Here is a 72,089-nt window from a genome sequence, read left to right as displayed (position 1 = left end):
ATTTTATAGCTAGATCTGGTTTTATTACATTCTGAATTGGACGTTGAAAATGAGCTTATCTCAGCCAGCAGAGAGGTCAAATCACAGTAATGCAAACTCAGTCAGAGACATAGATTTTCACTTGCAACTTGCTTTAACATGTTTAACAGTGCATGAAATGTTGTCTAAAACAAAAAAGAATGATGCATTTTATAGATGGATCTGGTTTTATTACATTCTGAATTGGACGTTGAAAATGAGCTTATCTCAGCCAGCAGAGAGGTCAAATCACAGTAATGCAAACTCAGTCAGAGACATAGATTTTCACTTGCAACTTGCTTTAACATGTTTAACAGTGCATGAAATGTTGTCTACAACAAAAAAGAATGATTCATTTTATAGCTGGATCAAGTTTTATTACATTCTGAATTGGACGTTGAAAATGAGCTTATCTCAGCCAGCAGAGAGGTCAAATCACAGTAATGCAAACTCAGTCAGAGACATAGATTTTCACTTGCAACTTGCTTTAACATGTTTAACAGTGCATGAAATGTTGTCTAAAACAAAAAAGAATGATGCATTTTATAGCTGGATCAAGTTTTATTACATTCTGAATTGGACGTTGAAAATGAGCTTATCTCAGCCAGCAGAGAGGTCAAATCACAGTAATGCAAACTCAGTCAGAGACATAGATTTTCACTTGCAACTTGCTTTAACATGTTTAACAGTGCATGAAATGTTGTCTAAAACAAAAAAGAATGATGCATTTTATGGCTGGATCTGGTTTTATTACATTCTGAATTGGACGTTGAAAATGAGCTTATCTCAGCCAGCAGAGAGGTCAAATCACAGTAATGCAAACTCAGTCAGAGACATAGATTTTCACTTGCAACTTGCTTTAACATGTTTAACAGTGCATGAAATGTTGTCTAAAACAAAAAAGAATGATGCATTTTATGGCTGGATCTGGTTTTATTACATTCTGAATTGGACGTTGAAAATGAGCTTATCTCAGCCAGCAGAGAGGTCAAATCACAGTAATGCAAACTCAGTCAGAGACATAGATTTTCACTTGCAACTTGCTTTAACATGTTTAACAGTGCATGAAATGTTGTCTGAAACAAAAAAGAATGATGCATTTTATAGCTGGATCTGGTTTTATTACATTCTGAATTGGACATTGAAAATGAGCTTATCTCAGCCAGCAGAGAGGTCAAATCACAGTAATGCAAACTCAGTCAGAGACATAGATTTTCACTTGCAACTTGCTTTAACATGTTTAACAGTGCATGAAATGTTGTCTAAAACAAAAAAGAATGATGCATTTTATGGCTGGATCTGGTTTTATTACATTCTGAATTGGACGTTGAAAATGAGCTTATCTCAGCCAGCAGAGAGGTCAAATCACAGTAATGCAAACTCAGTCAGAGACATAGATTTTCACTTGCAACTTGCTTTAACATGTTTAACAGTGCATGAAATGTTGTCTGAAACAAAAAAGAATGATGCATTTTATAGCTGGATCAGAATTTATTACATTCTGAATTGGACGTTGAAAATGAGCTTATCTCAGCCAGCAGAGAGGTCAAATCACAGTAATGCAAACTCAGTCAGAGACATAGATTTTCACTTGCAACTTGCTTTAACATGTTTAACAGTGCATGAAATGTTGTCTAAAACAAAAAAGAATGATGCATTTTATGGCTGGATCTGGTTTTATTACATTCTGAATTGGACGTTGAAAATGAGCTTATCTCAGCCAGCAGAGAGGTCAAATCACAGTAATGCAAACTCAGTCAGAGACATAGATTTTCACTTGCAACTTGCTTTAACATGTTTAACAGTGCATGAAATGTTGTCTAAAACAAAAAAGAATGATGCATTTTATAGCTGGATCAGGTTTTATTACATTCTGAATTGGACGTTGAAAATGAGCTTATCTCAGCCAGCAGATAGGTCAAATCACAGTAATGCAAACTCAGTCAGAGACATAGATTTTCACTTGCAACTTGCTTTAACATGTTTAACAGTGCATGAAATGTTGTCTAAAACAAAAAAGAATGATGCATTTTATGGCTGGATCTGGTTTTATTACATTCTGAATTGGACGTTGAAAATGAGCTTATCTCAGCCAGCAGAGAGGTCAAATCACAGTAATGCAAACTCAGTCAGAGACATAGATTTTCACTTGCAACTTGCTTTAACATGTTTAACAGTGCATGAAATGTTGTCTAAAACAAAAAAGAATGATGCATTTTATAGCTGGATCTGGTTTTATTACATTCTGAATTGGACGTTGAAAATGAGCTTATCTCAGCCAGCAGAGAGGTCAAATCACAGTAATGCAAACTCAGTCAGAGACATAGATTTTCACTTGCAACTTGCTTTAACATGTTTAACAGTGCATGAAATGTTGTCTAAAACAAAAAAGAATGATGCATTTTATAGCTGGATCAGGTTTTATTACATTCTGAATTGGACGTTGAAAATGAGCTTATCTCAGCCAGCAGAGAGGTCAAATCACAGTAATGCAAACTCAGTCAGAGACATAGATTTTCACTTGCAACTTGCTTTAACATGTTTAACAGTGCATGAAATGTTGTCTAAAACAAAAAAGAATGATGCATTTTATGGCTGGATCTGGTTTTATTACATTCTGAATTGGACGTTGAAAATGAGCTTATCTCAGCCAGCAGAGAGGTCAAATCACAGTAATGCAAACTCAGTCAGAGACATAGATTTTCACTTGCAACTTGCTTTAACATGTTTAACAGTGCATGAAATGTTGTCTAAAACAAAAAAGAATGATGCATTTTATGGCTGGATCTGGTTTTATTACATTCTGAATTGGACGTTGAAAATGAGCTTATCTCAGCCAGCAGAGAGGTCAAATCACAGTAATGCAAACTCAGTCAGAGACATAGATTTTCACTTGCAACTTGCTTTAACATGTTTAACAGTGCATGAAATGTTGTCTAAAACAAAAAAGAATGATGCATTTTATAGCTGGATCTGGTTTTATTACATTCTGAATTGGACGTTGAAAATGAGCTTATCTCAGCCAGCAGAGAGGTCAAATCACAGTAATGCAAACTCAGTCAGAGACATAGATTTTCACTTGCAACTTGCTTTAACATGTTTAACAGTGCATGAAATGTTGTCTGAAAACAAAAAAGAATGATGCATTTTATAGCTGGATCTGGTTTTATTACATTCTGAATTGGACGTTGAAAATGAGCTTATCTCAGCCAGCAGAGAGGTCAAATCACAGTAATGCAAACTCAGTCAGAGACATAGATTTTCACTTGCAACTTGCTTTAACATGTTTAACAGTGCATGAAATGTTGTCTGAAACAAAAAAGAATGATGCATTTTATGGCTGGATCTGGTTTTATTACATTCTGAATTGGACGTTGAAAATGAGCTTATCTCAGCCAGCAGAGAGGTCAAATCACAGTAATGCAAACTCAGTCAGAGACATAGATTTTCACTTGCAACTTGCTTTAACATGTTTAACAGTGCATGAAATGTTGTCTAAAACAAAAAAGAATGATGCATTTTATAGCTGGATCAAGTTTTGTTACATTCTGAATTGGACGTTGAAAATGAGCTTATCTCAGCCAGCAGAGAGGTCAAATCACAGTAATGCAAACTCAGTCAGAGACATAGATTTTCACTTGCAACTTGCTTTAACATGTTTAACAGTGCATGAAATGTTGTCTAAAACAAAAAAGAATGATGCATTTTATAGCTGGATCAGAATTTATTACATTCTGAATTGGACGTTGAAAATGAGCTTATCTCAGCCAGCAGAGAGGTCAAATCACAGTAATGCAAACTCAGTCAGAGACATAGATTTTCACTTGCAACTTGCTTTAACATGTTTAACAGTGCATGAAATGTTGTCTAAAACAAAAAAGAATGATGCATTTTATGGCTGGATCTGGTTTTATTACATTCTGAATTGGACGTTGAAAATGAGCTTATCTCAGCCAGCAGAGAGGTCAAATCACAGTAATGCAAACTCAGTCAGAGACATAGATTTTCACTTGCAACTTGCTTTAACATGTTTAACAGTGCATGAAATGTTGTCTAAAACAAAAAAGAATGATGCATTTTATAGCTGGATCAGGTTTTATTACATTCTGAATTGGACGTTGAAAATGAGCTTATCTCAGCCAGCAGATAGGTCAAATCACAGTAATGCAAACTCAGTCAGAGACATAGATTTTCACTTGCAACTTGCTTTAACATGTTTAACAGTGCATGAAATGTTGTCTAAAACAAAAAAGAATGATGCATTTTATGGCTGGATCTGGTTTTATTACATTCTGAATTGGACGTTGAAAATGAGCTTATCTCAGCCAGCAGAGAGGTCAAATCACAGTAATGCAAACTCAGTCAGAGACATAGATTTTCACTTGCAACTTGCTTTAACATGTTTAACAGTGCATGAAATGTTGTCTAAAACAAAAAAGAATGATGCATTTTATGGCTGGATCTGGTTTTATTACATTCTGAATTGGACGTTGAAAATGAGCTTATCTCAGCCAGCAGAGAGGTCAAATCACAGTAATGCAAACTCAGTCAGAGACATAGATTTTCACTTGCAACTTGCTTTAACATGTTTAACAGTGCATGAAATGTTGTCTAAAACAAAAAAGAATGATGCATTTTATGGCTGGATCTGGTTTTATTACATTCTGAATTGGACGTTGAAAATGAGCTTATCTCAGCCAGCAGAGAGGTCAAATCACAGTAATGCAAACTCAGTCAGAGACATAGATTTTCACTTGCAACTTGCTTTAACATGTTTAACAGTGCATGAAATGTTGTCTAAAACAAAAAAGAATGATGCATTTTATAGCTGGATCAGAATTTATTACATTCTGAATTGGACGTTGAAAATGAGCTTATCTCAGCCAGCAGAGAGGTCAAATCACAGTAATGCAAACTCAGTCAGAGACATAGATTTTGACTTGCAACTTGCTTTAACATGTTTAACAGTGCATGAAATGTTGTCTAAAACAAAAAAGAATGATGCATTTTATGGCTGGATCTGGTTTTATTACATTCTGAATTGGACGTTGAAAATGAGCTCATCTCAGCCAGCAGAGAGGTCAAATCACAGTAATGCAAACTCAGTCAGAGACATAGATTTTCACTTGCAACTTGCTTTAACATGTTTAACAGTGCATGAAATATTGTCTAAAACAAAAAAGAATGATGCATTTTATAGCTGGATCAGGTTTTATTATATTCTGAATTGGACGTTGAAAATGAACTTATCTCAGCCAGCAGAGAGGTCAAATCACAGTAATGCAAACTCAGTCAGAGACATAGATTTTCACTTGCAACTTGCTTTAACATGTTTAACAGTGCATGAAATGTTGTCTAAAACAAAAAAGAATGATGCATTTTATAGCTGGATCAGGTTTTATTACATTCTGAATTGGACGTTGAAAATGAGCTTATCTCAGCCAGCAGATAGGTCAAATCACAGTAATGCAAACTCAGTCAGAGACATAGATTTTCACTTGCAACTTGCTTTAACATGTTTAACAGTGCATGAAATGTTGTCTAAAACAAAAAAGAATGATGCATTTTATGGCTGGATCTGGTTTTATTACATTCTGAATTGGACGTTGAAAATGAGCTTATCTCAGCCAGCAGAGAGGTCAAATCACAGTAATGCAAACTCAGTCAGAGACATAGATTTTCACTTGCAACTTGCTTTAACATGTTTAACAGTGCATGAAATGTTGTCTAAAACAAAAAAGAATGATGCATTTTATAGCTGGATCTGGTTTTATTACATTCTGAATTGGACGTTGAAAATGAGCTTATCACAGCCAGCAGAGAGGTCAAATCACAGTAATGCAAACTCAGTCAGAGACATAGATTTTCACTTGCAACTTGCTTTAACATGTTTAACAGTGCATGAAATGTTGTCTGAAACAAAAAAGAATGATGCATTTTATAGCTGGATCTGGTTTTATTACATTCTGAATTGGACGTTGAAAATGAGCTTATCTCAGCCAGCAGAGAGGTCAAATCACAGTAATGCAAACTCAGTCAGAGACATAGATTTTCACTTGCAACTTGCTTTAACATGTTTAACAGTGCATGAAATGTTGTCTAAAACAAAAAAGAATGATGCATTTTATGGCTGGATCTGGTTTTATTACATTCTGAATTGGACGTTGAAAATGAGCTTATCTCAGCCAGCAGAGAGGTCAAATCACAGTAATGCAAACTCAGTCAGAGACATAGATTTTCACTTGCAACTTGCTTTAACATGTTTAACAGTGCATGAAATGTTATCTAAAACAAAAAAGAATGATGCATTTTATGGCTGGATCTGGTTTTATTACTTTCTGAATTGGACGTTGAAAATGAGCTAATCTCAGCCAGCAGAGAGGTCAAATCACAGTAATGCAAACTCAGTCAGAGACATAAATTTTCACTTGCAACTTGCTTTAACATGTTTAACAGTGCATTAAATGTTGTCTAAAACAAAAAAGAATGATGCATTTGATGGCTGGATCTGGTTTTATTACATTCTGAATTGGACGTTGAAAATGAGCTTATCTCAGCCAGCAGATAGGTCAAATCACAGTAATGCAAACTCAGTCAGAGACATAGATTTTCACTTGCAACTTGCTTTAACATGTTTAACAGTGCATGAAATGTTGTCTAAAACAAAAAAGAATGATGCATTTTATGGCTGGATCTGGTTTTATTACATTCTGAATTGGACGTTGAAAATGAGCTTATCTCAGCCAGCAGAGAGGTCAAATTACAGTAATGCAAACTCAGTCAGAGACATAGATTTTCACTTGCAACTTGCTTTAACATGTTTAACAGTGCATGAAATGTTGTCTAAAACAAAAAAGAATGATGCATTTTATGGCTGGATCTGGTTTTATTACATTCTGAATTGGACGTTGAAAATGAGCTTATCTCAGCCAGCAGAGAGGTCAAATCACAGTAATGCAAACTCAGTCAGAGACATAGATTTTCACTTGCAACTTGCTTTAACATGTTTAACAGTGCATGAAATGTTGTCTAAAACAAAAAAGAATGATGCAATTTATAGCTGGATCAGAATTTATTACATTCTGAATTGGACGTTGAAAATGAGCTTATCTCAGCCAGCAGAGAGGTCAAATCACAGTAATGCAAACTCAGTCAGAGACATAGATTTTGACTTGCAACTTGCTTTAACATGTTTAACAGTGCATGAAATGTTGTCTAAAACAAAAAAGAATGATGCATTTTATGGCTGGATCTGGTTTTATTACATTCTGAATTGGACGTTGAAAATGAGCTTATCTCAGCCAGCAGAGAGGTCAAATCACAGTAATGCAAACTCAGTCAGAGACATAGATTTTTACTTGCAACTTGCTTTAACATGTTTAACAGTGCATGAAATGTTGTCTAAAACAAAAAAGAATGATGCATTTTATGGCTGGATCTGGTTTTATTACATTCTGAATTGGACGTTGAAAATGAGCTTATCTCAGCCAGCAGAGAGGTCAAATCACAGTAATGCAAACTCAGTCAGAGACATAGATTTTCACTTGCAACTTGCTTTAACATGTTTAACAGTGCATGAAATGTTGTCTAAAACAAAAAAGAATGATGCATTTTATAGCTGGATCTGGTTTTATTATATTCTGAATTGGACGTTGAAAATGAGCTTATCTCAGCCAGCAGAGAGGTCAAATCACAGTAATGCAAACTCAGTCAGAGACATAGATTTTCACTTGCAACTTGCTTTAACATGTTTAACAGTGCATTAAATGTTGTCTAAAACAAAAAAGAATTATGCATTTTATGGCTGGATCTGGTTTTATTACATTCTGAATTGGACGTTGAAAATGAGCTTATCTCAGCCAGCAGAGAGGTCAAATCACAGTAATGCAAACTCAGTCAGAGACATAGATTTTCACTTGCAACTTGCTTTAACATGTTTAACAGTGCATGAAATGTTGTCTAAAACAAAAAAGAATGATGCATTTTATAGCTGGATCTGGTTTTATTACATTCTGAATTGGACGTTGAAAATGAGCTTATCTCAGCCAGCAGAGAGGTCAAATCACAGTAATGCAAACTCAGTCAGAGACATAGATTTTCACTTGCAACTTGCTTTAACATGTTTAACAGTGCATGAAATGTTGTCTAAAACAAAAAAGAATGATGCATTTTATGGCTGGATCTGGTTTTATTACATTCTGAATTGGACGTTGAAAATGAGCTTATCTCAGCCAGCAGAGAGGTCAAATCACAGTAATGCAAACTCAGTCAGAGACATAGATTTTCACTTGCAACTTGCTTTAACATGTTTAACAGTGCATGAAATGTTGTCTAAAACAAAAAAGAATGATGCATTTTATGGTTGGATCAGGTTTTATTACATTCTGAATTGGATGTTGAAAATGAGCTTATCTCAGCCAGCAGAGAGGTCAAATCACAGTAATGCAAACTCAGTCAGAGACATAGATTTTCACTTGCAACTTGCTTTAACATGTTTAACAGTGCATGAAATGTTGTCTAAAACAAAAAAGAATGATGCATTTTATAGCTGGATCAGGTTTTATTACATTCTGAATTGGACGTTGAAAATGAGCTTATCTCAGCCAGCAGAGAGGTCAAATCACAGTAATGCAAACTCAGTCAGAGACATAGATTTTCACTTGCAACTTGCTTTAACATGTTTAACAGTGCATGAAATGTTGTCTAAAACAAAAAAGAATGATGCATTTTATGGCTGGATCTGGTTTTATTACATTCTGAATTGGACGTTGAAAATGAGCTTATCTCAGCCAGCAGAGAGGTCAAATCACAGTAATGCAAACTCAGTCAGAGACATAGATTTTCACTTGCAACTTGCTTTAACATGTTTAACAGTGCATGAAATGTTGTCTAAAACAAAAAAGAATGATGCATTTTATGGTTGGATCTGGTTTTATTACATTCTGAATTGGACGTTGAAAATGAGCTTATCTCAGCCAGCAGAGAGGTCAAATCACAGTAATGCAAACTCAGTCAGAGACATAGATTTTCACTTGCAACTTGCTTTAACATGTTTAACAGTGCATGAAATGTTGTCTAAAACAAAAAAGAATGATGCATTTTATAGCTGGATCAGGTTTTATTACATTCTGAATTGAACGTTGAAAATGAGCTTATCTCAGCCAGCAGAGAGGTCAAATCACAGTAATGCAAACTCAGTCAGAGACATAGATTTTCACTTGCAACTCGCTTTAACATGTTTAACAGTGCATGAAATGTTGTCTAAAACAAAAAAGAATGATGCATTTTATGGCTGGATCTGGTTTTATTACATTCTGAATTGGACGTTGAAAATGAGCTTATCTCAGCCAGCAGAGAGGTCAAATCACAGTAATGCAAACTCAGTCAGAGACATAGATTTTCACTTGCAACTTGCTTTAACATGTTTAACAGTGCATGAAATATTGTCTAAAACAAAAAAGAATGATGCATTTTATAGCTGGATCAGGTTTTATTATATTCTGAATTGGACGTTGAAAATGAGCTTATCTCAGCCAGCAGAGAGGTCAAATCACAGTAATGCAAACTCAGTCAGAGACATAGATTTTCACTTGCAACTTGCTTTAACATGTTTAACAGTGCATGAAATGTTGTCTAAAACAAAAAAGAATGATGCATTTTATAGCTGGATCAGGTTTTATTACATTCTGAATTGGACGTTGAAAATGAGCTTATCTCAGCCAGCAGATAGGTCAAATCACAGTAATGCAAACTCAGTCAGAGACATAGATTTTCACTTGCAACTTGCTTTAACATGTTTAACAGTGAATGAAATGTTGTCTAAAACAAAAAAGAATGATGCATTTTATGGCTGGATCTGGTTTTATTACATTCTGAATTGGACGTTGAAAATGAGCTTATCTCAGCCAGCAGAGAGGTCAAATCACAGTAATGCAAACTCAGTCAGAGACATAGATTTTCACTTGCAACTTGCTTTAACATGTTTAACAGTGCATGAAATGTTGTCTAAAACAAAAAAGAATGATGCATTTTATGGCTGGATCTGGTTTTATTACATTCTGAATTGGACGTTGAAAATGAGCTTATCTCAGCCAGCAGAGAGGTCAAATCACAGTAATGCAAACTCAGTCAGAGACATAGAATTTCACTTGCAACTTGCTTTAACATGTTTAACAGTGCATGAAATGTTGTCTAAAACAAAAAAGAATGATGCATTTTATAGCTGGATCTGGTTTTATTACATTCTGAATTGGACGTTGAAAATGAGCTTATCACAGCCAGCAGAGAGGTCAAATCACAGTAATGCAAACTCAGTCAGAGACATAGATTTTCACTTGCAACTTGCTTTAACATGTTTAACAGTGCATGAAATGTTGTCTGAAACAAAAAAGAATGATGCATTTTATAGCTGGATCTGGTTTTATTACATTCTGAATTGGACGTTGAAAATGACCTTATCTCAGCCAGCAGAGAGGTCAAATCACAGTAATGCAAACTCAGTCAGAGACATAGATTTTCACTTGCAACTTGCTTTAACATGTTTAACAGTGCATGAAATGTTGTCTAAAACAAAAAAGAATGATGCATTTTATGGCTGGATCTGGTTTTATTACATTCTGAATTGGACGTTGAAAATGAGCTTATCTCAGCCAGCAGAGAGGTCAAATCACAGTAATGCAAACTCAGTCAGAGACATAGATTTTCACTTGCAACTTGCTTTAACATGTTTAACAGTGCATGAAATGTTGTCTAAAACAAAAAAGAATGATGCATTTTATAGCTGGATCAAGTTTTGTAACATTCTTAATTAGACGTTGAAAATGAGCTTATCTCAGCCAGCAGAGAGGTCAAATCACAGTAATGCAAACTCAGTCAGAGACATAGATTTTCACTTGCAACTTGCTTTAACATGTTTAACAGTGCATGAAATGTTGTCTAAAACAAAAAAGAATGATGCATTTTATAGCTGGATCAGAATTTATTACATTCTGAATTGGACGTTGAAAATGAGCTTATCTCAGCCAGCAGAGAGGTCAAATCACAGTAATGCAAACTCAGTCAGAGACATAGATTTTCACTTGCAACTTGCTTTAACATGTTTAACAGTGCATGAAATGTTGTCTAAAACAAAAAAGAATGATGCATTTTATGGCTGGATCTGGTTTTATTACATTCTGAATTGGACGTTGAAAATGAGCTTATCTCAGCCAGCAGAGAGGTCAAATCACAGTAATGCAAACTCAGTCAGAGACATAGATTTTCACTTGCAACTTGCTTTAACATGTTTAACAGTGCATGAAATGTTGTCTAAAACAAAAAAGAATGATGCATTTTATAGCTGGATCAGGTTTTATTACATTCTGAATTGGACGTTGAAAATGAGCTTATCTCAGCCAGCAGATAGGTCAAATCACAGTAATGCAAACTCAGTCAGAGACATAGATTTTCACTTGCAACTTGCTTTAACATGTTTAACAGTGCATGAAATGTTGTCTAAAACAAAAAAGAATGATGCATTTTATGGCTGGATCTGGTTTTATTACATTCTGAATTGGACGTTGAAAATGAGCTTATCTCAGCCAGCAGAGAGGTCAAATCACAGTAATGCAAACTCAGTCAGAGACATAGATTTTCACTTGCAACTTGCTTTAACATGTTTAACAGTGCATGAAATGTTGTCTAAAACAAAAAAGAATGATGCATTTTATGGCTGGATCTGGTTTTATTACATTCTGAATTGGACGTTGAAAATGAGCTTATCTCAGCCAGCAGAGAGGTCAAATCACAGTAATGCAAACTCAGTCAGAGACATAGATTTTCACTTGCAACTTGCTTTAACATGTTTAACAGTGCATGAAATGTTGTCTAAAACAAAAAAGAATGATGCATTTTATGGCTGGATCTGGTTTTATTACATTCTGAATTGGACGTTGAAAATGAGCTTATCTCAGCCAGCAGAGAGGTCAAATCACAGTAATGCAAACTCAGTCAGAGACATAGATTTTCACTTGCAACTTGCTTTAACATGTTTAACAGTGCATGAAATGTTGTCTAAAACAAAAAAGAATGATGCATTTTATAGCTGGATCAGAATTTATTACATTCTGAATTGGACGTTGAAAATGAGCTTATCTCAGCCAGCAGAGAGGTCAAATCACAGTAATGCAAACTCAGTCAGAGACATAGATTTTGACTTGCAACTTGCTTTAACATGTTTAACAGTGCATGAAATGTTGTCTAAAACAAAAAAGAATGATGCATTTTATGGCTGGATCTGGTTTTATTACATTCTGAATTGGACGTTGAAAATGAGCTCATCTCAGCCAGCAGAGAGGTCAAATCACAGTAATGCAAACTCAGTCAGAGACATAGATTTTCACTTGCAACTTGCTTTAACATGTTTAACAGTGCATGAAATATTGTCTAAAACTAAAAAGAATGATGCATTTTATAGCTGGATCAGGTTTTATTATATTCTGAATTGGACGTTGAAAATGAACTTATCTCAGCCAGCAGAGAGGTCAAATCACAGTAATGCAAACTCAGTCAGAGACATAGATTTTCACTTGCAACTTGCTTTAACATGTTTAACAGTGCATGAAATGTTGTCTAAAACAAAAAAGAATGATGCATTTTATAGCTGGATCAGGTTTTATTACATTCTGAATTGGACGTTGAAAATGAGCTTATCTCAGCCAGCAGATAGGTCAAATCACAGTAATGCAAACTCAGTCAGAGACATAGATTTTCACTTGCAACTTGCTTTAACATGTTTAACAGTGCATGAAATGTTGTCTAAAACAAAAAAGAATGATGCATTTTATGGCTGGATCTGGTTTTATTACATTCTGAATTGGACGTTGAAAATGAGCTTATCTCAGCCAGCAGAGAGGTCAAATCACAGTAATGCAAACTCAGTCAGAGACATAGATTTTCACTTGCAACTTGCTTTAACATGTTTAACAGTGCATGAAATGTTGTCTAAAACAAAAAAGAATGATGCATTTTATAGCTGGATCTGGTTTTATTACATTCTGAATTGGACGTTGAAAATGAGCTTATCACAGCCAGCAGAGAGGTCAAATCACAGTAATGCAAACTCAGTCAGAGACATAGATTTTCACTTGCAACTTGCTTTAACATGTTTAACAGTGCATGAAATGTTGTCTGAAACAAAAAAGAATGATGCATTTTATAGCTGGATCTGGTTTTATTACATTCTGAATTGGACGTTGAAAATGAGCTTATCTCAGCCAGCAGAGAGGTCAAATCACAGTAATGCAAACTCAGTCAGAGACATAGATTTTCACTTGCAACTTGCTTTAACATGTTTAACAGTGCATGAAATGTTGTCTAAAACAAAAAAGAATGATGCATTTTATGGCTGGATCTGGTTTTATTACATTCTGAATTGGACGTTGAAAATGAGCTTATCTCAGCCAGCAGAGAGGTCAAATCACAGTAATGCAAACTCAGTCAGAGACATAGATTTTCACTTGCAACTTGCTTTAACATGTTTAACAGTGCATGAAATGTTATCTAAAACAAAAAAGAATGATGCATTTTATGGCTGGATCTGGTTTTATTACTTTCTGAATTGGACGTTGAAAATGAGCTAATCTCAGCCAGCAGAGAGGTCAAATCACAGTAATGCAAACTCAGTCAGAGACATAAATTTTCACTTGCAACTTGCTTTAACATGTTTAACAGTGCATTAAATGTTGTCTAAAACAAAAAAGAATGATGCATTTGATGGCTGGATCTGGTTTTATTACATTCTGAATTGGACGTTGAAAATGAGCTTATCTCAGCCAGCAGATAGGTCAAATCACAGTAATGCAAACTCAGTCAGAGACATAGATTTTCACTTGCAACTTGCTTTAACATGTTTAACAGTGCATGAAATGTTGTCTAAAACAAAAAAGAATGATGCATTTTATGGCTGGATCTGGTTTTATTACATTCTGAATTGGACGTTGAAAATGAGCTTATCTCAGCCAGCAGAGAGGTCAAATTACAGTAATGCAAACTCAGTCAGAGACATAGATTTTCACTTGCAACTTGCTTTAACATGTTTAACAGTGCATGAAATGTTGTCTAAAACAAAAAAGAATGATGCATTTTATGGCTGGATCTGGTTTTATTACATTCTGAATTGGACGTTGAAAATGAGCTTATCTCAGCCAGCAGAGAGGTCAAATCACAGTAATGCAAACTCAGTCAGAGACATAGATTTTCACTTGCAACTTGCTTTAACATGTTTAACAGTGCATGAAATGTTGTCTAAAACAAAAAAGAATGATGCAATTTATAGCTGGATCAGAATTTATTACATTCTGAATTGGACGTTGAAAATGAGCTTATCTCAGCCAGCAGAGAGGTCAAATCACAGTAATGCAAACTCAGTCAGAGACATAGATTTTGACTTGCAACTTGCTTTAACATGTTTAACAGTGCATGAAATGTTGTCTAAAACAAAAAAGAATGATGCATTTTATGGCTGGATCTGGTTTTATTACATTCTGAATTGGACGTTGAAAATGAGCTTATCTCAGCCAGCAGAGAGGTCAAATCACAGTAATGCAAACTCAGTCAGAGACATAGATTTTTACTTGCAACTTGCTTTAACATGTTTAACAGTGCATGAAATGTTGTCTGAAACAAAAAAGAATGATGCATTATATAGCTGGATTTGGTGTTATTACTTTCTGAATTGGACGTTGAAAATGAGCTAATCTCAGCCAGCAGAGAGGTCAAATCACAGTAATGCAAACTCAGTCAGAGACATAAATTTTCACTTGCAACTTGCTTTAACATGTTTAACAGTGCATTAAATGTTGTCTAAAACAAAAAAGAATGATGCATTTGATGGCTGGATCTGGTTTTATTACATTCTGAATTGGACGTTGAAAATGAGCTTATCTCAGCCAGCAGATAGGTCAAATCACAGTAATGCAAACTCAGTCAGAGACATAGATTTTCACTTGCAACTTGCTTTAACATGTTTAACAGTGCATGAAATGTTGTCTAAAACAAAAAAGAATGATGCATTTTATGGCTGGATCTGGTTTTATTACATTCTGAATTGGACGTTGAAAATGAGCTTATCTCAGCCAGCAGAGAGGTCAAATTACAGTAATGCAAACTCAGTCAGAGACATAGATTTTCACTTGCAACTTGCTTTAACATGTTTAACAGTGCATGAAATGTTGTCTAAAACAAAAAAGAATGATGCATTTTATGGCTGGATCTGGTTTTATTACATTCTGAATTGGACGTTGAAAATGAGCTTATCTCAGCCAGCAGAGAGGTCAAATCACAGTAATGCAAACTCAGTCAGAGACATAGATTTTCACTTGCAACTTGCTTTAACATGTTTAACAGTGCATGAAATGTTGTCTAAAACAAAAAAGAATGATGCAATTTATAGCTGGATCAGAATTTATTACATTCTGAATTGGACGTTGAAAATGAGCTTATCTCAGCCAGCAGAGAGGTCAAATCACAGTAATGCAAACTCAGTCAGAGACATAGATTTTGACTTGCAACTTGCTTTAACATGTTTAACAGTGCATGAAATGTTGTCTAAAACAAAAAAGAATGATGCATTTTATGGCTGGATCTGGTTTTATTACATTCTGAATTGGACGTTGAAAATGAGCTTATCTCAGCCAGCAGAGAGGTCAAATCACAGTAATGCAAACTCAGTCAGAGACATAGATTTTTACTTGCAACTTGCTTTAACATGTTTAACAGTGCATGAAATGTTGTCTAAAACAAAAAAGAATGATGCATTTTATGGCTGGATCTGGTTTTATTACATTCTGAATTGGACGTTGAAAATGAGCTTATCTCAGCCAGCAGAGAGGTCAAATCACAGTAATGCAAACTCAGTCAGAGACATAGATTTTCACTTGCAACTTGCTTTAACATGTTTAACAGTGCATGAAATGTTGTCTAAAACAAAAAAGAATGATGCATTTTATAGCTGGATCTGGTTTTATTATATTCTGAATTGGACGTTGAAAATGAGCTTATCTCAGCCAGCAGAGAGGTCAAATCACAGTAATGCAAACTCAGTCAGAGACATAGATTTTCACTTGCAACTTGCTTTAACATGTTTAACAGTGCATTAAATGTTGTCTAAAACAAAAAAGAATGATGCATTTTATGGCTGGATCTGGTTTTATTACATTCTGAATTGGACGTTGAAAATGAGCTTATCTCAGCCAGCAGAGAGGTCAAATCACAGTAATGCAAACTCAGTCAGAGACATAGATTTTCACTTGCAACTTGCTTTAACATGTTTAACAGTGCATGAAATGTTGTCTAAAACAAAAAAGAATGATGCATTTTATAGCTGGATCTGGTTTTATTACATTCTGAATTTGACGTTGAAAATGAGCTTATCTCAGCCAGCAGAGAGGTCAAATCACAGTAATGCAAACTCAGTCAGAGACATAGATTTTCACTTGCAACTTGCTTTAACATGTTTAACAGTGCATGAAATGTTGTCTAAAACAAAAAAGAATGATGCATTTTATGGCTGGATCTGGTTTTATTACATTCTGAATTGGACGTTGAAAATGAGCTTATCTCAGCCAGCAGAGAGGTCAAATCACAGTAATGCAAACTCAGTCAGAGACATAGATTTTCACTTGCAACTTGCTTTAACATGTTTAACAGTGCATGAAATGTTGTCTAAAACAAAAAAGAATGATGCATTTTATAGCTGGATCAGGTTTTATTACATTCTGAATTGGACGTTGAAAATGAGCTTATCTCAGCCAGCAGAGAGGTCAAATCACAGTAATGCAAACTCAGTCAGAGACATAGATTTTCACTTGCAACTTGCTTTAACATGTTTAACAGTGCATGAAATGTTGTCTAAAACAAAAAAGAATGATGCATTTTATGGCTGGATCTGGTTTTATTACATTCTGAATTGGACGTTGAAAATGAGCTTATCTCAGCCAGCAGAGAGGTCAAATCACAGTAATGCAAACTCAGTCAGAGACATAGATTTTCACTTGCAACTTGCTTTAACATGTTTAACAGTGCATGAAATGTTGTCTAAAACAAAAAAGAATGATGCATTTTATAGCTGGATCAGGTTTTATTACATTCTGAATTGAACGTTGAAAATGAGCTTATCTCAGCCAGCAGAGAGGTCAAATCACAGTAATGCAAACTCAGTCAGAGACATAGATTTTCACTTGCAACTCGCTTTAACATGTTTAACAGTGCATGAAATGTTGTCTAAAACAAAAAAGAATGATGCATTTTATGGCTGGATCTGGTTTTATTACATTCTGAATTGGACGTTGAAAATGAGCTTATCTCAGCCAGCAGAGAGGTCAAATCACAGTAATGCAAACTCAGTCAGAGACATAGATTTTCACTTGCAACTTGCTTTAACATGTTTAACAGTGCATGAAATGTTGTCTAAAACAAAAAAGAATGATGCATTTTATGGCTGGATCTGGTTTTATTACATTCTGAATTGGACGTTGAAAATGAGCTTATCTCAGCCAGCAGAGAGGTCAAATCACAGTAATGCAAACTCAGTCAGAGACATAGATTTTCACTTGCAACTTGCTTTAACATGTTTAACAGTGCATGAAATGTTGTCTAAAACAAAAAAGAATGATGCATTTTATGGCTGGATCTGGTTTTATTACATTCTGAATTGGACGTTGAAAATGAGCTTATCTCAGCCAGCAGAGAGGTCAAATCACAGTAATGCAAACTCAGTCAGAGACATAGATTTTCACTTGCAACTTGCTTTAACATGTTTAACAGTGCATGAAATGTTGTCTAAAACAAAAAAGAATGATGCATTTTATAGCTGGATCTGGTTTTATTACATTCTGAATTGGACGTTGAAAATGAGCTTATCTCAGCCAGCAGAGAGGTCAAATCACAGTAATGCAAACTCAGTCAGAGACATAGATTTTCACTTGCAACTTGCTTTAACATGTTTAACAGTGCATGAAATGTTGTCTGAAACAAAAAAGAATGATGCATTATATAGCTGGATTTGGTGTTATTACATTCTGAATTGGACGTTGAAAATGAGCTTATCTCAGCCAGCAGAGAGGTCAAATCACAGTAATGCAAACTCAGTCAGAGACATAGATTTTCACTTGCTACTTGCTTTAACATGTTTAACAGTGCATGAAATGTTGTCTAAAACAAAAAAGAATGATGCATTTTATGGCTGGATCTGGTTTTATTACATTCTGAATTGGACGTTGAAAATGAGCTTATCTCAGCCAGCAGAGAGGTCAAATCACAGTAATGCAAACTCAGTCAGAGACATAGATTTTCACTTGCAACTTGCTTTAACATGTTTAACAGTGCATAAAATGTTGTCTGAAACAAAAAAGAATGATGCATTATATAGCTGGATTTGGTGTTATTACATTCTGAATTGGACGTTGAAAATGAGCTTATCTCAGCCAGCAGAGAGGTCAAATCACAGTAATGCAAACTCAGTCAGAGACATAGATTTTCACTTGCAACTTGCTTTAACATGTTTAACAGTGCATAAAATGTTGTCTAAAACAAAAAAGAATGATGCATTTTATGGCTGGATCTGGTTTTATTACATTCTGAATTGGACGTTGAAAATGAGCTTATCTCAGCCAGCAGAGAGGTCAAATCACAGTAATGCAAACTCAGTCAGAGACATAGATTTTCACTTGCAACTTGCTTTAACATGTTTAACAGTGCATGAAATGTTGTCTAAAACAAAAAAGAATGATGCATTTTATAGATGGATCTGGTTTTATTACATTCTGAATTGGACGTTGAAAATGAGCTTATCTCAGCCAGCAGAGAGGTCAAATCACAGTAATGCAAACTCAGTCAGAGACATAGATTTTCACTTGCAACTTGCTTTAACATGTTTAACAGTGCATGAAATGTTGTCTACAACAAAAAAGAATGATTCATTTTATAGCTGGATCAAGTTTTATTACATTCTGAATTGGACGTTGAAAATGAGCTTATCTCAGCCAGCAGAGAGGTCAAATCACAGTAATGCAAACTCAGTCAGAGACATAGATTTTCACTTGCAACTTGCTTTAACATGTTTAACAGTGCATGAAATGTTGTCTAAAACAAAAAAGAATGATGCATTTTATGGCTGGATCTGGTTTTATTACATTCTGAATTGGACGTTGAAAATGAGCTTATCTCAGCCAGCAGAGAGGTCAAATCACAGTAATGCAAACTCAGTCAGAGACAGATTTTCACTTGCAACTTGCTTTAACATGTTTAACAGTGCATGAAATGTTGTCTAAAACAAAAAAGAATGATGCATTTTATAGCTGGATCAGGTTTTATTACATTCTGAATTGGACGTTGAAAATGAGCTTATCTCAGCCAGCAGAGAGGTCAAATCACAGTAATGCAAACTCAGTCAGAGACATAGATTTTCACTTGCAACTTGCTTTAACATGTTTAACAGTGCATGAAATGTTGTCTGAAACAAAAAAGAATGATGCATTTTATAGCTGGATCACGTTTTATTACATTCTGAATTGGACGTTGAAAATGAGCTTATCTCAGCCAGCAGAGAGGTCAAATCACAGTAATGCAAACTCAGTCAGAGACATGGATTTTCACTTGCAACTTGCTTTAACATGTTTAACAGTGCATGAAATGTTGTCTAAAACAAAAAAGAATGATGCATTTTATGGCTGGATCTGGTTTTATTACATTCTGAATTGGACGTTGAAAATGAGCTTATCTCAGCCAGCAGAGAGGTCAAATCACAGTAATGCAAACTCAGTCAGAGACATAGATTTTCACTTGCAACTTGCTTTAACATGTTTAACAGTGCATGAAATGTTGTCTAAAACAAAAAAGAATGATGCATTTTATGGCTGGATCTGGTTTTATTACATTCTGAATTGGACGTTGAAAATGAGCTTATCTCAGCCAGCAGAGAGGTCAAATCACAGTAATGCAAACTCAGTCAGAGACATAGATTTTCACTTGCAACTTGCTTTAACATGTTTAACAGTGCATGAAATGTTGTCTAAAACAAAAAAGAATGATGCATTTTATAGCTGGATCTGGTTTTATTACATTCTGAATTGGACGTTGAAAATGAGCTTATCTCAGCCAGCAGAGAGGTCAAATCACAGTAATGCAAACTCAGTCAGAGACATAGATTTTCACTTGCAACTTGCTTTAACATGTTTAACAGTGCATGAAATGTTGTCTGAAACAAAAAAGAATGATGCATTATATAGCTGGATTTGGTGTTATTACATTCTGAATTGGACGTTGAAAATGAGCTTATCTCAGCCAGCAGAGAGGTCAAATCACAGTAATGCAAACTCAGTCAGAGACATAGATTTTCACTTGCAACTTGCTTTAACATGTTTAACAGTGCATGAAATGTTGTCTAAAACAAAAAAGAATGATGCATTTTATGGCTGGATCTGGTTTTATTACATTCTGAATTGGACGTTGAAAATGAGCTTATCTCAGCCAGCAGAGAGGTCAAATCACAGTAATGCAAACTCAGTCAGAGACATAGATTTTCACTTGCAACTTGCTTTAACATGTTTAACAGTGCATGAAATGTTGTCTGAAACAAAAAAGAATGATGCATTATATAGCTGGATTTGGTGTTATTACATTCTGAATTGGACGTTGAAAATGAGCTTATCTCAGCCAGCAGAGAGGTCAAATCACAGTAATGCAAACTCAGTCAGAGACATAGATTTTCACTTGCAACTTGCTTTAACATGTTTAACAGTGCATGAAATGTTGTCTAAAACAAAAAAGAATGATGCATTTTATGGCTGGATCTGGTTTTATTACATTCTGAATTGGACGTTGAAAATGAGCTTATCTCAGCCAGCAGAGAGGTCAAATCACAGTAATGCAAACTCAGTCAGAGACATAGATTTTCACTTGCAACTTGCTTTAACATGTTTAACAGTGCATGAAATGTTGTCTAAAACAAAAAAGAATGATGCATTTTATAGATGGATCTGGTTTTATTACATTCTGAATTGGACGTTGAAAATGAGCTTATCTCAGCCAGCAGAGAGGTCAAATCACAGTAATGCAAACTCAGTCAGAGACATAGATTTTCACTTGCAACTTGCTTTAACATGTTTAACAGTGCATGAAATGTTGTCTACAACAAAAAAGAATGATTCATTTTATAGCTGGATCACGTTTTATTACATTCTGAATTGGACGTTGAAAATGAGCTTATCTCAGCCAGCAGAGAGGTCAAATCACAGTAATGCAAACTCAGTCAGAGACATAGATTTTCACTTGCAACTTGCTTTAACATGTTTAACAGTGCATGAAATGTTGTCTAAAACAAAAAAGAATGATGCATTTTATAGCTGGATCTGGTTTTATTACATTCTGAATTGGACGTTGAAAATGAGCTTATCTCAGCCAGCAGAGAGGTCAAATCACAGTAATGCAAACTCAGTCAGAGACATAGATTTTCACTTGCAACTTGCTTTAACATGTTTAACAGTGCATGAAATGTTGTCTGAAACAAAAAAGAATGATGCATTATATAGCTGGATTTGGTGTTATTACATTCTGAATTGGACGTTGAAAATGAGCTTATCTCAGCCAGCAGAGAGGTCAAATCACAGTAATGCAAACTCAGTCAGAGACATAGATTTTCACTTGCTACTTGCTTTAACATGTTTAACAGTGCATGAAATGTTGTCTAAAACAAAAAAGAATGATGCATTTTATGGCTGGATCTGGTTTTATTACATTCTGAATTGGACGTTGAAAATGAGCTTATCTCAGCCAGCAGAGAGGTCAAATCACAGTAATGCAAACTCAGTCAGAGACATAGATTTTCACTTGCAACTTGCTTTAACATGTTTAACAGTGCATAAAATGTTGTCTGAAACAAAAAAGAATGATGCATTATATAGCTGGATTTGGTGTTATTACATTCTGAATTGGACGTTGAAAATGAGCTTATCTCAGCCAGCAGAGAGGTCAAATCACAGTAATGCAAACTCAGTCAGAGACATAGATTTTCACTTGCAACTTGCTTTAACATGTTTAACAGTGCATGAAATGTTGTCTAAAACAAAAAAGAATGATGCATTTTATGGCTGGATCTGGTTTTATTACATTCTGAATTGGACGTTGAAAATGAGCTTATCTCAGCCAGCAGAGAGGTCAAATCACAGTAATGCAAACTCAGTCAGAGACATAGATTTTCACTTGCAACTTGCTTTAACATGTTTAACAGTGCATGAAATGTTGTCTAAAACAAAAAAGAATGATGCATTTTATAGATGGATCTGGTTTTATTACATTCTGAATTGGACGTTGAAAATGAGCTTATCTCAGCCAGCAGAGAGGTCAAATCACAGTAATGCAAACTCAGTCAGAGACATAGATTTTCACTTGCAACTTGCTTTAACATGTTTAACAGTGCATGAAATGTTGTCTACAACAAAAAAGAATGATTCATTTTATAGCTGGATCAAGTTTTATTACATTCTGAATTGGACGTTGAAAATGAGCTTATCTCAGCCAGCAGAGAGGTCAAATCACAGTAATGCAAACTCAGTCAGAGACATAGATTTTCACTTGCAACTTGCTTTAACATGTTTAACAGTGCATGAAATGTTGTCTAAAACAAAAAAGAATGATGCATTTTATGGCTGGATCTGGTTTTATTACATTCTGAATTGGACGTTGAAAATGAGCTTATCTCAGCCAGCAGAGAGGTCAAATCACAGTAATGCAAACTCAGTCAGAGACAGATTTTCACTTGCAACTTGCTTTAACATGTTTAACAGTGCATGAAATGTTGTCTAAAACAAAAAAGAATGATGCATTTTATAGCTGGATCAGGTTTTATTACATTCTGAATTGGACGTTGAAAATGAGCTTATCTCAGCCAGCAGAGAGGTCAAATCACAGTAATGCAAACTCAGTCAGAGACATAGATTTTCACTTGCAACTTGCTTTAACATGTTTAACAGTGCATGAAATGTTGTCTGAAACAAAAAAGAATGATGCATTTTATAGCTGGATCACGTTTTATTACATTCTGAATTGGACGTTGAAAATGAGCTTATCTCAGCCAGCAGAGAGGTCAAATCACAGTAATGCAAACTCAGTCAGAGACATAGATTTTCACTTGCAACTTGCTTTAACATGTTTAACAGTGCATGAAATGTTGTCTAAAACAAAAAAGAATGATGCATTTTATGGCTGGATCTGGTTTTATTACATTCTGAATTGGACGTTGAAAATGAGCTTATCTCAGCCAGCAGAGAGGTCAAATCACAGTAATGCAAACTCAGTCAGAGACATAGATTTTCACTTGCAACTTGCTTTAACATGTTTAACAGTGCATGAAATGTTGTCTAAAACAAAAAAGAATGATGCATTTTATGGCTGGATCTGGTTTTATTACATTCTTAATTGGACGTTGAAAATGAGCTTATCTCAGCCAGCAGAGAGGTCAAATCACAGTAATGCAAACTCAGTCAGAGACATAGATTTTCACTTGCAACTTGCTTTAACATGTTTAACAGTGCATGAAATGTTGTCTAAAACAAAAAAGAATGATGCATTTTATGGCTGGATCTGGTTTTATTACATTCTGAATTGGACGTTGAAAATGAGCTTATCTCAGCCAGCAGAGAGGTCAAATCACAGTAATGCAAACTCAGTCAGAGACATAGATTTTCACTTGCAACTTGCTTTAACATGTTTAACAGTGCATGAAATGTTGTCTAAAACAAAAAAGAATGATGCATTTAATAGCTGGATCAGATTTTATTACATTCTGAATTGGACGTTGAAAATGAGCTTATCTCAGCCAGCAGAGAGGTCAAATCACAGTAATGCAAACTCAGTCAGAGACATAGATTTTCACTTGCAACTTGCTTTAACATGTTTAACAGTGCATGAAATGTTGTCTAAAACAAAAAAGAATGATGCATTTTATAGATGGATCTGGTTTTATTACATTCTGAATTGGACGTTGAAAATGAGCTTATCTCAGCCAGCAGAGAGGTCAAATCACAGTAATGCAAACTCAGTCAGAGACATAGATTTTCACTTGCAACTTGCTTTAACATGTTTAACAGTGCATGAAATGTTGTCTAAAACAAAAAAGAATGATGCATTTTATAGCTGGATCTGGTTTTATTACATTCTGAATTGGACGTTGAAAATGAGCTTATCTCAGCCAGCAGAGAGGTCAAATCACAGTAATGCAAACTCAGTCAGAGACATAGATTTTCACTTGCAACTTGCTTTAACATGTTTAACAGTGCATGAAATGTTGTCTGAAACAAAAAAGAATGATGCATTATATAGCTGGATTTGGTGTTATTACATTCTGAATTGGACGTTGAAAATGAGCTTATCTCAGCCAGCAGAGAGGTCAAATCACAGTAATGCAAACTCAGTCAGAGACATAGATTTTCACTTGCTACTTGCTTTAACATGTTTAACAGTGCATGAAATGTTGTCTAAAACAAAAAAGAATGATGCATTTTATGGCTGGATCTGGTTTTATTACATTCTGAATTGGACGTTGAAAATGAGCTTATCTCAGCCAGCAGAGAGGTCAAATCACAGTAATGCAAACTCAGTCAGAGACATAGATTTTCACTTGCAACTTGCTTTAACATGTTTAACAGTGCATAAAATGTTGTCTGAAACAAAAAAGAATGATGCATTATATAGCTGGATTTGGTGTTATTACATTCTGAATTGGACGTTGAAAATGAGCTTATCTCAGCCAGCAGAGAGGTCAAATCACAGTAATGCAAACTCAGTCAGAGACATAGATTTTCACTTGCAACTTGCTTTAACATGTTTAACAGTGCATGAAATGTTGTCTAAAACAAAAAAGAATGATGCATTTTATGGCTGGATCTGGTTTTATTACATTCTGAATTGGACGTTGAAAATGAGCTTATCTCAGCCAGCAGAGAGGTCAAATCACAGTAATGCAAACTCAGTCAGAGACATAGATTTTCACTTGCAACTTGCTTTAACATGTTTAACAGTGCATGAAATGTTGTCTAAAACAAAAAAGAATGATGCATTTTATAGATGGATCTGGTTTTATTACATTCTGAATTGGACGTTGAAAATGAGCTTATCTCAGCCAGCAGAGAGGTCAAATCACAGTAATGCAAACTCAGTCAGAGACATAGATTTTCACTTGCAACTTGCTTTAACATGTTTAACAGTGCATGAAATGTTGTCTACAACAAAAAAGAATGATTCATTTTATAGCTGGATCAAGTTTTATTACATTCTGAATTGGACGTTGAAAATGAGCTTATCTCAGCCAGCAGAGAGGTCAAATCACAGTAATGCAAACTCAGTCAGAGACATAGATTTTCACTTGCAACTTGCTTTAACATGTTTAACAGTGCATGAAATGTTGTCTAAAACAAAAAAGAATGATGCATTTTATGGCTGGATCTGGTTTTATTACATTCTGAATTGGACGTTGAAAATGAGCTTATCTCAGCCAGCAGAGAGGTCAAATCACAGTAATGCAAACTCAGTCAGAGACAGATTTTCACTTGCAACTTGCTTTAACATGTTTAACAGTGCATGAAATGTTGTCTAAAACAAAAAAGAATGATGCATTTTATAGCTGGATCAGGTTTTATTACATTCTGAATTGGACGTTGAAAATGAGCTTATCTCAGCCAGCAGAGAGGTCAAATCACAGTAATGCAAACTCAGTCAGAGACATAGATTTTCACTTGCAACTTGCTTTAACATGTTTAACAGTGCATGAAATGTTGTCTGAAACAAAAAAGAATGATGCATTTTATAGCTGGATCACGTTTTATTACATTCTGAATTGGACGTTGAAAATGAGCTTATCTCAGCCAGCAGAGAGGTCAAATCACAGTAATGCAAACTCAGTCAGAGACATAGATTTTCACTTGCAACTTGCTTTAACATGTTTAACAGTGCATGAAATGTTGTCTAAAACAAAAAAGAATGATGCATTTTATGGCTGGATCTGGTTTTATTACATTCTGAATTGGACGTTGAAAATGAGCTTATCTCAGCCAGCAGAGAGGTCAAATCACAGTAATGCAAACTCAGTCAGAGACATAGATTTTCACTTGCAACTTGCTTTAACATGTTTAACAGTGCATGAAATGTTGTCTAAAACAAAAAAGAATGATGCATTTTATGGCTGGATCTGGTTTTATTACATTCTTAATTGGACGTTGAAAATGAGCTTATCTCAGCCAGCAGAAAGGTCAAATCACAGTAATGCAAACTCAGTCAGAGACATAGATTTTCACTTGCAACTTGCTTTAACATGTTTAACAGTGCATGAAATGTTGTCTAAAACAAAAAAGAATGATGCATTTTATGGCTGGATCTGGTTTTATTACATTCTGAATTGGACGTTGAAAATGAGCTTATCTCAGCCAGCAGAGAGGTCAAATCACAGTAATGCAAACTCAGTCAGAGACATAGATTTTCACTTGCAACTTGCTTTAACATGTTTAACAGTGCATGAAATGTTGTCTAAAACAAAAAAGAATGATGCATTTAATAGCTGGATCAGATTTTATTACATTCTGAATTGGACGTTGAAAATGAGCTTATCTCAGCCAGCAGAGAGGTCAAATCACAGTAATGCAAACTCAGTCAGAGACATAGATTTTCACTTGCAACTTGCTTTAACATGTTTAACAGTGCATGAAATGTTGTCTAAAACAAAAAAGAATGATGCATTTTATAGATGGATCTGGTTTTATTACATTCTGAATTGGACGTTGAAAATGAGCTTATCTCAGCCAGCAGAGAGGTCAAATCACAGTAATGCAAACTCAGTCAGAGACATAGATTTTCACTTGCAACTTGCTTTAACATGTTTAACAGTGCATGAAATGTTGTCTAAAACAAAAAAGAATGATGCATTTTATAGATGGATCTGGTTTTATTACATTCTGAATTGGACGTTGAAAATGAGCTTATCTCAGCCAGCAGAGAGGTCAAATCACAGTAATGCAAACTCAGTCATAGACATAGATTTTCACTTGCAACTTGCTTTAACATGTTTAACAGTGCATGAAATGTTGTCTAAAACAAAAAAAGAATGATGCATTTTATAGCTGGATCTGGTTTTATTACATTCTGAATTGGACGTTGAAAATGAGCTTATCTCAGCCAGCAGAGAGGTCAAATCACAGTAATGCAAACTCAGTCAGAGACATAGATTTTCACTTGCAACTTGCTTTAACATGTTTAACAGTGCATGAAATGTTGTCTATAACAAAAAAGAATGATGCATTTTATGGCTGGATCTGGTTTTATTACATTCTGAATTGGACGTTGAAAATGAGCTTATCTCAGCCAGCAGAGAGGTCAAATCACAGTAATGCAAACTCAGTCAGAGACATAGATTTTCACTTGCAACTTGCTTTAACATGTTTAACAGTGTATGAAATGTTGTCTAAAACAAAAAAGAATGATGCATTTTATGGCTGGATCTGGTTTTATTACATTCTGATATGAACGTTGAAAATGAGCTTATCTCAGCCAGCACAGAGGTCAAATCACAGTAATGCAAACTCAGTCAGAGACATAGATTTTCACTTGCAACTTGCTTTAACATGTTTAACAGTGCATGAAATGTTGTCTAAAACAAAAAAGAATGATGCATTTTATAGCTGGATCAGGTTTTATTACATTCTGAATTGGACGTTGAAAATGAGCTTATCTCAGCCAGCAGAGAGGTCAAATCACAGTAATGCAAACTCAGTCAGAGACATAGATTTTCACTTGCAACTTGCTTTAACATGTTTAACAGTGCATGAAATGTTGTCTAAAACAAAAAAGAATGATGCATTTTATGGCTGGATCTGGTTTTATTACATTCTGAATTGGACGTTGAAAATGAGCTTATCTCAGCCAGCAGAGAGGTCAAATCACAGTAATGCAAACTCAGTCAGAGACATAGATTTTCACTTGCAACTTGCTTTAACATGTTTAACAGTGTATGAAATGTTGTCTAAAACAAAAAAGAATGATGCATTTTATGGCTGGATCTGGTTTTATTACATTCTGATATGAACGTTGAAAATGAGCTTATCTCAGCCAGCACAGAGGTCAAATCACAGTAATGCAAACTCAGTCAGAGACATAGATTTTCACTTGCAACTTGCTTTAACATGTTTAACAGTGCATGAAATGTTGTCTAAAACAAAAAAGAATGATGCATTTTATAGCTGGATCAGATTTTATTACATTCTGAATTGGACGTTGAAAATGAGCTTATCTCAGCCAGCAGAGAGGTCAAATCACAGTAATGCAAACTCAGTCAGAGACATAGATTTTCACTTGCAACTTGCTTTAACATGTTTAACAGTGCATGAAATGTTGTCTAAAACAAAAAAGAATGATGCATTTTATGGCTGGATCTGGTTTTATTACATTCTGATATGAACGTTGAAAATGAGCTTATCTCAGCCAGCACAGAGGTCAAATCACAGTAATGCAAACTCAGTCAGAGACATAGATTTTCACTTGCAACTTGCTTTAACATGTTTAACAGTGCATGAAATGTTGTCTAAAACAAAAAAGAATGATGCATTTTATAGCTGGATCAGGTTTTATTACATTCTGAATTGGACGTTGAAAATGAGCTTATCTCAGCCAGCAGAGAGGTCAAATCACAGTAATGCAAACTCAGTCAGAGACATAGATTTTCACTTGCAACTTGCTTTAACATGTTTAACAGTGCATGAAATGTTGTCTGAAACAAAAAAGAATGATGCATTATATAGCTGGATTTGGTGTTATTACATTCTGAATTGGACGTTGAAAATGAGCTTATCTCAGCCAGCAGAGAGGTCAAATCACAGTAATGCAAACTCAGTCAGAGACATAGATTTTCACTTGCAACTTGCTTTAACATGTTTAACAGTGCATGAAATGTTGTCTAAAACAAAAAAGGATGATGCATTTTATGGCTGGATCAAGTTTTATTACATTCTGAATTGGACGTTGAAAATGAGCTTATCTCAGCCAGCAGAGAGGTCAAATCACAGTAATGCAAACTCAGTCAGAGACATAGATTTTCACTTGCAACTTGCTTTAACATGTTTAACAGTGCATGAAATGTTGTCTGAAACAAAAAAGAATGATGCATTATATAGCTGGATTTGGTGTTATTACATTCTGAATTGGACGTTGAAAATGAGCTTATCTCAGCCAGCAGAGAGGTCAAATCACAGTAATGCAAACTCAGTCAGAGACATAGATTTTCACTTGCAACTTGCTTTAACATGTTTAACAGTGCATGAAATGTTGTCTAAAACAAAAAAGAATGATGCATTTTATGGCTGGATCTGGTTTTATTACATTCTGAATTGGACGTTGAAAATGAGCTTATCTCAGCCAGCAGAGAGGTCAAATCACAGTAATGCAAACTCAGTCAGAGACATAGATTTTCACTTGCAACTTGCTTTAACATGTTTAACAGTGCATGAAATGTTGTCTACAACAAAAAAGAATGATTCATTTTATAGCTGGATCAAGTTTTATTACATTCTGAATTGGACGTTGAAAATGAGCTTATCTCAGCCAGCAGAGAGGTCAAATCACAGTAATGCAAACTCAGTCAGAGACATAGATTTTCACTTGCAACTTGCTTTAACATGTTTAACAGTGCATGAAATGTTGTCTATAACAAAAAAGAATGATGCATTTTATGGCTGGATCTGGTTTTATTACATTCTGAATTGGACGTTGAAAATGAGCTTATCTCAGCCAGCAGAGAGGTCAAATCACAGTAATGCAAACTCAGTCAGAGACATAGATTTTCACTTGCAATTTGCTTTAACATGTTTAACAGTGTATGAAATGTTGTCTAAAACAAAAAAGAATGATGCATTTTATGGCTGGATCTGGTTTTATTACATTCTGATATGAACGTTGAAAATGAGCTTATCTCAGCCAGCGCAGAGGTCAAATCACAGTAATGCAAACTCAGTCAGAGACATAGATTTTCACTTGCAACTTGCTTTAACATGTTTAACAGTGCATGAAATGTTGTCTAAAACAAAAAAGAATGATGCATTTTATAGCTGGATCAGGTTTTATTACATTCTGAATTGGACGTTGAAAATGAGCTTATCTCAGCCAGCAGAGAGGTCAAATCACAATAATGCAAACTCAGTCGGAGACATAGATTTTCACTTGCAACTAGCTTTAACATGTTTAACAGTGCATGAAATGTTGTCTAAAACAAAAAAGAATGATGCATTTTATGGCTGGATCTGGTTTTATTACATTCTGAATTGGACGTTGAAAATGAGCTTATCTCAGCCAGCAGAGAGGTCAAATCACAGTAATGCAAACTCAGTCAGAGACATAGATTTTCACTTGCAACTTGCTTTAACATGTTTAACAGTGTATGAAATGTTGTCTAAAACAAAAAAGAATGATGCATTTTATGGCTGGATCTGGTTTTATTACATTCTGATATGAACGTTGAAAATGAGCTTATCTCAGCCAGCACAGAGGTCAAATCACAGTAATGCAAACTCAGTCAGAGACATAGATTTTCACTTGCAACTTGCTTTAACATGTTTAACAGTGCATGAAATGTTGTCTAAAACAAAAAAGAATGATGCATTTTATAGCTGGATCAGGTTTTATTACATTCTGAATTGGACGTTGAAAATGAGCTTATCTCAGCCAGCAGAGAGGTCAAATCACAGTAATGCAAACTCAGTCAGAGACATAGATTTTCACTTGCAACTTGCTTTAACATGTTTAACAGTGCATGAAATGTTGTCTAAAACAAAAAAGAATGATGCATTTTATGGCTGGATCTGGTTTTATTACATTCTGATATGAACGTTGAAAATGAGCTTATCTCAGCCAGCACAGAGGTCAAATCACAGTAATGCAAACTCAGTCAGAGACATAGATTTTCACTTGCAACTTGCTTTAACATGTTTAACAGTGCATGAAATGTTGTCTAAAACAAAAAAGAATGATGCATTTTATGGCTGGATCAGGTTTTATTACATTCTGAATTGGACGTTGAAAATGAGCTTATCTCAGCCAGCAGAGAGGTCAAATCACAGTAATGCAAACTCAGTCAGAGACATAGATTTTCACTTGCAACTTGCTTTAACATGTTTAACAGTGCATGAAATGTTGTCTAAAACAAAAAAGAATGATGCATTTTATAGCTGGATCTGGTTTTATTACATTCTGAATTGGACGTTGAAAATGAGCTTATCTCAGCCAGCAGAGAGGTCAAATCACAGTAATGCAAACTCAGTCAGAGACATAGATTTTCACTTGCAACTTGCTTTAACATGTTTAACAGTGCATGAAATGTTGTCTAAAACAAAAAAGAATGATGCATTTTATGGCTGGATCTGGTTTTATTACATTCTGAATTGGACGTTGAAAATGAGCTTATCTCAGCCAGCAGAGAGGTCAAATCACAGTAATGCAAACTCAGTCAGAGACATAGATTTTCACTTGCAACTTGCTTTAACATGTTTAACAGTGCATGAAATGTTGTCTAAAACAAAAAAGAATGATGCATTTTATGGCTGGATCTGGTTTTATTACATTCTGAATTGGACGTTGAAAATGAGCTTATCTCAGCCAGCAGAGAGGTCAAATCACAGTAATGCAAACTCAGTCAGAGACATAGATTTTCACTTGCAACTTGCTTTAACATGTTTAACTGTGTATGAAATGTTGTCTAAAACAAAAAAAAAATGATGCATTTTATGGCTGGATCTGGTTTTATTACATTCTGATATGAACGTTGAAAATGAGCTTATCTCAGCCAGCACAGAGGTCAAATCACAGTAATGCAAACTCAGTCAGAGACATAGATTTTCACTTGCAACTTGCTTTAACATGTTTAACAGTGTATGAAATGTTGTCTAAAACAAAAAAGAATGATGCATTTTATAGCTGGATCAGGTTTTATTACATTCTGAATTGGACGTTGAAAATGAGCTTATCTCAGCCAGCAGAGAGGTCAAACCACAGTAATGCAAACTCAGTCAGAGACATAGATTTTCACTTGCAACTTGCTTTAACATGTTTAACAGTGCATGAAATGTTGTCTAAAACAAAAAAGAATGATGCATTTTATGGCTGGATCTGGTTTTATTACATTCTGATATGAACGTTGAAAATGAGCTTATCTCAGCCAGCACAGAGGTCAAATCACAGTAATGCAAACTCAGTCAGAGACATAGATTTTCACTTGCAACTTGCTTTAACATGTTTAACAGTGCATGAAATGTTGTCTGAAACAAAAAAGAATGATGCATTTTATGGCTGGATCTGGTTTTATTACATTCTGAATTGGACGTTGAAAATGAGCTTATCTCAGCCAGCAGAGAGGTCAAATCACAGTAATGCAAACTCAGTCAGAGACATAGATTTTCACTTGCAACTTGCTTTAACATGTTTAACAGTGCATGAAATGTTGTCTGAAACAAAAAAGAATGATGCATTTTATAGCTGGATCTGGTTTTATTACATTCTGAATTGGACGTTGAAAATGAGCTTATCTCAGCCAGCAGAGAGGTCAAATCACAGTAATGCAAACTCAGTCAGAGACATAGATTTTCACTTGCAACTTGCTTTAACATGTTTAACAGTGCATGAAATGTTGTCTAAAACAAAAAAGAATGATGCATTTTATAGCTGGATCAGGTTTTATTACATTCTGAATTGGACGTTGAAAATGAGCTTATCTCAGCCAGCAGAGAGGTCAAATCACAGTAATGCAAACTCAGTCAGAGACATAGATTTTCACTTGCAACTTGCTTTAACATGTTTAACAGTGCATGAAATGTTGTCTAAAACAAAAAAGAATGATGCATTTTATAGCTGGATCAGGTTTTATTACATTCTGAATTGGACGTTGAAAATGAGCTTATCTCAGCCAGCAGAGAGGTCAAATCACAGTAATGCAAACTCAGTCAGAGACATAGATTTTCACTTGCAACTTGCTTTAACATGTTTAACAGTGCATGAAATGTTGTCTGAAACAAAAAAGAATGATGCATTATATAGCTGGATTTGGTGTTATTACATTCTGAATTGGACGTTGAAAATGAGCTTATCTCAGCCAGCAGAGAGGTCAAATCACAGTAATGCAAACTCAGTCAGAGACATAGATTTTCACTTGCAACTTGCTTTAACATGTTTAACAGTGCATGAAATGTTGTCTAAAACAAAAAAGGATGATGCATTTTATGGCTGGATCTGGTTTTATTACATTTTGAATTGGACGTTGAAAATGAGCTTATCTCAGCCAGCAGAGAGGTCAAATCACAGTAATGCAAACTCAGTCAGAGACATAGATTTTCACTTGCAACTTGCTTTAACATGTTTAACAGTGCATGAAATGTTGTCTGAAACAAAAAAGAATGATGCATTATATAGCTGGATTTGGTGTTATTACATTCTGAATTGGACGTTGAAAATGAGCTTATCTCAGCCAGCAGAGAGGTCAAATCACAGTAATGCAAACTCAGTCAGAGACATAGATTTTCACTTGCAACTTGCTTTAACATGTTTAACAGTGCATGAAATGTTGTCTAAAACAAAAAAGAATGATGCATTTTATGGCTGGATCTGGTTTTATTACATTCTGAATTGGACGTTGAAAATGAGCTTATCTCAGCCAGCAGAGAGGTCAAATCACAGTAATGCAAACTCAGTCAGAGACATAGATTTTCACTTGCAACTTGCTTTAACATGTTTAACAGTGCATGAAATGTTGTCTACAACAAAAAAGAATGATTCATTTTATAGCTGGATCAAGTTTTATTACATTCTGAATTGGACGTTGAAAATGAGCTTATCTCAGCCAGCAGAGAGGTCAAATCACAGTAATGCAAACTCAGTCAGAGACATAGATTTTCACTTGCAACTTGCTTTAACATGTTTAACAGTGCATGAAATGTTGTCTATAACAAAAAAGAATGATGCATTTTATGGCTGGATCTGGTTTTATTACATTCTAAATTGGACGTTGAAAATGAGCTTATCTCAGCCAGCAGAGAGGTCAAATCACAGTAATGCAAACTCAGTCAGAGACATAGATTTTCACTTGCAACTTGCTTTAACATGTTTAACAGTGTATGAAATGTTGTCTAAAACAAAAAAGAATGATGCATTTTATGGCTGGATCTGGTTTTATTACATTCTGATATGAACGTTGAAAATGAGCTTATCTCAGCCAGCACAGAGGTCAAATCACAGTAATGCAAACTCAGTCAGAGACATAGATTTTCACTTGCAACTTGCTTTAACATGTTTAACAGTGCATGAAATGTTGTCTAAAACAAAAAAGAATGATGCATTTTATAGCTGGATCAGGTTTTATTACATTCTGAATTGGACGTTGAAAATGAGCTTATCTCAGCCAGCAGAGAGGTCAAATCACAGTAATGCAAACTCAGTCAGAGACATAGATTTTCACTTGCAACTTGCTTTAACATGTTTAACAGTGCATGAAATGTTGTCTAAAACAAAAAAGAATGATGCATTTTATGGCTGGATCTGGTTTTATTACATTCTGAATTGGACGTTGAAAATGAGCTTATCTCAGCCAGCAGAGAGGTCAAATCACAGTAATGCAAACTCAGTCAGAGACATAGATTTTCACTTGCAACTTGCTTTAACATGTTTAACAGTGTATGAAATGTTGTCTAAAACAAAAAAGAATGATGCATTTTATGGCTGGATCTGGTTTTATTACATTCTGATATGAACGTTGAAAATGAGCTTATCTCAGCCAGCACAGAGGTCAAATCACAGTAATGCAAACTCAGTCAGAGACATAGATTTTCACTTGCAACTTGCTTTAACATGTTTAACAGTGCATGAAATGTTGTCTAAAACAAAAAAGAATGATGCATTTTATGGCTGGATCTGGTTTTATTACATTCTGATATGAACGTTGAAAATGAGCTTATCTCAGCCAGCACAGAGGTCAAATCACAGTAATGCAAACTCAGTCAGAGACATAGATTTTCACTTGCAACTTGCTTTAACATGTTTAACAGTGCATGAAATGTTGTCTAAAACAAAAAAGAATGATGCATTTTATGGCTGGATCAGGTTTTATTACATTCTGAATTGGACGTTGAAAATGAGCTTATCTCAGCCAGCAGAGAGGTCAAATCACAGTAATGCAAACTCAGTCAGAGACATAGATTTTCACTTGCAACTTGCTTTAACATGTTTAACAGTGCATGAAATGTTGTCTAAAACAAAAAAGAATGATGCATTTTATAGCTGGATCTGGTTTTATTACATTCTGAATTGGACGTTGAAAATGAGCTTATCTCAGCCAGCAGAGAGGTCAAATCACAGTAATGCAAACTCAGTCAGAGACATAGATTTTCACTTGCAACTTGCTTTAACATGTTTAACAGTGCATGAAATGTTGTCTAAAACAAAAAAGAATGATGCATTTTATGGCTAGATCTGGTTTTATTACATTCTGAATTGGACGTTGAAAATGAGCTTATCTCAGCCAGCAGAGAGGTCAAATCACAGTAATGCAAACTCAGTCAGAGACATAGATTTTCACTTGCAACTTGCTTTAACATGTTTAACAGTGCATGAAATGTTGTCTAAAACAAAAAAGAATGATGCATTTTATAGATGGATCTGGTTTTATTACATTCTGAATTGGACGTTGAAAATGAGCTTATCTCAGCCAGCAGAGAGGTCAAATCACAGTAATGCAAACTCAGTCAGAGACATAGATTTTCACTTGCAACTTGCTTTAACATGTTTAACAGTGCATGAAATGTTGTCTACAACAAAAAGAATGATTCATTTTATAGCTGGATCAAGTTTTATTACATTCTGAATTGGACGTTGAAAATGAGCTTATCTCAGCCAGCAGAGAGGTCAAATCACAGTAATGCAAACTCAGTCAGAGACATAGATTTTCACTTGCAACTTGCTTTAACATGTTTAACAGTGCATGAAATGTTGTCTAAAACAAAAAAGAATGATGCATTTTATAGCTGGATCAAGTTTTATTACATTCTGAATTGGACGTTGAAAATGAGCTTATCTCAGCCAGCAGAGAGGTCAAATCACAGTAATGCAAACTCAGTCAGAGACATAGATTTTCACTTGCAACTTGCTTTAACATGTTTAACAGTGCATGAAATGTTGTCTAAAACAAAAAAGAATGATGCATTTTATGGCTGGATCTGGTTTTATTACATTCTGAATTGGACGTTGAAAATGAGCTTATCTCAGCCAGCAGAGAGGTCAAATCACAGTAATGCAAACTCAGTCAGAGACATAGATTTTCACTTGCAACTTGCTTTAACATGTTTAACAGTGCATGAAATGTTGTCTAAAACAAAAAAGAATGATGCATTTTATGGCTGGATCTGGTTTTATTACATTCTGAATTGGACGTTGAAAATGAGCTTATCTCAGCCAGCAGAGAGGTCAAATCACAGTAATGCAAACTCAGTCAGAGACATAGATTTTCACTTGCAACTTGCTTTAACATGTTTAACAGTGCATGAAATGTTGTCTGAAACAAAAAAGAATGATGCATTTTATAGCTGGATCTGGTTTTATTACATTCTGAATTGGACGTTGAAAATGAGCTTATCTCAGCCAGCAGAGAGGTCAAATCACAGTAATGCAAACTCAGTCAGAGACATAGATTTTCACTTGCAACTTGCTTTAACATGTTTAACAGTGCATGAAATGTTGTCTAAAACAAAAAAGAATGATGCATTTTATGGCTGGATCTGGTTTTATTACATTCTGAATTGGACGTTGAAAATGAGCTTATCTCAGCCAGCAGAGAGGTCAAATCACAGTAATGCAAACTCAGTCAGAGACATAGATTTTCACTTGCAACTTGCTTTAACATGTTTAACAGTGCATGAAATGTTGTCTGAAACAAAAAAGAATGATGCATTTTATAGCTGGATCAGAATTTATTACATTCTGAATTGGACGTTGAAAATGAGCTTATCTCAGCCAGCAGAGAGGTCAAATCACAGTAATGCAAACTCAGTCAGAGACATAGATTTTCACTTGCAACTTGCTTTAACATGTTTAACAGTGCATGAAATGTTGTCTAAAACAAAAAAGAATGATGCATTTTATGGCTGGATCTGGTTTTATTACATTCTGAATTGGACGTTGAAAATGAGCTCATCTCAGCCAGCAGAGAGGTCAAATCACAGTAATGCAAACTCAGTCAGAGACATAGATTTTCACTTGCAACTTGCTTTAACATGTTTAACAGTGCATGAAATATTGTCTAAAACAAAAAAGAATGATGCATTTTATAGCTGGATCAGGTTTTATTATATTCTGAATTGGACGTTGAAAATGAACTTATCTCAGCCAGCAGAGAGGTCAAATCACAGTAATGCAAACTCAGTCAGAGACATAGATTTTCACTTGCAACTTGCTTTAACATGTTTAACAGTGCATGAAATGTTGTCTAAAACAAAAAAGAATGATGCATTTTATAGCTGGATCAGGTTTTATTACATTCTGAATTGGACGTTGAAAATGAGCTTATCTCAGCCAGCAGATAGGTCAAATCACAGTAATGCAAACTCAGTCAGAGACATAGATTTTCACTTGCAACTTGCTTTAACATGTTTAACAGTGCATGAAATGTTGTCTAAAACAAAAAAGAATGATGCATTTTATGGCTGGATCTGGTTTTATTACATTCTGAATTGGACGTTGAAAATGAGCTTATCTCAGCCAGCAGAGAGGTCAAATCACAGTAATGCAAACTCAGTCAGAGACATAGATTTTCACTTGCAACTTGCTTTAACATGTTTAACAGTGCATGAAATGTTGTCTAAAACAAAAAAGAATGATGCATTTTATAGCTGGATCTGGTTTTATTACATTCTGAATTGGACGTTGAAAATGAGCTTATCACAGCCAGCAGAGAGGTCAAATCACAGTAATGCAAACTCAGTCAGAGACATAGATTTTCACTTGCAACTTGCTTTAACATGTTTAACAGTGCATGAAATGTTGTCTGAAACAAAAAAGAATGATGCATTTTATAGCTGGATCTGGTTTTATTACATTCTGAATTGGACGTTGAAAATGAGCTTATCTCAGCCAGCAGAGAGGTCAAATCACAGTAATGCAAACTCAGTCAGAGACATAGATTTTCACTTGCAACTTGCTTTAACATGTTTAACAGTGCATGAAATGTTGTCTAAAACAAAAAAGAATGATGCATTTTATGGCTGGATCTGGTTTTATTACATTCTGAATTGGACGTTGAAAATGAGCTTATCTCAGCCAGCAGAGAGGTCAAATCACAGTAATGCAAACTCAGTCAGAGACATAGATTTTCACTTGCAACTTGCTTTAACATGTTTAACAGTGCATGAAATGTTATCTAAAACAAAAAAGAATGATGCATTTTATGGCTGGATCTGGTTTTATTACTTTCTGAATTGGACGTTGAAAATGAGCTAATCTCAGCCAGCAGAGAGGTCAAATCACAGTAATGCAAACTCAGTCAGAGACATAAATTTTCACTTGCAACTTGCTTTAACATGTTTAACAGTGCATTAAATGTTGTCTAAAACAAAAAAGAATGATGCATTTGATGGCTGGATCTGGTTTTATTACATTCTGAATTGGACGTTGAAAATGAGCTTATCTCAGCCAGCAGATAGGTCAAATCACAGTAATGCAAACTCAGTCAGAGACATAGATTTTCACTTGCAACTTGCTTTAACATGTTTAACAGTGCATGAAATGTTGTCTAAAACAAAAAAGAATGATGCATTTTATGGCTGGATCTGGTTTTATTACATTCTGAATTGGACGTTGAAAATGAGCTTATCTCAGCCAGCAGAGAGGTCAAATTACAGTAATGCAAACTCAGTCAGAGACATAGATTTTCACTTGCAACTTGCTTTAACATGTTTAACAGTGCATGAAATGTTGTCTAAAACAAAAAAGAATGATGCATTTTATGGCTGGATCTGGTTTTATTACATTCTGAATTGGACGTTGAAAATGAGCTTATCTCAGCCAGCAGAGAGGTCAAATCACAGTAATGCAAACTCAGTCAGAGACATAGATTTTCACTTGCAACTTGCTTTAACATGTTTAACAGTGCATGAAATGTTGTCTAAAACAAAAAAGAATGATGCATTTTATGGCTGGATCTGGTTTTATTACATTCTGAATTGGACGTTGAAAATGAGCTTATCTCAGCCAGCAGAGAGGTCAAATCACAGTAATGCAAACTCAGTCAGAGACATAGATTTTCACTTGCAACTTGCTTTAACATGTTTAACAGTGCATGAAATGTTGTCTAAAACAAAAAAGAATGATGCATTTTATAGCTGGATCTGGTTTTATTACATTCTGAATTGGACGTTGAAAATGAGCTTATCACAGCCAGCAGAGAGGTCAAATCACAGTAATGCAAACTCAGTCAGAGACATAGATTTTCACTTGCAACTTGCTTTAACATGTTTAACAGTGCATGAAATGTTGTCTGAAACAAAAAAGAATGATGCATTTTATAGCTGGATCTGGTTTTATTACATTCTGAATTGGACGTTGAAAATGAGCTTATCTCAGCCAGCAGAGAGGTCAAATCACAGTAATGCAAACTCAGTCAGAGACATAGATTTTCACTTGCAACTTGCTTTAACATGTTTAACAGTGCATGAAATGTTGTCTAAAACAAAAAAGAATGATGCATTTTATGGCTGGATCTGGTTTTATTACATTCTGAATTGGACGTTGAAAATGAGCTTATCTCAGCCAGCAGAGAGGTCAAATCACAGTAATGCAAACTCAGTCAGAGACATAGATTTTCACTTGCAACTTGCTTTAACATGTTTAACAGTGCATGAAATGTTATCTAAAACAAAAAAGAATGATGCATTTTATGGCTGGATCTGGTTTTATTACTTTCTGAATTGGACGTTGAAAATGAGCTAATCTCAGCCAGCAGAGAGGTCAAATCACAGTAATGCAAACTCAGTCAGAGACATAAATTTTCACTTGCAACTTGCTTTAACATGTTTAACAGTGCATTAAATGTTGTCTAAAACAAAAAAGAATGATGCATTTGATGGCTGGATCTGGTTTTATTACATTCTGAATTGGACGTTGAAAATGAGCTTATCTCAGCCAGCAGATAGGTCAAATCACAGTAATGCAAACTCAGTCAGAGACATAGATTTTCACTTGCAACTTGCTTTAACATGTTTAACAGTGCATGAAATGTTGTCTAAAACAAAAAAGAATGATGCATTTTATGGCTGGATCTGGTTTTATTACATTCTGAATTGGACGTTGAAAATGAGCTTATCTCAGCCAGCAGAGAGGTCAAATTACAGTAATGCAAACTCAGTCAGAGACATAGATTTTCACTTGCAACTTGCTTTAACATGTTTAACAGTGCATGAAATGTTGTCTAAAACAAAAAAGAATGATGCATTTTATGGCTGGATCTGGTTTTATTACATTCTGAATTGGACGTTGAAAATGAGCTTATCTCAGCCAGCAGAGAGGTCAAATCACAGTAATGCAAACTCAGTCAGAGACATAGATTTTCACTTGCAACTTGCTTTAACATGTTTAACAGTGCATGAAATGTTGTCTAAAACAAAAAAGAATGATGCAATTTATAGCTGGATCAGAATTTATTACATTCTGAATTGGACGTTGAAAATGAGCTTATCTCAGCCAGCAGAGAGGTCAAATCACAGTAATGCAAACTCAGTCAGAGACATAGATTTTGACTTGCAACTTGCTTTAACATGTTTAACAGTGCATGAAATGTTGTCTAAAACAAAAAAGAATGATGCATTTTATGGCTGGATCTGGTTTTATTACATTCTGAATTGGACGTTGAAAATGAGCTTATCTCAGCCAGCAGAGAGGTCAAATCACAGTAATGCAAACTCAGTCAGAGACATAGATTTTTACTTGCAACTTGCTTTAACATGTTTAACAGTGCATGAAATGTTGTCTAAAACAAAAAAGAATGATGCATTTTATGGCTGGATCTGGTTTTATTACATTCTGAATTGGACGTTGAAAATGAGCTTATCTCAGCCAGCAGAGAGGTCAAATCACAGTAATGCAAACTCAGTCAGAGACATAGATTTTCACTTGCAACTTGCTTTAACATGTTTAACAGTGCATGAAATGTTGTCTAAAACAAAAAAGAATGATGCATTTTATAGCTGGATCTGGTTTTATTATATTCTGAATTGGACGTTGAAAATGAGCTTATCTCAGCCAGCAGAGAGGTCAAATCACAGTAATGCAAACTCAGTCAGAGACATAGATTTTCACTTGCAACTTGCTTTAACATGTTTAACAGTGCATTAAATGTTGTCTAAAACAAAAAAGAATGATGCATTTTATGGCTGGATCTGGTTTTATTACATTCTGAATTGGACGTTGAAAATGAGCTTATCTCAGCCAGCAGAGAGGTCAAATCACAGTAATGCAAACTCAGTCAGAGACATAGATTTTCACTTGCAACTTGCTTTAACATGTTTAACAGTGCATGAAATGTTGTCTAAAACAAAAAAGAATGATGCATTTTATAGCTGGATCTGGTTTTATTACATTCTGAATTGGACGTTGAAAATGAGCTTATCTCAGCCAGCAGAGAGGTCAAATCACAGTAATGCAAACTCAGTCAGAGACATAGATTTTCACTTGCAACTTGCTTTAACATGTTTAACAGTGCATGAAATGTTGTCTAAAACAAAAAAGAATGATGCATTTTATGGCTGGATCTGGTTTTATTACATTCTGACTTGGACGTTGAAAATGAGCTTATCTCAGCCAGCAGAGAGGTCAAATCACAGTAATGCAAACTCAGTCAGAGACATAGATTTTCACTTGCAACTTGCTTTAACATGTTTAACAGTGCATGAAATGTTGTCTAAAACAAAAAAGAATGATGCATTTTATGGTTGGATCAGGTTTTATTACATTCTGAATTGGATGTTGAAAATGAGCTTATCTCAGCCAGCAGAGAGGTCAAATCACAGTAATGCAAACTCAGTCAGAGACATAGATTTTCACTTGCAACTTGCTTTAACATGTTTAACAGTGCATGAAATGTTGTCTAAAACAAAAAAGAATGATGCATTTTATAGCTGGATCAGGTTTTATTACATTCTGAATTGGACGTTGAAAATGAGCTTATCTCAGCCAGCAGAGAGGTCAAATCACAGTAATGCAAACTCAGTCAGAGACATAGATTTTCACTTGCAACTTGCTTTAACATGTTTAACAGTGCATGAAATGTTGTCTAAAACAAAAAAGAATGATGCATTTTATGGCTGGATCTGGTTTTATTACATTCTGAATTGGACGTTGAAAATGAGCTTATCTCAGCCAGCAGAGAGGTCAAATCACAGTAATGCAAACTCAGTCAGAGACATAGATTTTCACTTGCAACTTGCTTTAACATGTTTAACAGTGCATGAAATGTTGTCTAAAACAAAAAAGAATGATGCATTTTATGGTTGGATCTGGTTTTATTACATTCTGAATTGGACGTTGAAAATGAGCTTATCTCAGCCAGCAGAGAGGTCAAATCACAGTAATGCAAACTCAGTCAGAGACATAGATTTTCACTTGCAACTTGCTTTAACATGTTTAACAGTGCATGAAATGTTGTCTATAACAAAAAAGAATGATGCATTTTATGGCTGGATCTGGTTTTATTACATTCTGAATTGGACGTTGAAAATGAGCTTATCTCAGCCAGCAGAGAGGTCAAATCACAGTAATGCAAACTCAGTCAGAGACATAGATTTTCACTTGCAATTTGCTTTAACATGTTTAACAGTGTATGAAATGTTGTCTAAAACAAAAAAGAATGATGCATTTTATGGCTGGATCTGGTTTTATTACATTCTGATATGAACGTTGAAAATGAGCTTATCTCAGCCAGCGCAGAGGTCAAATCACAGTAATGCAAACTCAGTCAGAGACATAGATTTTCACTTGCAACTTGCTTTAACATGTTTAACAGTGCATGAAATGTTGTCTAAAACAAAAAAGAATGATGCATTTTATAGCTGGATCAGGTTTTATTACATTCTGAATTGGACGTTGAAAATGAGCTTATCTCAGCCAGCAGAGAGGTCAAATCACAATAATGCAAACTCAGTCGGAGACATAGATTTTCACTTGCAACTAGCTTTAACATGTTTAACAGTGCATGAAATGTTGTCTAAAACAAAAAAGAATGATGCATTTTATGGCTGGATCTGGTTTTATTACATTCTGAATTGGACGTTGAAAATGAGCTTATCTCAGCCAGCAGAGAGGTCAAATCACAGTAATGCAAACTCAGTCAGAGACATAGATTTTCACTTGCAACTTGCTTTAACATGTTTAACAGTGTATGAAATGTTGTCTAAAACAAAAAAGAATGATGCATTTTATGGCTGGATCTGGTTTTATTACATTCTGATATGAACGTTGAAAATGAGCTTATCTCAGCCAGCACAGAGGTCAAATCACAGTAATGCAAACTCAGTCAGAGACATAGATTTTCACTTGCAACTTGCTTTAACATGTTTAACAGTGCATGAAATGTTGTCTAAAACAAAAAAGAATGATGCATTTTATAGCTGGATCAGGTTTTATTACATTCTGAATTGGACGTTGAAAATGAGCTTATCTCAGCCAGCAGAGAGGTCAAATCACAGTAATGCAAACTCAGTCAGAGACATAGATTTTCACTTGCAACTTGCTTTAACATGTTTAACAGTGCATGAAATGTTGTCTAAAACAAAAAAGAATGATGCATTTTATGGCTGGATCTGGTTTTATTACATTCTGATATGAACGTTGAAAATGAGCTTATCTCAGCCAGCACAGACGTCAAATCACAGTAATGCAAACTCAGTCAGAGACATAGATTTTCACTTGCAACTTGCTTTAACATGTTTAACAGTGCATGAAATGTTGTCTAAAACAAAAAAGAATGATGCATTTTATGGCTGGATCAGGTTTTATTACATTCTGAATTGGACGTTGAAAATGAGCTTATCTCAGCCAGCAGAGAGGTCAAATCACAGTAATGCAAACTCAGTCAGAGACATAGATTTTCACTTGCAACTTGCTTTAACATGTTTAACAGTGCATGAAATGTTGTCTAAAACAAAAAAGAATGATGCATTTTATAGCTGGATCTGGTTTTATTACATTCTGAATTGGACGTTGAAAATGAGCTTATCTCAGCCAGCAGAGAGGTCAAATCACAGTAATGCAAACTCAGTCAGAGACATAGATTTTCACTTGCAACTTGCTTTAACATGTTTAACAGTGCATGAAATGTTGTCTAAAACAAAAAAGAATGATGCATTTTATGGCTGGATCTGGTTTTATTACATTCTGAATTGGACGTTGAAAATGAGCTTATCTCAGCCAGCAGAGAGGTCAAATCACAGTAATGCAAACTCAGTCAGAGACATAGATTTTCACTTGCAACTTGCTTTAACATGTTTAACAGTGCATGAAATGTTGTCTAAAACAAAAAAGAATGATGCATTTTATGGCTGGATCTGGTTTTATTACATTCTGAATTGGACGTTGAAAATGAGCTTATCTCAGCCAGCAGAGAGGTCAAATCACAGTAATGCAAACTCAGTCAGAGACATAGATTTTCACTTGCAACTTGCTTTAACATGTTTAACTGTGTATGAAATGTTGTCTAAAACAAAAAAAAAATGATGCATTTTATGGCTGGATCTGGTTTTATTACATTCTGATATGAACGTTGAAAATGAGCTTATCTCAGCCAGCACAGAGGTCAAATCACAGTAATGCAAACTCAGTCAGAGACATAGATTTTCACTTGCAACTTGCTTTAACATGTTTAACAGTGTATGAAATGTTGTCTAAAACAAAAAAGAATGATGCATTTTATAGCTGGATCAGGTTTTATTACATTCTGAATTGGACGTTGAAAATGAGCTTATCTCAGCCAGCAGAGAGGTCAAACCACAGTAATGCAAACTCAGTCAGAGACATAGATTTTCACTTGCAACTTGCTTTAACATGTTTAACAGTGCATGAAATGTTGTCTAAAACAAAAAAGAATGATGCATTTTATGGCTGGATCTGGTTTTATTACATTCTGATATGAACGTTGAAAATGAGCTTATCTCAGCCAGCACAGAGGTCAAATCACAGTAATGCAAACTCAGTCAGAGACATAGATTTTCACTTGCAACTTGCTTTAACATGTTTAACAGTGCATGAAATGTTGTCTGAAACAAAAAAGAATGATGCATTTTATGGCTGGATCTGGTTTTATTACATTCTGAATTGGACGTTGAAAATGAGCTTATCTCAGCCAGCAGAGAGGTCAAATCACAGTAATGCAAACTCAGTCAGAGACATAGATTTTCACTTGCAACTTGCTTTAACATGTTTAACAGTGCATGAAATGTTGTCTGAAACAAAAAAGAATGATGCATTTTATAGCTGGATCTGGTTTTATTACATTCTGAATTGGACGTTGAAAATGAGCTTATCTCAGCCAGCAGAGAGGTCAAATCACAGTAATGCAAACTCAGTCAGAGACATAGATTTTCACTTGCAACTTGCTTTAACATGTTTAACAGTGCATGAAATGTTGTCTAAAACAAAAAAGAATGATGCATTTTATAGCTGGATCAGGTTTTATTACATTCTGAATTGGACGTTGAAAATGAGCTTATCTCAGCCAGCAGAGAGGTCAAATCACAGTAATGCAAACTCAGTCAGAGACATAGATTTTCACTTGCAACTTGCTTTAACATGTTTAACAGTGCATGAAATGTTGTCTAAAACAAAAAAGAATGATGCATTTTATAGCTGGATCAGGTTTTATTACATTCTGAATTGGACGTTGAAAATGAGCTTATCTCAGCCAGCAGAGAGGTCAAATCACAGTAATGCAAACTCAGTCAGAGACATAGATTTTCACTTGCAACTTGCTTTAACATGTTTAACAGTGCATGAAATGTTGTCTGAAACAAAAAAGAATGATGCATTATATAGCTGGATTTGGTGTTATTACATTCTGAATTGGACGTTGAAAATGAGCTTATCTCAGCCAGCAGAGAGGTCAAATCACAGTAATGCAAACTCAGTCAGAGACATAGATTTTCACTTGCAACTTGCTTTAACATGTTTAACAGTGCATGAAATGTTGTCTAAAACAAAAAAGGATGATGCATTTTATGGCTGGATCTGGTTTTATTACATTTTGAATTGGACGTTGAAAATGAGCTTATCTCAGCCAGCAGAGAGGTCAAATCACAGTAATGCAAACTCAGTCAGAGACATAGATTTTCACTTGCAACTTGCTTTAACATGTTTAACAGTGCATGAAATGTTGTCTGAAACAAAAAAGAATGATGCATTATATAGCTGGATTTGGTGTTATTACATTCTGAATTGGACGTTGAAAATGAGCTTATCTCAGCCAGCAGAGAGGTCAAATCACAGTAATGCAAACTCAGTCAGAGACATAGATTTTCACTTGCAACTTGCTTTAACATGTTTAACAGTGCATGAAATGTTGTCTAAAACAAAAAAGAATGATGCATTTTATGGCTGGATCTGGTTTTATTACATTCTGAATTGGACGTTGAAAATGAGCTTATCTCAGCCAGCAGAGAGGTCAAATCACAGTAATGCAAACTCAGTCAGAGACATAGATTTTCACTTGCAACTTGCTTTAACATGTTTAACAGTGCATGAAATGTTGTCTACAACAAAAAAGAATGATTCATTTTATAGCTGGATCAAGTTTTATTACATTCTGAATTGGACGTTGAAAATGAGCTTATCTCAGCCAGCAGAGAGGTCAAATCACAGTAATGCAAACTCAGTCAGAGACATAGATTTTCACTTGCAACTTGCTTTAACATGTTTAACAGTGCATGAAATGTTGTCTATAACAAAAAAGAATGATGCATTTTATGGCTGGATCTGGTTTTATTACATTCTAAATTGGACGTTGAAAATGAGCTTATCTCAGCCAGCAGAGAGGTCAAATCACAGTAATGCAAACTCAGTCAGAGACATAGATTTTCACTTGCAACTTGCTTTAACATGTTTAACAGTGTATGAAATGTTGTCTAAAACAAAAAAGAATGATGCATTTTATGGCTGGATCTGGTTTTATTACATTCTGATATGAACGTTGAAAATGAGCTTATCTCAGCCAGCACAGAGGTCAAATCACAGTAATGCAAACTCAGTCAGAGACATAGATTTTCACTTGCAACTTGCTTTAACATGTTTAACAGTGCATGAAATGTTGTCTAAAACAAAAAAGAATGATGCATTTTATAGCTGGATCAGGTTTTATTACATTCTGAATTGGACGTTGAAAATGAGCTTATCTCAGCCAGCAGAGAGGTCAAATCACAGTAATGCAAACTCAGTCAGAGACATAGATTTTCACTTGCAACTTGCTTTAACATGTTTAACAGTGCATGAAATGTTGTCTAAAACAAAAAAGAATGATGCATTTTATGGCTGGATCTGGTTTTATTACATTCTGAATTGGACGTTGAAAATGAGCTTATCTCAGCCAGCAGAGAGGTCAAATCACAGTAATGCAAACTCAGTCAGAGACATAGATTTTCACTTGCAACTTGCTTTAACATGTTTAACAGTGTATGAAATGTTGTCTAAAACAAAAAAGAATGATGCATTTTATGGCTGGATCTGGTTTTATTACATTCTGATATGAACGTTGAAAATGAGCTTATCTCAGCCAGCACAGAGGTCAAATCACAGTAATGCAAACTCAGTCAGAGACATAGATTTTCACTTGCAACTTGCTTTAACATGTTTAACAGTGCATGAAATGTTGTCTAAAACAAAAAAGAATGATGCATTTTATGGCTGGATCTGGTTTTATTACATTCTGATATGAACGTTGAAAATGAGCTTATCTCAGCCAGCACAGAGGTCAAATCACAGTAATGCAAACTCAGTCAGAGACATAGATTTTCACTTGCAACTTGCTTTAACATGTTTAACAGTGCATGAAATGTTGTCTAAAACAAAAAAGAATGATGCATTTTATGGCTGGATCAGGTTTTATTACATTCTGAATTGGACGTTGAAAATGAGCTTATCTCAGCCAGCAGAGAGGTCAAATCACAGTAATGCAAACTCAGTCAGAGACATAGATTTTCACTTGCAACTTGCTTTAACATGTTTAACAGTGCATGAAATGTTGTCTAAAACAAAAAAGAATGATGCATTTTATAGCTGGATCTGGTTTTATTACATTCTGAATTGGACGTTGAAAATGAGCTTATCTCAGCCAGCAGAGAGGTCAAATCACAGTAATGCAAACTCAGTCAGAGACATAGATTTTCACTTGCAACTTGCTTTAACATGTTTAACAGTGCATGAAATGTTGTCTAAAACAAAAAAGAATGATGCATTTTATGGCTAGATCTGGTTTTATTACATTCTGAATTGGACGTTGAAAATGAGCTTATCTCAGCCAGCAGAGAGGTCAAATCACAGTAATGCAAACTCAGTCAGAGACATAGATTTTCACTTGCAACTTGCTTTAACATGTTTAACAGTGCATGAAATGTTGTCTAAAACAAAAAAGAATGATGCATTTTATAGATGGATCTGGTTTTATTACATTCTGAATTGGACGTTGAAAATGAGCTTATCTCAGCCAGCAGAGAGGTCAAATCACAGTAATGCAAACTCAGTCAGAGACATAGATTTTCACTTGCAACTTGCTTTAACATGTTTAACAGTGCATGAAATGTTGTCTACAACAAAAAGAATGATTCATTTTATAGCTGGATCAAGTTTTATTACATTCTGAATTGGACGTTGAAAATGAGCTTATCTCAGCCAGCAGAGAGGTCAAATCACAGTAATGCAAACTCAGTCAGAGACATAGATTTTCACTTGCAACTTGCTTTAACATGTTTAACAGTGCATGAAATGTTGTCTAAAACAAAAAAGAATGATGCATTTTATAGCTGGATCAAGTTTTATTACATTCTGAATTGGACGTTGAAAATGAGCTTATCTCAGCCAGCAGAGAGGTCAAATCACAGTAATGCAAACTCAGTCAGAGACATAGATTTTCACTTGCAACTTGCTTTAACATGTTTAACAGTGCATGAAATGTTGTCTAAAACAAAAAAGAATGATGCATTTTATGGCTGGATCTGGTTTTATTACATTCTGAATTGGACGTTGAAAATGAGCTTATCTCAGCCAGCAGAGAGGTCAAATCACAGTAATGCAAACTCAGTCAGAGACATAGATTTTCACTTGCAACTTGCTTTAACATGTTTAACAGTGCATGAAATGTTGTCTAAACCAAAAAAGAATGATGCATTTTATGGCTGGATCTGGTTTTATTACATTCTGAATTGGACGTTGAAAATGAGCTTATCTCAGCCAGCAGAGAGGTCAAATCACAGTAATGCAAACTCAGTCAGAGACATAGATTTTCACTTGCAACTTGCTTTAACATGTTTAACAGTGCATGAAATGTTGTCTGAAACAAAAAAGAATGATGCATTTTATAGCTGGATCTGGTTTTATTACATTCTGAATTGGACGTTGAAAATGAGCTTATCTCAGCCAGCAGAGAGGTCAAATCACAGTAATGCAAACTCAGTCAGAGACATAGATTTTCACTTGCAACTTGCTTTAACATGTTTAACAGTGCATGAAATGTTGTCTAAAACAAAAAAGAATGATGCATTTTATGGCTGGATCTGGTTTTATTACATTCTGAATTGGACGTTGAAAATGAGCTTATCTCAGCCAGCAGAGAGGTCAAATCACAGTAATGCAAACTCAGTCAGAGACATAGATTTTCACTTGCAACTTGCTTTAACATGTTTAACAGTGCATGAAATGTTGTCTGAAACAAAAAAGAATGATGCATTTTATAGCTGGATCAGAATTTATTACATTCTGAATTGGACGTTGAAAATGAGCTTATCTCAGCCAGCAGAGAGGTCAAATCACAGTAATGCAAACTCAGTCAGAGACATAGATTTTCACTTGCAACTTGCTTTAACATGTTTAACAGTGCATGAAATGTTGTCTAAAACAAAAAAGAATGATGCATTTTATGGCTGGATCTGGTTTTATTACATTCTGAATTGGACGTTGAAAATGAGCTCATCTCAGCCAGCAGAGAGGTCAAATCACAGTAATGCAAACTCAGTCAGAGACATAGATTTTCACTTGCAACTTGCTTTAACATGTTTAACAGTGCATGAAATATTGTCTAAAACAAAAAAGAATGATGCATTTTATAGCTGGATCAGGTTTTATTATATTCTGAATTGGACGTTGAAAATGAACTTATCTCAGCCAGCAGAGAGGTCAAATCACAGTAATGCAAACTCAGTCAGAGACATAGATTTTCACTTGCAACTTGCTTTAACATGTTTAACAGTGCATGAAATGTTGTCTAAAACAAAAAAGAATGATGCATTTTATAGCTGGATCAGGTTTTATTACATTCTGAATTGGACGTTGAAAATGAGCTTATCTCAGCCAGCAGATAGGTCAAATCACAGTAATGCAAACTCAGTCAGAGACATAGATTTTCACTTGCAACTTGCTTTAACATGTTTAACAGTGCATGAAATGTTGTCTAAAACAAAAAAGAATGATGCATTTTATGGCTGGATCTGGTTTTATTACATTCTGAATTGGACGTTGAAAATGAGCTTATCTCAGCCAGCAGAGAGGTCAAATCACAGTAATGCAAACTCAGTCAGAGACATAGATTTTCACTTGCAACTTGCTTTAACATGTTTAACAGTGCATGAAATGTTGTCTAAAACAAAAAAGAATGATGCATTTTATAGCTGGATCTGGTTTTATTACATTCTGAATTGGACGTTGAAAATGAGCTTATCACAGCCAGCAGAGAGGTCAAATCACAGTAATGCAAACTCAGTCAGAGACATAGATTTTCACTTGCAACTTGCTTTAACATGTTTAACAGTGCATGAAATGTTGTCTGAAACAAAAAAGAATGATGCATTTTATAGCTGGATCTGGTTTTATTACATTCTGAATTGGACGTTGAAAATGAGCTTATCTCAGCCAGCAGAGAGGTCAAATCACAGTAATGCAAACTCAGTCAGAGACATAGATTTTCACTTGCAACTTGCTTTAACATGTTTAACAGTGCATGAAATGTTGTCTAAAACAAAAAAGAATGATGCATTTTATGGCTGGATCTGGTTTTATTACATTCTGAATTGGACGTTGAAAATGAGCTTATCTCAGCCAGCAGAGAGGTCAAATCACAGTAATGCAAACTCAGTCAGAGACATAGATTTTCACTTGCAACTTGCTTTAACATGTTTAACAGTGCATGAAATGTTATCTAAAACAAAAAAGAATGATGCATTTTATGGCTGGATCTGGTTTTATTACTTTCTGAATTGGACGTTGAAAATGAGCTAATCTCAGCCAGCAGAGAGGTCAAATCACAGTAATGCAAACTCAGTCAGAGACATAAATTTTCACTTGCAACTTGCTTTAACATGTTTAACAGTGCATTAAATGTTGTCTAAAACAAAAAAGAATGATGCATTTGATGGCTGGATCTGGTTTTATTACATTCTGAATTGGACGTTGAAAATGAGCTTATCTCAGCCAGCAGATAGGTCAAATCACAGTAATGCAAACTCAGTCAGAGACATAGATTTTCACTTGCAACTTGCTTTAACATGTTTAACAGTGCATGAAATGTTGTCTAAAACAAAAAAGAATGATGCATTTTATGGCTGGATCTGGTTTTATTACATTCTGAATTGGACGTTGAAAATGAGCTTATCTCAGCCAGCAGAGAGGTCAAATTACAGTAATGCAAACTCAGTCAGAGACATAGATTTTCACTTGCAACTTGCTTTAACATGTTTAACAGTGCATGAAATGTTGTCTAAAACAAAAAAGAATGATGCATTTTATGGCTGGATCTGGTTTTATTACATTCTGAATTGGACGTTGAAAATGAGCTTATCTCAGCCAGCAGAGAGGTCAAATCACAGTAATGCAAACTCAGTCAGAGACATAGATTTTCACTTGCAACTTGCTTTAACATGTTTAACAGTGCATGAAATGTTGTCTAAAACAAAAAAGAATGATGCATTTTATGGCTGGATCTGGTTTTATTACATTCTGAATTGGACGTTGAAAATGAGCTTATCTCAGCCAGCAGAGAGGTCAAATCACAGTAATGCAAACTCAGTCAGAGACATAGATTTTCACTTGCAACTTGCTTTAACATGTTTAACAGTGCATGAAATGTTGTCTAAACCAAAAAAGAATGATGCATTTTATGGCTGGATCTGGTTTTATTACATTCTGAATTGGACGTTGAAAATGAGCTTATCTCAGCCAGCAGAGAGGTCAAATCACAGTAATGCAAACTCAGTCAGAGACATAGATTTTCACTTGCAACTTGCTTTAACATGTTTAACAGTGCATGAAATGTTGTCTGAAACAAAAAAGAATGATGCATTTTATAGCTGGATCTGGTTTTATTACATTCTGAATTGGACGTTGAAAATGAGCTTATCTCAGCCAGCAGAGAGGTCAAATCACAGTAATGCAAACTCAGTCAGAGACATAGATTTTCACTTGCAACTTGCTTTAACATGTTTAACAGTGCATGAAATGTTGTCTAAAACAAAAAAGAATGATGCATTTTATGGCTGGATCTGGTTTTATTACATTCTGAATTGGACGTTGAAAATGAGCTTATCTCAGCCAGCAGAGAGGTCAAATCACAGTAATGCAAACTCAGTCAGAGACATAGATTTTCACTTGCAACTTGCTTTAACATGTTTAACAGTGCATGAAATGTTGTCTGAAACAAAAAAGAATGATGCATTTTATAGCTGGATCAGAATTTATTACATTCTGAATTGGACGTTGAAAATGAGCTTATCTCAGCCAGCAGAGAGGTCAAATCACAGTAATGCAAACTCAGTCAGAGACATAGATTTTCACTTGCAACTTGCTTTAACATGTTTAACAGTGCATGAAATGTTGTCTAAAACAAAAAAGAATGATGCATTTTATGGCTGGATCTGGTTTTATTACATTCTGAATTGGACGTTGAAAATGAGCTCATCTCAGCCAGCAGAGAGGTCAAATCACAGTAATGCAAACTCAGTCAGAGACATAGATTTTCACTTGCAACTTGCTTTAACATGTTTAACAGTGCATGAAATATTGTCTAAAACAAAAAAGAATGATGCATTTTATAGCTGGATCAGGTTTTATTATATTCTGAATTGGACGTTGAAAATGAACTTATCTCAGCCAGCAGAGAGGTCAAATCACAGTAATGCAAACTCAGTCAGAGACATAGATTTTCACTTGCAACTTGCTTTAACATGTTTAACAGTGCATGAAATGTTGTCTAAAACAAAAAAGAATGATGCATTTTATAGCTGGATCAGGTTTTATTACATTCTGAATTGGACGTTGAAAATGAGCTTATCTCAGCCAGCAGATAGGTCAAATCACAGTAATGCAAACTCAGTCAGAGACATAGATTTTCACTTGCAACTTGCTTTAACATGTTTAACAGTGCATGAAATGTTGTCTAAAACAAAAAAGAATGATGCATTTTATGGCTGGATCTGGTTTTATTACATTCTGAATTGGACGTTGAAAATGAGCTTATCTCAGCCAGCAGAGAGGTCAAATCACAGTAATGCAAACTCAGTCAGAGACATAGATTTTCACTTGCAACTTGCTTTAACATGTTTAACAGTGCATGAAATGTTGTCTAAAACAAAAAAGAATGATGCATTTTATAGCTGGATCTGGTTTTATTACATTCTGAATTGGACGTTGAAAATGAGCTTATCACAGCCAGCAGAGAGGTCAAATCACAGTAATGCAAACTCAGTCAGAGACATAGATTTTCACTTGCAACTTGCTTTAACATGTTTAACAGTGCATGAAATGTTGTCTGAAACAAAAAAGAATGATGCATTTTATAGCTGGATCTGGTTTTATTACATTCTGAATTGGACGTTGAAAATGAGCTTATCTCAGCCAGCAGAGAGGTCAAATCACAGTAATGCAAACTCAGTCAGAGACATAGATTTTCACTTGCAACTTGCTTTAACATGTTTAACAGTGCATGAAATGTTGTCTAAAACAAAAAAGAATGATGCATTTTATGGCTGGATCTGGTTTTATTACATTCTGAATTGGACGTTGAAAATGAGCTTATCTCAGCCAGCAGAGAGGTCAAATCACAGTAATGCAAACTCAGTCAGAGACATAGATTTTCACTTGCAACTTGCTTTAACATGTTTAACAGTGCATGAAATGTTATCTAAAACAAAAAAGAATGATGCATTTTATGGCTGGATCTGGTTTTATTACTTTCTGAATTGGACGTTGAAAATGAGCTAATCTCAGCCAGCAGAGAGGTCAAATCACAGTAATGCAAACTCAGTCAGAGACATAAATTTTCACTTGCAACTTGCTTTAACATGTTTAACAGTGCATTAAATGTTGTCTAAAACAAAAAAGAATGATGCATTTGATGGCTGGATCTGGTTTTATTACATTCTGAATTGGACGTTGAAAATGAGCTTATCTCAGCCAGCAGATAGGTCAAATCACAGTAATGCAAACTCAGTCAGAGACATAGATTTTCACTTGCAACTTGCTTTAACATGTTTAACAGTGCATGAAATGTTGTCTAAAACAAAAAAGAATGATGCATTTTATGGCTGGATCTGGTTTTATTACATTCTGAATTGGACGTTGAAAATGAGCTTATCTCAGCCAGCAGAGAGGTCAAATTACAGTAATGCAAACTCAGTCAGAGACATAGATTTTCACTTGCAACTTGCTTTAACATGTTTAACAGTGCATGAAATGTTGTCTAAAACAAAAAAGAATGATGCATTTTATGGCTGGATCTGGTTTTATTACATTCTGAATTGGACGTTGAAAATGAGCTTATCTCAGCCAGCAGAGAGGTCAAATCACAGTAATGCAAACTCAGTCAGAGACATAGATTTTCACTTGCAACTTGCTTTAACATGTTTAACAGTGCATGAAATGTTGTCTAAAACAAAAAAGAATGATGCAATTTATAGCTGGATCAGAATTTATTACATTCTGAATTGGACGTTGAAAATGAGCTTATCTCAGCCAGCAGAGAGGTCAAATCACAGTAATGCAAACTCAGTCAGAGACATAGATTTTGACTTGCAACTTGCTTTAACATGTTTAACAGTGCATGAAATGTTGTCTAAAACAAAAAAGAATGATGCATTTTATGGCTGGATCTGGTTTTATTACATTCTGAATTGGACGTTGAAAATGAGCTTATCTCAGCCAGCAGAGAGGTCAAATCACAGTAATGCAAACTCAGTCAGAGACATAGATTTTTACTTGCAACTTGCTTTAACATGTTTAACAGTGCATGAAATGTTGTCTAAAACAAAAAAGAATGATGCATTTTATGGCTGGATCTGGTTTTATTACATTCTGAATTGGACGTTGAAAATGAGCTTATCTCAGCCAGCAGAGAGGTCAAATCACAGTAATGCAAACTCAGTCAGAGACATAGATTTTCACTTGCAACTTGCTTTAACATGTTTAACAGTGCATGAAATGTTGTCTAAAACAAAAAAGAATGATGCATTTTATAGCTGGATCTGGTTTTATTATATTCTGAATTGGACGTTGAAAATGAGCTTATCTCAGCCAGCAGAGAGGTCAAATCACAGTAATGCAAACTCAGTCAGAGACATAGATTTTCACTTGCAACTTGCTTTAACATGTTTAACAGTGCATTAAATGTTGTCTAAAACAAAAAAGAATGATGCATTTTATGGCTGGATCTGGTTTTATTACATTCTGAATTGGACGTTGAAAATGAGCTTATCTCAGCCAGCAGAGAGGTCAAATCACAGTAATGCAAACTCAGTCAGAGACATAGATTTTCACTTGCAACTTGCTTTAACATGTTTAACAGTGCATGAAATGTTGTCTAAAACAAAAAAGAATGATGCATTTTATAGCTGGATCTGGTTTTATTACATTCTGAATTGGACGTTGAAAATGAGCTTATCTCAGCCAGCAGAGAGGTCAAATCACAGTAATGCAAACTCAGTCAGAGACATAGATTTTCACTTGCAACTTGCTTTAACATGTTTAACAGTGCATGAAATGTTGTCTAAAACAAAAAAGAATGATGCATTTTATGGCTGGATCTGGTTTTATTACATTCTGACTTGGACGTTGAAAATGAGCTTATCTCAGCCAGCAGAGAGGTCAAATCACAGTAATGCAAACTCAGTCAGAGACATAGATTTTCACTTGCAACTTGCTTTAACATGTTTAACAGTGCATGAAATGTTGTCTAAAACAAAAAAGAATGATGCATTTTATGGTTGGATCAGGTTTTATTACATTCTGAATTGGATGTTGAAAATGAGCTTATCTCAGCCAGCAGAGAGGTCAAATCACAGTAATGCAAACTCAGTCAGAGACATAGATTTTCACTTGCAACTTGCTTTAACATGTTTAACAGTGCATGAAATGTTGTCTAAAACAAAAAAGAATGATGCATTTTATAGCTGGATCAGGTTTTATTACATTCTGAATTGGACGTTGAAAATGAGCTTATCTCAGCCAGCAGAGAGGTCAAATCACAGTAATGCAAACTCAGTCAGAGACATAGATTTTCACTTGCAACTTGCTTTAACATGTTTAACAGTGCATGAAATGTTGTCTAAAACAAAAAAGAATGATGCATTTTATGGCTGGATCTGGTTTTATTACATTCTGAATTGGACGTTGAAAATGAGCTTATCTCAGCCAGCAGAGAGGTCAAATCACAGTAATGCAAACTCAGTCAGAGACATAGATTTTCACTTGCAACTTGCTTTAACATGTTTAACAGTGCATGAAATGTTGTCTAAAACAAAAAAGAATGATGCATTTTATGGTTGGATCTGGTTTTATTACATTCTGAATTGGACGTTGAAAATGAGCTTATCTCAGCCAGCAGAGAGGTCAAATCACAGTAATGCAAACTCAGTCAGAGACATAGATTTTCACTTGCAACTTGCTTTAACATGTTTAACAGTGCATGAAATGTTGTCTAAAACAAAAAAGAATGATGCATTTTATAGCTGGATCAGGTTTTATTACATTCTGAATTGAACGTTGAAAATGAGCTTATCTCAGCCAGCAGAGAGGTCAAATCACAGTAATGCAAACTCAGTCAGAGACATAGATTTTCACTTGCAACTCGCTTTAACATGTTTAACAGTGCATGAAATGTTGTCTAAAACAAAAAAGAATGATGCATTTTATGGCTGGATCTGGTTTTATTACATTCTGAATTGGACGTTGAAAATGAGCTTATCTCAGCCAGCAGAGAGGTCAAATCACAGTAATGCAAACTCAGTCAGAGACATAGATTTTCACTTGCAACTTGCTTTAACATGTTTAACAGTGCATGAAATGTTGTCTAAAACAAAAAAGAATGATGCATTTTATGGCTGGATCTGGTTTTATTACATTCTGAATTGGACGTTGAAAATGAGCTTATCTCAGCCAGCAGAGAGGTCAAATCACAGTAATGCAAACTCAGTCAGAGACATAGATTTTCACTTGCAACTTGCTTTAACATGTTTAACAGTGCATGAAATGTTGTCTAAAACAAAAAAGAATGATGCATTTTATGGCTGGATCTGGTTTTATTACATTCTGAATTGGACGTTGAAAATGAGCTTATCTCAGCCAGCAGAGAGGTCAAATCACAGTAATGCAAACTCAGTCAGAGACATAGATTTTCACTTGCAACTTGCTTTAACATGTTTAACAGTGCATGAAATGTTGTCTAAAACAAAAAAGAATGATGCATTTTATAGCTGGATCAAGTTTTATAACATTCTTAATTAGACGTTGAAAATGAGCTTATCTCAGCCAGCAGAGAGGTCAAATCACAGTAATGCAAACTCAGTCAGAGACATAGATTTTCACTTGCAACTTGCTTTAACATGTTTAACAGTGCATGAAATGTTGTCTAAAACAAAAAAGAATGATGCATTTTATAGCTGGATCAGGTTTTATTACATTCTGAATTGGACGTTGAAAATGAGCTTATCTCAGCCAGCAGAGAGGTCAAATCACAGTAATGCAAACTCAGTCAGAGACATAGATTTTCACTTGCAACTTGCTTTAACATGTTTAACAGTGCATGAAATGTTGTCTAAAACAAAAAAGAATGATGCATTTTATAGCTGGATCAGAATTTATTACATTCTGAATTGGACGTTGAAAATGAGCTTATCTCAGCCAGCAGAGAGGTCAAATCACAGTAATGCAAACTCAGTCAGAGACATGGATTTTCACTTGCAACTTGCTTTAACATGTTTAACAGTGCATGAAATGTTGTCTAAAACAAAAAAGAATGATGCATTTTATGGCTGGATCTGGTTTTATTACATTCTGAATTGGACGTTGAAAATGAGCTTATCTCAGCCAGCAGAGAGGTCAAATCACAGTAATGCAAACTCAGTCAGAGACATAGATTTTCACTTGCAACTTGCTTTAACATGTTTAACAGTGCATGAAATGTTGTCTAAAACAAAAAAGAATGATGCATTTTATGGCTGGATCTTGTTTTATTACATTCTGAATTGGACGTTGAAAATGAGCTTATCTCAGCCAGCAGAGAGGTCAAATCACAGTAATGCAAACTCAGTCAGAGACATAGATTTTCACTTGCAACTTGCTTTAACATGTTTAACAGTGCATGAAATGTTGTCTAAAACAAAAAAGAATGATGCATTTTATAGCTGGATCTGGTTTTATTACATTCTGAATTGGACGTTGAAAATGAGCTTATCTCAGCCAGCAGAGAGGTCAAATCACAGTAATGCAAACTCAGTCAGAGACATAGATTTTCACTTGCAACTTGCTTTAACATGTTTAACAGTGCATGAAATGTTGTCTGAAACAAAAAAGAATGATGCATTATATAGCTGGATTTGGTGTTATTACATTCTGAATTGGACGTTGAAAATGAGCTTATCTCAGCCAGCAGAGAGGTCAAATCACAGTAATGCAAACTCAGTCAGAGACATAGATTTTCACTTGCAACTTGCTTTAACATGTTTAACAGTGCATGAAATGTTGTCTAAAACAAAAAAGAATGATGCATTTTATGGCTGGATCTGGTTTTATTACATTCTGAATTGGACGTTGAAAATGAGCTTATCTCAGCCAGCAGAGAGGTCAAATCACAGTAATGCAAACTCAGTCAGAGACATAGATTTTCACTTGCAACTTGCTTTAACATGTTTAACAGTGCATGAAATGTTGTCTGAAACAAAAAAGAATGATGCATTATATAGCTGGATTTGGTGTTATTACATTCTGAATTGGACGTTGAAAATGAGCTTATCTCAGCCAGCAGAGAGGTCAAATCACAGTAATGCAAACTCAGTCAGAGACATAGATTTTCACTTGCAACTTGCTTTAACATGTTTAACAGTGCATGAAATGTTGTCTAAAACAAAAAAGAATGATGCATTTTATGGCTGGATCTGGTTTTATTACATTCTGAATTGGACGTTGAAAATGAGCTTATCTCAGCCAGCAGAGAGGTCAAATCACAGTAATGCAAACTCAGTCAGAGACATAGATTTTCACTTGCAACTTGCTTTAACATGTTTAACAGTGCATGAAATGTTGTCTAAAACAAAAAAGAATGATGCATTTTATAGATGGATCTGGTTTTATTACATTCTGAATTGGACGTTGAAAATGAGCTTATCTCAGCCAGCAGAGAGGTCAAATCACAGTAATGCAAACTCAGTCAGAGACATAGATTTTCACTTGCAACTTGCTTTAACATGTTTAACAGTGCATGAAATGTTGTCTACAACAAAAAAGAATGATTCATTTTATAGCTGGATCACGTTTTATTACATTCTGAATTGGACGTTGAAAATGAGCTTATCTCAGCCAGCAGAGAGGTCAAATCACAGTAATGCAAACTCAGTCAGAGACATAGATTTTCACTTGCAACTTGCTTTAACATGTTTAACAGTGCATGAAATGTTGTCTAAAACAAAAAAGAATGATGCATTTTATAGCTGGATCTGGTTTTATTACATTCTGAATTGGACGTTGAAAATGAGCTTATCTCAGCCAGCAGAGAGGTCAAATCACAGTAATGCAAACTCAGTCAGAGACATAGATTTTCACTTGCAACTTGCTTTAACATGTTTAACAGTGCATGAAATGTTGTCTGAAACAAAAAAGAATGATGCATTATATAGCTGGATTTGGTGTTATTACATTCTGAATTGGACGTTGAAAATGAGCTTATCTCAGCCAGCAGAGAGGTCAAATCACAGTAATGCAAACTCAGTCAGAGACATAGATTTTCACTTGCTACTTGCTTTAACATGTTTAACAGTGCATGAAATGTTGTCTAAAACAAAAAAGAATGATGCATTTTATGGCTGGATCTGGTTTTATTACATTCTGAATTGGACGTTGAAAATGAGCTTATCTCAGCCAGCAGAGAGGTCAAATCACAGTAATGCAAACTCAGTCAGAGACATAGATTTTCACTTGCAACTTGCTTTAACATGTTTAACAGTGCATAAAATGTTGTCTGAAACAAAAAAGAATGATGCATTATATAGCTGGATTTGGTGTTATTACATTCTGAATTGGACGTTGAAAATGAGCTTATCTCAGCCAGCAGAGAGGTCAAATCACAGTAATGCAAACTCAGTCAGAGACATAGATTTTCACTTGCAACTTGCTTTAACATGTTTAACAGTGCATGAAATGTTGTCTAAAACAAAAAAGAATGATGCATTTTATGGCTGGATCTGGTTTTATTACATTCTGAATTGGACGTTGAAAATGAGCTTATCTCAGCCAGCAGAGAGGTCAAATCACAGTAATGCAAACTCAGTCAGAGACATAGATTTTCACTTGCAACTTGCTTTAACATGTTTAACAGTGCATGAAATGTTGTCTAAAACAAAAAAGAATGATGCATTTTATAGATGGATCTGGTTTTATTACATTCTGAATTGGACGTTGAAAATGAGCTTATCTCAGCCAGCAGAGAGGTCAAATCACAGTAATGCAAACTCAGTCAGAGACATAGATTTTCACTTGCAACTTGCTTTAACATGTTTAACAGTGCATGAAATGTTGTCTACAACAAAAAAGAATGATTCATTTTATAGCTGGATCAAGTTTTATTACATTCTGAATTGGACGTTGAAAATGAGCTTATCTCAGCCAGCAGAGAGGTCAAATCACAGTAATGCAAACTCAGTCAGAGACATAGATTTTCACTTGCAACTTGCTTTAACATGTTTAACAGTGCATGAAATGTTGTCTAAAACAAAAAAGAATGATGCATTTTATGGCTGGATCTGGTTTTATTACATTCTGAATTGGACGTTGAAAATGAGCTTATCTCAGCCAGCAGAGAGGTCAAATCACAGTAATGCAAACTCAGTCAGAGACAGATTTTCACTTGCAACTTGCTTTAACATGTTTAACAGTGCATGAAATGTTGTCTAAAACAAAAAAGAATGATGCATTTTATAGCTGGATCAGGTTTTATTACATTCTGAATTGGACGTTGAAAATGAGCTTATCTCAGCCAGCAGAGAGGTCAAATCACAGTAATGCAAACTCAGTCAGAGACATAGATTTTCACTTGCAACTTGCTTTAACATGTTTAACAGTGCATGAAATGTTGTCTGAAACAAAAAAGAATGATGCATTTTATAGCTGGATCACGTTTTATTACATTCTGAATTGGACGTTGAAAATGAGCTTATCTCAGCCAGCAGAGAGGTCAAATCACAGTAATGCAAACTCAGTCAGAGACATAGATTTTCACTTGCAACTTGCTTTAACATGTTTAACAGTGCATGAAATGTTGTCTAAAACAAAAAAGAATGATGCATTTTATGGCTGGATCTGGTTTTATTACATTCTGAATTGGACGTTGAAAATGAGCTTATCTCAGCCAGCAGAGAGGTCAAATCACAGTAATGCAAACTCAGTCAGAGACATAGATTTTCACTTGCAACTTGCTTTAACATGTTTAACAGTGCATGAAATGTTGTCTAAAACAAAAAAGAATGATGCATTTTATGGCTGGATCTGGTTTTATTACATTCTTAATTGGACGTTGAAAATGAGCTTATCTCAGCCAGCAGAGAGGTCAAATCACAGTAATGCAAACTCAGTCAGAGACATAGATTTTCACTTGCAACTTGCTTTAACATGTTTAACAGTGCATGAAATGTTGTCTAAAACAAAAAAGAATGATGCATTTTATGGCTGGATCTGGTTTTATTACATTCTGAATTGGACGTTGAAAATGAGCTTATCTCAGCCAGCAGAGAGGTCAAATCACAGTAATGCAAACTCAGTCAGAGACATAGATTTTCACTTGCAACTTGCTTTAACATGTTTAACAGTGCATGAAATGTTGTCTAAAACAAAAAAGAATGATGCATTTAATAGCTGGATCAGATTTTATTACATTCTGAATTGGACGTTGAAAATGAGCTTATCTCAGCCAGCAGAGAGGTCAAATCACAGTAATGCAAACTCAGTCAGAGACATAGATTTTCACTTGCAACTTGCTTTAACATGTTTAACAGTGCATGAAATGTTGTCTAAAACAAAAAAGAATGATGCATTTTATAGATGGATCTGGTTTTATTACATTCTGAATTGGACGTTGAAAATGAGCTTATCTCAGCCAGCAGAGAGGTCAAATCACAGTAATGCAAACTCAGTCAGAGACATAGATTTTCACTTGCAACTTGCTTTAACATGTTTAACAGTGCATGAAATGTTGTCTAAAACAAAAAAGAATGATGCATTTTATAGATGGATCTGGTTTTATTACATTCTGAATTGGACGTTGAAAATGAGCTTATCTCAGCCAGCAGAGAGGTCAAATCACAGTAATGCAAACTCAGTCAGAGACATAGATTTTCACTTGCAACTTGCTTTAACATGTTTAACAGTGCATGAAATGTTGTCTGAAACAAAAAAGAATGATGCATTATATATCTGGATTTGGTGTTATTACATTCTGAATTGGACGTTGAAAATGAGCTTATCTCAGCCAGCAGAGAGGTCAAATCACAGTAATGCAAACTCAGTCAGAGACATAGATTTTCACTTGCAACTTGCTTTAACATGTTTAACAGTGCATGAAATGTTGTCTAAAACAAAAAAGAATGATGCATTATATAGCTGGATTTGGTGTTATTACATTCTGAATTGGACGTTGAAAATGAGCTTATCTCAGCCAGCAGAGAGGTCAAATCACAGTAATGCAAACTCAGTCAGAGACATAGATTTTCACTTGCAACTTGCTTTAACATGTTTAACAGTGCATGAAATGTTGTCTAAAACAAAAAAGAATGATGCATTTTATGGCTGGATCTGGTTTTATTACATTCTGAATTGGACGTTGAAAATGAGCTTATCTCAGCCAGCAGAGAGGTCAAATCACAGTAATGCAAACTCAGTCAGAGACAGATTTTCACTTGCAACTTGCTTTAACATGTTTAACAGTGCATGAAATGTTGTCTAAAACAAAAAAGAATGATGCATTTTATAGCTGGATCAGGTTTTATTACATTCTGAATTGGACGTTGAAAATGAGCTTATCTCAGCCAGCAGAGAGGTCAAATCACAGTAATGCAAACTCAGTCAGAGACATAGATTTTCACTTGCAACTTGCTTTAACATGTTTAACAGTGCATGAAATGTTGTCTGAAACAAAAAAGAATGATGCATTTTATAGCTGGATCACGTTTTATTACATTCTGAATTGGACGTTGAAAATGAGCTTATCTCAGCCAGCAGAGAGGTCAAATCACAGTAATGCAAACTCAGTCAGAGACATAGATTTTCACTTGCAACTTGCTTTAACATGTTTAACAGTGCATGAAATGTTGTCTAAAACAAAAAAGAATGATGCATTTTATGGCTGGATCTGGTTTTATTACATTCTGAATTGGACGTTGAAAATGAGCTTATCTCAGCCAGCAGAGAGGTCAAATCACAGTAATGCAAACTCAGTCAGAGACATAGATTTTCACTTGCAACTTGCTTTAACATGTTTAACAGTGCATGAAATGTTGTCTAAAACAAAAAAGAATGATGCATTTTATGGCTGGATCTGGTTTTATTACATTCTTAATTGGACGTTGAAAATGAGCTTATCTCAGCCAGCAGAGAGGTCAAATCACAGTAATGCAAACTCAGTCAGAGACATAGATTTTCACTTGCAACTTGCTTTAACATGTTTAACAGTGCATGAAATGTTGTCTAAAACAAAAAAGAATGATGCATTTTATGGCTGGATCTGGTTTTATTACATTCTGAATTGGACGTTGAAAATGAGCTTATCTCAGCCAGCAGAGAGGTCAAATCACAGTAATGCAAACTCAGTCAGAGACATAGATTTTCACTTGCAACTTGCTTTAACATGTTTAACAGTGCATGAAATGTTGTCTAAAACAAAAAAGAATGATGCATTTTATGGCTGGATCTGGTTTTATTACATTCTGAATTGGACGTTGAAAATGAGCTTATCTCAGCCAGCAGAGAGGTCAAATCACAGTAATGCAAACTCAGTCAGAGACATAGATTTTCACTTGCAACTTGCTTTAACATGTTTAACTGTGTATGAAATGTTGTCTAAAACAAAAAAAAATGATGCATTTTATGGCTGGATCTGGTTTTATTACATTCTGATATGAACGTTGAAAATGAGCTTATCTCAGCCAGCACAGAGGTCAAATCACAGTAATGCAAACTCAGTCAGAGACATAGATTTTCACTTGCAACTTGCTTTAACATGTTTAACAGTGTATGAAATGTTGTCTAAAACAAAAAAGAATGATGCATTTTATAGCTGGATCAGGTTTTATTACATTCTGAATTGGACGTTGAAAATGAGCTTATCTCAGCCAGCAGAGAGGTCAAATCACAGTAATGCAAACTCAGTCAGAGACATAGATTTTCACTTGCAACTTGCTTTAACATGTTTAACAGTGCATGAAATGTTGTCTAAAACAAAAAAGAATGATGCATTTTATGGCTGGATCTGGTTTTATTACATTCTGATATGAACGTTGAAAATGAGCTTATCTCAGCCAGCACAGAGGTCAAATCACAGTAATGCAAACTCAGTCAGAGACATAGATTTTCACTTGCAACTTGCTTTAACATGTTTAACTGTGTATGAAATGTTGTCTAAAACAAAAAAAAATGATGCATTTTATGGCTGGATCTGGTTTTATTACATTCTGATATGAACGTTGAAAATGAGCTTATCTCAGCCAGCACAGAGGTCAAATCACAGTAATGCAAACTCAGTCAGAGACATAGATTTTCACTTGCAACTTGCTTTAACATGTTTAACAGTGTATGAAATGTTGTCTAAAACAAAAAAGAATGATGCATTTTATAGCTGGATCAGGTTTTATTACATTCTGAATTGGACGTTGAAAATGAGCTTATCTCAGCCAGCAGAGAGGTCAAATCACAGTAATGCAAACTCAGTCAGAGACATAGATTTTCACTTGCAACTTGCTTTAACATGTTTAACAGTGCATGAAATGTTGTCTAAAACAAAAAAGAATGATGCATTTTATGGCTGGATCTGGTTTTATTACATTCTGATATGAACGTTGAAAATGAGCTTATCTCAGCCAGCACAGAGGTCAAATCACAGTAATGCAAACTCAGTCAGAGACATAGATTTTCACTTGCAACTTGCTTTAACATGTTTAACAGTGCATGAAATGTTGTCTGAAACAAAAAAGAATGATGCATTTTATGGCTGGATCTGGTTTTATTACATTCTGAATTGGACGTTGAAAATGAGCTTATCTCAGCCAGCAGAGAGGTCAAATCACAGTAATGCAAACTCAGTCAGAGACATAGATTTTCACTTGCAACTTGCTTTAACATGTTTAACAGTGCATGAAATGTTGTCTAAAACAAAAAAGGATGATGCATTTTATGGCTGGATCTGGTTTTATTACATTCTGAATTGGACGTTGAAAATGAGCTTATCTCAGCCAGCAGAGAGGTCAAATCACAGTAATGCAAACTCAGTCAGAGACATAGATTTTCACTTGCAACTTGCTTTAACATGTTTAACAGTGCATGAAATGTTGTCTGAAACAAAAAAGAATGATGCATTATATAGCTGGATTTGGTGTTATTACATTCTGAATTGGACGTTGAAAATGAGCTTATCTCAGCCAGCAGAGAGGTCAAATCACAGTAATGCAAACTCAGTCAGAGACATAGATTTTCACTTGCAGCTTGCTTTAACATGTTTAACAGTGCATGAAATGTTGTCTAAAACAAAAAAGAATGATGCATTTTATGGCTGGATCTGGTTTTATTACATTCTGAATTGGACGTTGAAAATGAGCTTATCTCAGCCAGCAGAGAGGTCAAATCACAGTAATGCAAACTCAGTCAGAGACATAGATTTTCACTTGCAACTTGCTTTAACATGTTTAACAGTGCATGAAATGTTGTCTAAAACAAAAAAGAATGATGCATTTTATGGCTGGATCAGGTTTTATTACATTCTGAATTGGACGTTGAAAATGAGCTTATCTCAGCCAGCAGAGAGGTCAAATCACAGTAATGCAAACTCAGTCAGAGACATAGATTTTCACTTGCAACTTGCTTTAACATGTTTAACAGTGCATGAAATGTTGTCTAAAACAAAAAAGAATGATGCATTTTATAGCTGGATCTGGTTTTATTACATTCTGAATTGGACGTTGAAAATGAGCTTATCTCAGCCAGCAGAGAGGTCAAATCACAGTAATGCAAACTCAGTCAGAGACATAGATTTTCACTTGCAACTTGCTTTAACATGTTTAACAGTGCATGAAATGTTGTCTAAAACAAAAAAGAATGATGCATTTTATGGCTGGATCTGGTTTTATTACATTCTGAATTGGACGTTGAAAATGAGCTTATCTCAGCCAGCAGAGAGGTCAAATCACAGTAATGCAAACTCAGTCAGAGACATAGATTTTCACTTGCAACTTGCTTTAACATGTTTAACAGTGCATGAAATGTTGTCTAAAACAAAAAAGAATGATGCATTTTATAGATGGATCTGGTTTTATTACATTCTGAATTGGACGTTGACAATGAGCTTATCTCAGCCAGCAGAGAGGTCAAATCACAGTAATGCAAACTCAGTCAGAGACATAGATTTTCACTTGCAACTTGCTTTAACATGTTTAACAGTGCATGAAATGTTGTCTACAACAAAAAAGAATGATTCATTTTATAGCTGGATCAAGTTTTATTACATTCTGAATTGGACGTTGAAAATGAGCTTATCTCAGCCAGCAGAGAGGTCAAATCACAGTAATGCAAACTCAGTCAGAGACATAGATTTTCACTTGCAACTTGCTTTAACATGTTTAACAGTGCATGAAATGTTGTCTAAAACAAAAAAGAATGATGCATTTTATGGCTGGATCTGGTTTTATTACATTCTGAATTGGACGTTGAAAATGAGCTTATCTCAGCCAGCAGAGAGGTCAAATCACAGTAATGCAAACTCAGTCAGAGACATAGATTTTCACTTGCAACTTGCTTTAACATGTTTAACTGTGTATGAAATGTTGTCTAAAACAAAAAAAAATGATGCATTTTATGGCTGGATCTGGTTTTATTACATTCTGATATGAACGTTGAAAATGAGCTTATCTCAGCCAGCACAGAGGTCAAATCACAGTAATGCAAACTCAGTCAGAGACATAGATTTTCACTTGCAACTTGCTTTAACATGTTTAACAGTGTATGAAATGTTGTCTAAAACAAAAAAGAATGATGCATTTTATAGCTGGATCAGGTTTTATTACATTCTGAATTGGACGTTGAAAATGAGCTTATCTCAGCCAGCAGAGAGGTCAAATCACAGTAATGCAAACTCAGTCAGAGACATAGATTTTCACTTGCAACTTGCTTTAACATGTTTAACAGTGCATGAAATGTTGTCTAAAACAAAAAAGAATGATGCATTTTATGGCTGGATCTGGTTTTATTACATTCTGATATGAACGTTGAAAATGAGCTTATCTCAGCCAGCACAGAGGTCAAATCACAGTAATGCAAACTCAGTCAGAGACATAGATTTTCACTTGCAACTTGCTTTAACATGTTTAACAGTGCATGAAATGTTGTCTGAAACAAAAAAGAATGATGCATTTTATGGCTGGATCTGGTTTTATTACATTCTGAATTGGACGTTGAAAATGAGCTTATCTCAGCCAGCAGAGAGGTCAAATCACAGTAATGCAAACTCAGTCAGAGACATAGATTTTCACTTGCAACTTGCTTTAACATGTTTAACAGTGCATGAAATGTTGTCTAAAACAAAAAAGGATGATGCATTTTATGGCTGGATCTGGTTTTATTACATTCTGAATTGGACGTTGAAAATGAGCTTATCTCAGCCAGCAGAGAGGTCAAATCACAGTAATGCAAACTCAGTCAGAGACATAGATTTTCACTTGCAACTTGCTTTAACATGTTTAACAGTGCATGAAATGTTGTCTGAAACAAAAAAGAATGATGCATTATATAGCTGGATTTGGTGTTATTACATTCTGAATTGGACGTTGAAAATGAGCTTATCTCAGCCAGCAGAGAGGTCAAATCACAGTAATGCAAACTCAGTCAGAGACATAGATTTTCACTTGCAGCTTGCTTTAACATGTTTAACAGTGCATGAAATGTTGTCTAAAACAAAAAAGAATGATGCATTTTATGGCTGGATCTGGTTTTATTACATTCTGAATTGGACGTTGAAAATGAGCTTATCTCAGCCAGCAGAGAGGTCAAATCACAGTAATGCAAACTCAGTCAGAGACATAGATTTTCACTTGCAACTTGCTTTAACATGTTTAACAGTGCATGAAATGTTGTCTACAACAAAAAAGAATGATTCATTTTATAGCTGGATCAAGTTTTATTACATTCTGAATTGGACGTTGAAAATGAGCTTATCTCAGCCAGCAGAGAGGTCAAATCACAGTAATGCAAACTCAGTCAGAGACATAGATTTTCACTTGCAACTTGCTTTAACATGTTTAACAGTGCATGAAATGTTGTCTATAACAAAAAAGAATGATGCATTTTATGGCTGGATCTGGTTTTATTACATTCTAAATTGGACGTTGAAAATGAGCTTATCTCAGCCAGCAGAGAGGTCAAATCACAGTAATGCAAACTCAGTCAGAGACATAGATTTTCACTTGCAACTTGCTTTAACATGTTTAACAGTGTATGAAATGTTGTCTAAAACAAAAAAGAATGATGCATTTTATGGCTGGATCTGGTTTTATTACATTCTGATATGAACGTTGAAAATGAGCTTATCTCAGCCAGCACAGAGGTCAAATCACAGTAATGCAAACTCAGTCAGAGACATAGATTTTCACTTGCAACTTGCTTTAACATGTTTAACAGTGCATGAAATGTTGTCTAAAACAAAAAAGAATGATGCATTTTATAGCTGGATCAGGTTTTATTACATTCTGAATTGGACGTTGAAAATGAGCTTATCTCAGCCAGCAGAGAGGTCAAATCACAGTAATGCAAACTCAGTCAGAGACATAGATTTTCACTTGCAACTTGCTTTAACATGTTTAACAGTGCATGAAATGTTGTCTAAAACAAAAAAGAATGATGCATTTTATGGCTGGATCTGGTTTTATTACATTCTGAATTGGACGTTGAAAATGAGCTTATCTCAGCCAGCAGAGAGGTCAAATCACAGTAATGCAAACTCAGTCAGAGACATAGATTTTCACTTGCAACTTGCTTTAACATGTTTAACAGTGTATGAAATGTTGTCTAAAACAAAAAAGAATGATGCATTTTATGGCTGGATCTGGTTTTATTACATTCTGATATGAACGTTGAAAATGAGCTTATCTCAGCCAGCAGAGAGGTCAAATCACAGTAATGCAAACTCAGTCAGAGACATAGATTTTCACTTGCAACTTGCTTTAACATGTTTAACAGTGCATGAAATGTTGTCTAAAACAAAAAAGAATGATGCATTTTATAGCTGGATCAGGTTTTATTACATTCTGAATTGGACGTTGAAAATGAGCTTATCTCAGCCAGCAGAGAGGTCAAATCACAGTAATGCAAACTCAGTCAGAGACATAGATTTTCACTTGCAACTTGCTTTAACATGTTTAACAGTGCATGAAATGTTGTCTAAAACAAAAAAGAATGATGCATTTTATGGCTGGATCTGGTTTTATTACATTCTGATATGAACGTTGAAAATGAGCTTATCTCAGCCAGCACAGAGGTCAAATCACAGTAATGCAAACTCAGTCAGAGACATAGATTTTCACTTGCAACTTGCTTTAACATGTTTAACAGTGCATGAAATGTTGTCTAAAACAAAAAAGAATGATGCATTTTATGGCTGGATCAGGTTTTATTACATTCTGAATTGGACGTTGAAAATGAGCTTATCTCAGCCAGCAGAGAGGTCAAATCACAGTAATGCAAACTCAGTCAGAGACATAGATTTTCACTTGCAACTTGCTTTAACATGTTTAACAGTGCATGAAATGTTGTCTAAAACAAAAAAGAATGATGCATTTTATAGCTGGATCTGGTTTTATTACATTCTGAATTGGACGTTGAAAATGAGCTTATCTCAGCCAGCAGAGAGGTCAAATCACAGTAATGCAAACTCAGTCAGAGACATAGATTTTCACTTGCAACTTGCTTTAACATGTTTAACAGTGCATGAAATGTTGTCTAAAACAAAAAAGAATGATGCATTTTATGGCTGGATCTGGTTTTATTACATTCTGAATTGGACGTTGAAAATGAGCTTATCTCAGCCAGCAGAGAGGTCAAATCACAGTAATGCAAACTCAGTCAGAGACATAGATTTTCACTTGCAACTTGCTTTAACATGTTTAACAGTGCATGAAATGTTGTCTAAAACAAAAAAGAATGATGCATTTTATAGATGGATCTGGTTTTATTACATTCTGAATTGGACGTTGAAAATGAGCTTATCTCAGCCAGCAGAGAGGTCAAATCACAGTAATGCAAACTCAGTCAGAGACATAGATTTTCACTTGCAACTTGCTTTAACATGTTTAACAGTGCATGAAATGTTGTCTACAACAAAAAAGAATGATTCATTTTATAGCTGGATCAAGTTTTATTACATTCTGAATTGGACGTTGAAAATGAGCTTATCTCAGCCAGCAGAGAGGTCAAATCACAGTAATGCAAACTCAGTCAGAGACATAGATTTTCACTTGCAACTTGCTTTAACATGTTTAACAGTGCATGAAATGTTGTCTAAAACAAAAAAGAATGATGCATTTTATGGCTGGATCTGGTTTTATTACATTCTGAATTGGACGTTGAAAATGAGCTTATCTCAGCCAGCAGAGAGGTCAAATCACAGTAATGCAAACTCAGTCAGAGACATAGATTTTCACTTGCAACTTGCTTTAACATGTTTAACAGTGTATGAAATGTTGTCTAAAACAAAAAAGAATGATGCATTTTATGGCTGGATCTGGTTTTATTACATTCTGATATGAACGTTGAAAATGAGCTTATCTCAGCCAGCACAGAGGTCAAATCACAGTAATGCAAACTCAGTCAGAGACATAGATTTTCACTTGCAACTTGCTTTAACATGTTTAACAGTGCATGAAATGTTGTCTAAAACAAAAAAGAATGATGCATTTTATAGCTGGATCAGGTTTTATTACATTCTGAATTGGACGTTGAAAATGAGCTTATCTCAGCCAGCAGAGAGGTCAAATCACAGTAATGCAAACTCAGTCAGAGACATAGAT

General features: G+C 35.0%; 1 long non-coding RNA gene across 1 annotated transcript; it reads left to right on the top strand.

The window, feature by feature from the left end:
- Positions 1–25,548: 25,548 nt before the first annotated feature.
- Positions 25,549–61,170, top strand: LOC148679786 (uncharacterized). The gene is made up of 5 exons (XR_015945341.1): positions 25,549–25,997; positions 29,162–29,718; positions 33,441–33,811; positions 35,673–36,042; positions 59,666–61,170. It is a non-coding gene; the product is annotated as an uncharacterized LOC148679786 (long non-coding RNA).
- The last annotated feature ends 10,919 nt before the right edge of the window (positions 61,171–72,089 follow it).

The sequence above is a fragment of the Danio rerio genome, chromosome 19 (assembly GCF_052040795.2).
Source record: "Danio rerio strain M-AB ecotype USA chromosome 19, GRCz13ab, whole genome shotgun sequence".
Lineage (NCBI taxonomy): Eukaryota > Metazoa > Chordata > Actinopteri > Cypriniformes > Danionidae > Danio > Danio rerio.
This window is presented reverse-complemented; position numbering and strand designations above follow the sequence as displayed.